This window comes from Numenius arquata, chromosome 7 (genome assembly GCF_964106895.1).
Source record: "Numenius arquata chromosome 7, bNumArq3.hap1.1, whole genome shotgun sequence".
NCBI classification, from domain to species: Eukaryota; Metazoa; Chordata; class Aves; order Charadriiformes; family Scolopacidae; genus Numenius; species Numenius arquata.
Genome location: NC_133582.1, coordinates 42,053,767 through 42,124,621, shown reverse-complemented (window position 1 = coordinate 42,124,621; position 70,855 = coordinate 42,053,767). Strand labels below are relative to the sequence as shown.

The following is a 70,855-nucleotide window of genomic DNA, read 5'->3' as shown; positions in this document are numbered from 1 at the left end:
ACTTGACTGAAACACTAATTTCCAACAAACCAGGTAAAGGGGGGAATTAAGCACCAAAGCAGCGGTCATGCTGAGCTGTCACGATGGCTTCAGGTGGCCCGCCCAGGACCCAGATTTGAAGAGGACAAAAGATAAGCCTCTCCACTCCTTCTAGTTCTTAATTGCCATTAATCTTCAGGTTATTTCTTACTTCTCATTTGGTCATTGGTCTTCAGCTCCCAACCATGTTTTGCTTCTGCTGGTTCCTTTCTCAGTCATTTGTATGCTGAATAATCTTACTAATGCTAAGTAATCTTACTAATTCCAGAGAAGTTGTCCTGGATTTACACCACTGCAGCAGAAGCCGCCATATGTCCCGGTGGACTTTTCCTGACACTGCTATCAGTGGTCCTGGAATTGGTCCCTCAAGCAAAGCCTTCCCGTTATTTATTTCCATCCAGTCCTTTCAACTCACATTGAATGGGGCTGAAACTCAGCACTTTACCTTAAAATTATGTCCTTCGTATAATGCTTCTTGATATTCCTTCCTCTCGATGTCCTGACCTTTACTGAGGCTGTTGCTAATATATTCTCTTAGCCATGGTAGTTAATGTTAATGCAAAGACTAATGTTCTGCTGCAGCTTTATCGCTGATGTGCCACACTTAGTGCTCTGTCTCCAAACGGAATTGCTTTCCAATATTGCACTTTACTGTGGGAGTAATTTTACTGCTTGGGTACAATGACAGCTGAGAATGCTTAAAAAGAGAGAGAGGAGAGGGAAAATGTAACAAGGCAGAAGTGCGACAAGACACTTATGTCAGGCTTATCATTGCCTTTCATGGGAGTGTAACGTCTGAGTGCCATACGGCTCCTCCAGCATCTGTCTGTGGGGGACCCAGAGTGATGTTTCATGGTAGTTCATTCAAAGTGCTTGAACAGAAAGTTCTTTGTTTGTCATTAGCTCTGCTGCGCCCTAGTTTTAAGGTTATGTTTTGTATATTAATAAATCAAGTCTAGACCAAGGAAAGCCTGGATTGGAGCAGTGTAAGCAGTAAAAACATGTTATTAGCTATTTCAGAGATGAATTTTTCTTTTCAAATGCACCACTGGGTACGTTTGCGCTTGCATCGTTTCTGAGGAAACAACCCACAGCTGTGTTTGAAGTTTGTTGCCGATGCGTCAGGAAATCTCAAGCCCTCCCTGGGACCCAGGCGGCCACACGTATTAAGGGCAGTGCAGCGAAGCCAGGTGCTGCCACTGAGGCAGGCACTGAAACTACCAAAAATCGAATGTTCCTGTTACATGGCTGGCATCTCTGCACTTCCACCGGAAAAAAAAAATCCATAGCCTTCAAGAGCAGAGCAGCCGGATCACAGGGCGAGAGACACATCACGCAGCAATGCATTAGGACAAGGACCTCGGGATGGTGCTCCTGAGATGCTTTCTCAGCACGGGACACCCAGGCTGTGCGTTTACTGCAAAGGCAGGGGTGTCTGAGCTCTGGGTGCTCTCGGCAGCCATCCAGGGCTGCTGTGCAGCATCGCACAGCCGCGGTGCTCCTGGAGGGGAGAGGTGCGCGGGAGAGGTAGGAGAAGAGCCGCTCTCTGGTTTGCCTGCTGACTCCAGCCCCCATCGGCAGTAGCTGAAGAGTAAGTACTGTGCTTTGGGAACTATGTAATAGCCTGCCTGAAATAAAATGAAGCTCCCAGCGTAGTTGCTGGAGGGGGAAGGAGAGAGATAAAATGTCCACGTCATATCACCAACAACATAACTGGTATTAACGAAAGAGAAGTCAAGGATGAATGAACATTGAGGCTGAGCTAACTTTCACATCAAGAGAAGATCCCTGAGGGGCTGTGTGCTGACAGGGCAACATGGGAAAGCTAGTATGTTTAATCTCCTCACAAGGGCTGCTCTGTGAATAATCAGAAGTTGTTAGGGTTGTCAGACCAATTTCCTTCCAAAATAAAGTCAAGTGTGGAGGTGATGACACTTCAGGAATGGGTGAAGTAGATTCTCTCCTGAATAGAGATGGGCTTAACCAGAAAGGAGAGAAAAATAAAATATCTTACTTGTAAAGTGCTGTACAAATAATGCTGCTATAGGGGTTATCCTTATTATTATTGTTATTCCAAACAGTGATTCTGTGTTGATGGTGCATATGACAGTGCCAGCCTGGCATGTTTAAGGTAGGATGTAACTCTAATGACCTGAGTCCGCTATGAACACTTAAACCATTGAATGTAAATGATGTTTCGGATATGCAATGTGTTCCTATGGAAAGACAAGACCAACCCATGTTCAAATAACATTCAGAAGTAGCACACACATATTGGTAGTGGAATTTATTTTTTTTAAATGCAAATGGACATGTAGAAAGAGACCATCTACATGGAAAGGTGAAACATTGTATTTTGTTGTGTAACTGCATTTGTGCTGAATAGGAAATATGAATTGCAGAAATGAACGAACTGCAGAGCTGATGGAGCATGTTTTTACAAAGTGAGATCCTCTTCCTTACTTCATGTATATTTCCACTTGAATTACTGATCCCCTGACTAATCAAGTGCTCTGTATCACCATTTTAACTCACCCTTATGTTCTTTGTGTATGATATTGCCTATCTCCACCTCTTGAATCTGATTCAGGAGCAGTAACACTGAGTGAAATATAAGCAGCAGAGTCCTGCTTTTATTAGCAGAAATTATATGTGGCTACCGCTCTGACCTTACTTGGAAGAACATACAATTTACTACACCAGGTTGGACCATCGTTCCTTCCAGACCAATACCCACCTTCAAAGGATGGCAAAAATCCATATCTCAATACCTGTGCAATTTTGCAATTCACCTAATGGAGCAAAAAAACCTTCCTTCATCTCTGTGGTGAGCCGCTGATATTTTCAAGAAGGGAATTTGATTTTTCCCTTTTATCTTTATATGTCCTAACACAACATTAGACACACTTGAGTCTCAGGCATGCACCTCCATGCATGACAGGCTGTGGAGGGGCTTTGCTGACCCCCTTGGGCCACCAGCAGACCTTCTTGAGCACCAGCATGCCTCAGTGGAGTTGGGCCATGGTGAACATCGAGGTTACTGTGAAATCAGCCTCAGCTGAAGCCAGGTTTAACTCAAGAGGCAATACAAATGTTAGTTCCAAGAGCCGAAAGAAAGCCGTTGCTAGTTTGTAGGAAGGATGAACAGAAGTGAAAAGTAACAGCTCACTTCTTTCCCTAGCAACCTTACATCCACTCCAGAGGCTTTGCTAGCCCTCTGTAATCCAGCAGATAATAAGAGCAGCATGTTACAGCCTTTCTGGCTGATTTATGTGTAACCTTACATCCTCGGGCTATGCTCGCAGGAGAAAATCTGGACGTGGAAACTCTCACTACCTTCTATAGCCCAAGTTCACCTGGGGAATTATTCCCATTCAAATCTGACCCTTTTTCCCCCAAAAAACACTAGCCAGTCCCCCATACTGGAAATATTGACTTGATCCTGACCTGATGTGGTTCTCACTTGCCCAAATGGGAAACCGAGACAGCGAACAACTGCACAAGCCCCTTAATTTACTCACTCTGAGGCACAGTATCCCTTTACCTTAAACTGGGCAATGGTCAAAAATCAGAGTAAAGGTTTCCTGCAGGTAAATATAGTAGTTAATTTCTAATTGTGTGCTGCCTGCTCACATAAAAAAACAGTGCAAGCTCCTCATTACAAGCTCTCATTTGAGATCAAGCACAAGGATAACTAGGCACTTCGAGGTAATAATGTGTTTGAAGGGGGTATAAGTAATAAATCAGCCAAATTGCTTTCAGTGAACAGATGAAATGAGTGAAATGCCTTCAGGGTTTGTAGAAGTTAGTCAGCCGATGAGTAACTATAACATCCCTTCTGGCTGCAGGATCAACGTTTCTTTACATGCAGCTGGAGAATTTAAGCACGGTTTTTGCAAGTAGAGAAAAAAAAGGTCTGCATCATCGAAGCAGAGGGATCCACGAGTAGGGTGCTCTGCTCTGCCTCCTCGCCAGTTGTCATACAGTGTGTTACAGTATTTGAAATCAGCTGTGGATCAGAAGTTACTGGGAAAGACAGGCATAAGGATAGACAACCTGTTCCTATAAATGCTTCCTTAGAAAAGACAAGCTAAAAATGACTGTGCTGTAATGAAGGAGTGTCCCGAGTCTAGAATAAGCATCCTTGATTGATAGGTAAGTCAGTGTAAATTACCTACAGCTGGAGGCTTAGTGCTGAAGAAATTAGGTTTGGAAAAGACACGTCATCTGGTGCTGGAATCAAAAGCCTCTGACTTGGTTACCTCCAACTGCAAGTGGGAGGATTTTGAAAGGAGTGTAGCAGGTATAGGAGCTGTGATTTTTGGAAAAAGGTTTATGAATGAAGAAGTGGCACCTAGTTCCTCATGCTACCTGCCGCTTTCCAGTTAAGCAGGCACCAGATGTCTTGCCTTGCAGGGGTCAGGTGCAGCTGATCAGTAGTGTGCCATTTCTTTGAGAGGCAGCAGCTCCTAGCTTCAGCTGAATTAGTGCTTGCCCACTTACCCTCTAATATGGGAAAGAAAAATGCTTCCTAATGCATTACTATGGAAAGGATGCCAGGCCCTGCTCTAGTCCGCTCTTCATACCAATGAAGTGTTGCTCTCTATGGCTTGTTTTCTGGTGTTCAGTAGAAACTGGTTCTGAATGTCCAAAGTAGTGGGATTTATGCTTCTGGAAAGTATCACAATACAGAGACTACATTTTGCCTTTTCAAACATCGCTTTTATTTATCCCTTTATTGTACTAAACAAATCCTCAGTTTGCTTTGTGATGATGCCATTTAAATAGAAAGAGGGATACGAGGTGGGATTCATCTCACCTAATTTTCATCACCTGAAGGCTGGACATCTAGTTAAAGCTCATCATCCTCTATGTGATCTCTTTTGCTAATGGCAAGAGAGGAGCCTCTTTGGGGTAGTAGTCAACCTGTGGATGGGGTGAATTGCCTGCCAGAGCCACAGCTGCCTTAGACTAGCGATGGAACTTTTACATATCTGAAGTTACTCACTGTTTTGAGGGGTTGTCAGAAACCTTTCTAAGATGGCTTTGAATCCTCCTTTCCCCCTTCTTATTGCTGCTTGTGAAATGGATACCCTTGCTTGAGTCAGCATCTGTGACACCAACTACATCCTCTCTTTGGCAAGATCCTATTTTAAGCTTTCCATCAGAGGCCACAGCTATTTGTGTCATTGTCAAAACTCCTCAAAAGGGCCGGTGACATTGATGGTAGGTGTCTTAGAAGCCAAAGGTTCTGCAGTAACATAAATAGGATCAGCAGCACTAAGTGCAGGTGAAAGAAAAGCCAGCTGCACATCCTTTCTGTCTCCCTTGGCAACAGCATCCTGCCAACAAAAACTGCTGCCAAGTAAAGGCTGGAAAGGAAGGGATGTGTATTTGCAAAGCTGGGGCTGGACAAGCTTTGTGTGAGGGGGGAGCTGTCAGGCCAAGGAACACTCGTGTGCTTTTAGAATTCTTTTTGGTTTGTTCCATGTGTTTTTGGACAAGAGGATGCACAGAGCCTCTGTCCTTATGAAGAGTTTTCATCTGAAATTTCAAAGACGGTCTTGGCAATTTTGAGCCATATGTTTCCATCCATAACAGCGCACAGGGAAGAAATCTGTGGTGAGTTACTGCTTACAGATGTGGCAAATCCTCCAGCAAAGGTTAAAATATGTGGCATGGTTCTCTTGTTACGCCAGCTGCAGCTTCGTGCTAAATCATTGTTTCAGCAGCAAGCTCTTAATCAGCCCCGAGTTCTAGAAACTGCTAAACAAGCTGATATTTGCAAGGACCTTTTTTTTTTTTTTTTTTATAATGCACTGAATATCTTTATTTAGAAAAACCTTCAGACTGGAAACAGTAAGGGTGAAAAGTGAACTGCAAATGGTAGGGGAAAAAGGAGCATCAGCATGAGAGCACAAAAATGCAAAGCAGATCTAAGCTTATTATTTGCACTCTGTCTTTCCACACCCTCCATGAAGTGATCGTGGCTGTGAAAATGGAGTTTTTGTAACTACGGGTAAAATACACTTACGATATAGTATATGCATCTGCCTAGCCATCCTGATAGGGACTTCAGTCCCCAAAAATCAGCACTGGGGTCACTGACAGAGGCCCTGTAGATGCTAGTGCTGCCAAATCTCAAACCTATTGTCACATCATCATTCCTTTCTGACTTGGCTGCAGCATCACAGAATAAATCTGGCTGCAACATGCTTGTATCCAAGGCCTGAGAAAGGAGGATCTTCTCACCTGGTATGATAGAAGAAGGAAGTGGCTTTTCTCTCTAGCAAAATATTGGGAATAAATTTTGTGAGGAGCCCATATAAAAAAAACTGCTTGGGCTGCTGCAGCACCCCTGGATACAACAGGGACTCTGAATCAAAGACTGAGTAGTGGGGATTGCCCTCTGACTCCTGGGGGGTTCCTACACTGCTCTCAAGAAGCCCCCAACTTGTTGCTCTCTTACCATTTCCCCATCCCTTTTGAGGGATTGGTAGTTGGCTGCACAGGGCACATTTTTGTGCTCTTCAGGCAGTGTGTTCTTCCAGACATCCAGCTGTGCCAGAGAGAAAGAGGGAAATAGAAAAAAGAAGAAATGGAAAAAGGGAGGCAGGATTATGGCTTTAGGAATCATGGGAACTGTGGACTTCTTTATGGTTACAAAGTTGAAATTGCCCATTCACCACTGAGGAGTGAGAGTGAAGAAATAAAATACAGAACATGCATTTCCATGCCAGGGAAGAAGAAGGAGCGAAGAAGATCACTATTTCATTCCCCATATTTTCCTCTGACAGAAATATTAATATCATTAGAGATAATTGAATGAAGTGGAAAGTCTGGTGGAGGTACAGAAGCAGGAGGTAGGTCTGTAAAATCCATCCACACACGAAAAGCTAAATGCTGCGCTGGAGGGGGGGCACTCTGCCTTGAAATAGGGACTGAACAGCCTCACAAGGACGTGCAGCTGGGGTGCTTGTTGCTGTTTTGTTCCCAGAAAACGAGAACTGCCAGCAATCCTCTGGCATCTGAATAGACCTGTGTCAGACAAACTGTATCTGGACTTGATGGGAAACCAAGCTGGAATACCAAGCAGCCCTTCGATCTGCTGGCAGAGAGGGGGACTGGCTCAGTAAGTAATCTTGCCTTGCAGTTGCAAAGGTACTCCATAAAGGAGTGAGCCCTCTCGCTGCACAGCCCTGCAAGACACGCCTGCCTGGGCTGTCTCTGTCCTCATTCCTCCAAACCAGTTCCAACAATAACAGCAACTCCTGCGTGCAGCTGCCTTGTTAGGGAGAAGATGTATTTTTCCTTTTTCTACTGAGGGATGAAGCTTCCAAATCTGTGTGATGTGAGCAGGTGAGGATGTCTGCTAAGTCCAAATGATATTTTCAGGTAAGTGATTACCTTGAACAAGCAGCTAGAGTCAGGCTCTTTCTTTTTATTACCCTCCTCTCAGTAATTACTGTTGTCCTAGATTGTCGGTAAGCCTTTTCACAAGGTTCAACAGCTCAGATGTCTGTATATATTTAGCCGAATAAGGGATCTGAAGCATTTCTAAAGCACCTACTCTGATAGCGTCTGTGAGTCTCTCATGCAGTGTGAGAATGAATCGGGAGCTGCCTGCTCTGTGACTACATGACACTGTCCTATTTGTATCACCCATTGTTTAACTCCCTGCAGGACCAGAAATGAATTTGGAATTACAGGCTCAGTCTCTCAAGTCTGTGATGGAAGTGCATCTCGGAGGTAGTGATAGCGTTCTGTGATGTTTTTGTATCATTAAAGAACTGGGACATCTTTCCACATGAAAACTGTAGCTACCGTTACTGTTGTTGCACAGGGAGTGTCGGGGAGTACCGCTTAATTTGTTTGTACATGTGATTTCCAGAGCTTCTGCTGATGCTCTTTTATGTTACTGCAGTGTTACTCTGTGTGGTTGATCACCCTGTCTAATACTTACAAGGGAGAGCAAACAATAACTTGTAAGTTAATATCTGGGAGTCCTGGCACGACAGCCACTGACAGACAGGCAGGGCAGAGAAACTGTCTATGCAGAGTAACCTAGTTTTTCTTCCCTCAGTTCTGCCACCAATCATGGAAATGAAATTTGCTTAACTCTTTGTTTGTACAAAGGCTGCTATATTGTGAGTGAAAAATCATACTGCTTTGGTGAATTACAAAGAAGTGACCATAACAAAAGTAATAATATATACTTTCTGCACAGTTTCCATCTATTAAAGATTCATTTTGCTCCCTGTACTGTAACGTTTCAGGTTTGCTGAGAGACACATGAGAAGTTAATAGTGTTGTGAAGAAAGCTTTCCTCAAAACAATAACATTGTTGTTGCTTTGGACAGGTTTTTCACAACCTTCTCTCACTATTAGGGAGTCCAGACTGTTAGAAGCAGGGAGAGGCTTCAGCATCTTCTACCCTGCCCGTGTGTACCCAGGCCCTGGGTCTGGAGATAATGGGTCCTTTCTAGGACGGCTCCCTTTGCTTCCCTTGCCCATGGCAGTCTGAAATAATGAGTCCAGCAGTAGGTCTGTGCACAAAAAGCTCTTCCTGGCTTCCTAGAGCAAAAATGTTTGCCAGGTACTGCTCAGGGTGGCTCTGTTGGTCTTGCTGCGGGGTCCGAGGTAGCGGAGGCCAGAAAGGGTCAGACGCCAGACTGAGCTCGTTGTGCATATTCGTTTGCTGTTGAAAATGTGAATGCGCAGCTCAAAAGTTTCCACTGTATCTCTGGCAATTAGGAGTTGGTCCAAAGCCGGCTAAAATCATTGGGAACCTTTCCATGGGCTTTAGATCAGAAGTTACGTAAGTTGGTGTTGTTCAAAGAGGGTGCCCTGGGGAGGCTGAACGCGTGAGCTGACTCGGCAGCTTCACGCTTGCTCTGCCATGCCACGCAAAAAGGCTGTTCTCGAAGTGCCCATGAAGTGTCCCGTGCAGCACTAGGTGGTATTAACTCCTAAATGAAGCCTTTTAATGCTGTCCTGTGCCAGGACACCAGCTCCTAGAGGGGGCTTCTGAGGTCCTGACATAAAACAGTCAATGAACATCAGCTGCTGGGGCCTGAATTGCTTTGTTTTTCTGTTTGGAGGGAGGTACTTCTGCTTCTTGCCTGCACATAAAAGGGTTATGAGGAAGTTCCCAAACGATTTTCGAAGATAGGACTTTGTGTAGACTCCCTGGGAATCTTTTAGTCCGGGAAAGCAAAATATTCCTAGCCCCCAGCTTCCCCGAGACTCACTGAGGACATCAACTGCAGTCTTTTAAACCATTGCTGTAAAGGAAAACCTTCATTTTCTTCAGGTACAAAACTGTATGCGCCATTTCTGGACTCCTGTGAGTGTACAATGGGAAGAAGCGCTGCAGGGAGATCCTGTTGAGATGTCAGCCACTGCACCATGTTGTCAGGAAGGAGTTTTTATGGCTAAATGCACGTCGGCACCCTCTGTGTGCGCTCTGCCGTCACTCTGCTGTGCTTCACCCTTGAGTTAATTCATTTTGTACTTAACATTCACTTCTTGGTGCAGCATGCAAGATCACAGGATGACGCAGTTTACATCACAGAGACATCAGGTCAATTGGCCTTCTCATTATGGTTGAATGGTTTTAATGTCATAAAATTAGACTCCAAAAGTGGGAATTTGACACGCTGCATTTAAAAGCCAAACCAGTTTGACCCCTTTTGAGCGTGAGCTCCAGTACCTTAGAAATGGCCCCTCATGAAAAAACTTAATGGTGTAAACTGACCTTTGAAAATATAATTAATTATTATTATTTGCTATAATGTGGTTACATCAGCCTGTATTACCATTATGCCAGCAGATAGTAAGGACTGCTAGTCCTTACCCCAAAGGCCTCACGCTCTAAGATCAGTCCTCAGAGTCCTTCGGCAGCCACACCTGAAGGGTTTTGGCAAAAAGCTGCAGGACTGCACTTTGAACTGACCAAGAGTATCTTCTATGTACCCTCTCACCTGGGATATCAAAACTTTGGCCATGACAACTTGATAGCAACAGAAGGTCTTCTGTCAGTGAAGACAGACTTCTTCAGCCCGACTGAGGGTAAGCTGAGGCACCAGGGGACAACTGGAGCCGTACCCACCGTGGTGCTTTTCTCGGTCCCGGTGCATTTGTGAAGCAGAGACAGAGATTGGGAAGGGAAGAAATTTGAAGGGGTTGGTTAAGGCCATTTCTGTGACAAATGCCTCCTGTGCCTTAGTAGAGAAATTCAGAATATAATTTTCCTAGGCTTACGCCAAACAGAGCAGTCTAATATCAGGGACCTCAATAAGAGTCTGACTTTGTAAGAAATTGCATCTCCTCTAGTGATAGAAAAGTAAGTGGGAGCTCTGGGCAATCAGGTCACCACAAATCCAGCCAGAGTGTGCTTAAGAGATGATGCAGAGCATCCGAAAATACTGATTCCAGCTTTCCTTCTGCTTTCCAGTTGGCTGTTGATCAATTATAAAGCCAATTAATTCTACTTAAAAGGGCCAGCAGAGCCCACTGTGAAGCCCTTATTATCAGCTGGTTCTCCCTAAATATACAGCACTGGCTATTTTTACAATGATCTACTAAGCTGAATATTTTTTCAGTAGTTAGGGACACAGATTAGCTCTGGGTGTCACTGAAGGAGTTACTGTGGTCCATTCAATCAGTAAAAAAGAGTCCTAGGAAGCTGTAGCTTGTGGGGACGTGGCAGCTCTGCAGAGGCTGTTAAAGGGAGTCTAGCAGATGAGTGAAACCTGACTGCCACAGCCTGAGACAGCCAAGTGTCATGGGGGTTATTGTTTATTGTCAAATAAATTACTCCTGATGTAGTATTTCCTCTGAATAATTATTCATACTTTACAAGCCACCTAACGGTACCAGCTAAACGCATCTGGCTTCCCCGTGCCTGATGTGTGGTGACCTGCTACCACAACGGACTGCCCCAGAGAGATCATAAATCTTTATAGCAGCAAGTTTCTGATTTATCAGTATTTCAAGAAGTGGAAAGGGATGTTAGGTAGGTTTTTAGCCAAAGATCAGGGTTTCTAACCCCAGGGCACAATATGCCGAAAGCTGACAACTTCCTTATTCCTTAAGGAATATCCTGGAGAAAAACATTAACCCAATAGAGGTGTTTTTCTGTGCATGAGGTTTGAGAGAAAGTAGTTACACAAAGAACATTAAAAAATTTTAGCAGGCATTACAATCACTATAATCTAGTATCTCATAAATTCTGCCAGTGCCCTTTATCTTGTATACTCAGAACAGCAGGCCTAAAGTTTCCTGAAACATGATCTCCACACAGCAAATCCAAAATAAATTGTCATCCTTTCCACTTTGATTTTTTTCTGTGGCAGCAACTTGTCTTGGCATGAAATATTAGCCATATGGACACTAGAATATCTGCTTTGACCTTGACCTCAGAGTAAGTGCTGCCAGAAATGGGAAGGTAACTCCTGCCTTTCATTTCCAAGAGTGATGCTCCACAAGTATAGCAAGATCTGCTCTCCTGGTTGCATCTCAATGTACAGAATATTTTGTCTTTGACTAGGTGTTCTGCTAAGAGTGTATTTTCTGTGGCTGGCTAGGAACTGGGCAGCAGTATCCTAGATGATGGTTTATTTGGCAGAGATATTTATTTCAGAAATTAAAAAAATGAGCTAATTTTAGCATCAGGCAGTGGAAAGTGCATTGCTTGTAATTGGTTCTCACTACGTTATCCAGTCAGTGTTTTCATCTTCTGGGTACGCTACGAAGTAACAGGAGGCTGCTGGGGGCAAGAGGAGGTGCATTTTGTTGGTTGCAGAGCTCTGCGCTGTTCTGGTTCAGAAATGATGGTGAGTGATTGAAGTAGAGCATTTAGCTGGGTAAGAGGAATAGGTACTGCTCCTTTGGGGAGGTTTTCCTATGTGTATTGCACTGCTGCCGGATGGCTGTGAATGCTGCAAAGCATGCAGAATAAACACATTTCATGGTATTTGCATCTGCTCAACATGCAACAGATTCCTAGGGCCCAGTGGACACTAATCAGACATCTTTCATTTTCCCAAGTCTATGTCTTCCTTTTCTGCTGGTGCCCATAACAGATATTCCCAAATAGGGTAGAACTACATGGCATAAGCACACTGATGGAGAAAGCTGGCAAGCCTGGGAAGGGTGGAGAAGGGGGCAGGAAGGGGCTCCACAGTCTTGGCTGGGAGGTGATCATTACCCAGTTTGGAGTCCTGCAGCTTTGACGAACTTGTCTCCCTGATTTGTTAAGACCGTGACAACATTTTTCACCTTGACACCACCGGTTGAAATTCACACTAGCACACTGCTAATGGTGCCATCTGATGATGCTCAGTGGGCTGTGCAAAATGGATTTGTTCCATGTGCTTCCTGGTGGGCCAGGATCCACATTACACTCGACAGCTTCAACATATGGAAATGGTGACGTGTGATTGATGTGGTCCCTGCAGGTCATGCTAACTCACGGTGTATTAGCCCTGCATCCCGGGGAGGCTTATGCTACTGCAGCTGCCCACGTCCATTATCTGGACTAGGAATAAATGGAAGAATCGATGTTCCCAGCGGTGTGAATCTGGCACCTCATGAAATTATGTGCACTACAGAGGGCGGCGGGAGGCAAATTTCACACAACGCAATCCCACAGCACCGACCAGGTTCCAACCAAACATTTGTATATGGGTGCAAAGGGCAGTTGTGTTAAACTGAGTCAGACTTCTCATAATCACGTGGCTTTTTAAAACATCTGTGATACCTATGTTTGCTTGTTCATTTTTAGTGTTTGGAGATTTTCCATCTCTCATACTCTATAAAATAAATGACTAGATTTTCTGAAGTTGCTAAGTAAAGGACAGCATATATAACCCAGGAAGCCCTCTCATCAGACATTCCTTCTTGACCTAATTTTCAGCAAGGACTAAGCAGCTGCTCTCTCAAAAACCCAGATTGTTTAATGGCATCCAAGACTGGAGGCAGCCAAATTTGGGATTTTGCAGCCAAAAAAAATGAGTGGACTAAGGTTCCCCATAATGATGTGGACATTCATCTGCAGGTCTCCTGGCCAAAATGAAAATGAAAACATCTTTTGTTTCTATCCCTAAAGTGTAGGATGCTTTACAGCTTCTATAGGGAAATCACCTGCCTTAAAGCACTCTCCTGAGTCCATACTGCGAGCTGCTCTCTCCCTTTGCCACAGAGGTTCCCTGCAACCTTCCCGTTCCCACCTCGACACTCCCATGGCCACGGGGCCACCGCAGCCCCTGCAGATTTTCCTTTCTCTTCCTACTTTCCCAGAGAAGCTGACAAAGTTGGATGCTAACTCTTCTGTCCTTCTGCAGAACATCCGGCCAGATGCGTAAGCCGTGCTGCTCCCTGTCCGCTGGTCCCTCCCTGGTGTCTCACCCTCTCTCTGTGTTTTTTCCTCCAGGTGTTCTACTGATCTTGGCACTGACAGAAGAGCTGGTGTTTTCTGTTCAGGTACTGTCTCCCACTGTCTCCTCCTCTCAGGGCTTCCCGATGGACAGTACCACTATCACAGACATGGGAACAACACCTCACCACAAAGACCGCCACACGGCAGAGCCCCTTCCCACGTCTGCTCTTGCCATTCCCCATCCCGTCAGCCTGGCAGAGAAAGCCCCTTCCACAGGGCAAAAGCAAGTGAGCGGCCCTCGCGTCGGCGAGAAGGAAACGTATCATTTATACAACCAGAGCGCTTTGTACTCGGGACAGACTCGCCCCAAGGGGAAAATATTCCAAGTTTTCAAAGGCAACTTCACAGAGTCCTTGGAGCCTTACCTAAAGACGACCCTGCACTCTCCCTTCCCTACCTTGAGGAGCCCTTTCACAGAGCAGCCATTTCAGCCCCAGACCGCAGCGTCCAGCGATCCAAATAGCACGGGGCTGGCAAGAACTACACACTCAGACCCTTCTCCCCACCGCAACACCTCGGGAAGCCTTAGGGAAGCAGAGCGAGGGGATGGGGCCGAGGTAGTGGTGCAGGAGGCAGATTTTGCCACCACAACTGCTGGACCATCAACTGATCCTGAAGCAGTGTCGGTGCCTTTTAAACCCACCCGCTACGGCATATGGGATATGCTGAGCAAAAACAACTCTTGGGTAGCCTTGAATCTCAGTACAAATGTCCCTCTGCTTGCTGGCTCTGGATCTGCAACAGCAGCAGCAGGTCACTCAGTTCAGACCAGTTTTGACGTCGGTGTCTCCTCCCTGGCAGCGGGAGACCCCAAGGGACCCGCTCCAACGCAGCACAGCGCGGTGACTAACGCGACCTTGCTGGGCAGTGCTCTTTCTGCAGCGCCTGCCACAAGGTTGTCCAGCTCCATTTCCACAGCTGGCTCCACCGCCACCGGGAACTTCCTAAACAGACTGGTTCCTGCCGGGACCTGGAAACCTGGGGTGCAAGGAAATATCTCCCATGTCACCGAGGGGGACAAACCCCAGCACAGAGCAACCATCTGCCTCAGCAAGATGGACATTGCCTGGATCATTCTGGCCATCAGCGTACCTATATCCTCATGTTGTAAGTCAATTGCCGCTTTATTTTGCTTTCTTCTTCTCTTTCCTTAAAGTTCAGATTTCAGCCCATGGTTGAAGGACCCAGGTGGAGAGCTTGAGACGGAAGAGAAGCGATCCCTTGACAGCTAACGCATTCACTGACCAAAGTGCTTAGTTCCAAAATGCAGCACTATCATGTTTACACTTAAAGTGTATTTTCTCAGTCTTTTTGGGCCCACCGTTTGAGGGTGTAACATAAGGCTGAACAAGCCTAGAAGGTGAAGCAGCTTTACTTCAAGGCATTTACACTGGTGACCACAAATTGTACAAGTCTTTAATCTAGGAACCAGTATATTCCGCTCTGGAATTGGTTTTAAAAAGCCCCCTGCTAACCCAAAAGATTAATGACAGTTGTAATGACTGTTGCCTTAGGAAACACCAGTTTTCCAGCACAATAAAATGTTCCATTGCAGGCAGTTTCTGAACTATACGCTTTTAAAGTCTGATAACCAAATTGCTGGTTTCCTCCATTTTAATTCCAAGTTTGCAGATGCTGAGAGAGCAGGAAGACTTTGAAATCCTGGCCTTCAGACAGCAGGAGTCAGCCACCTGCAGGACCAGGGCAGGCTGGGTTTCCAGAATCGGCTTAGGGTCTCGTCATTTGACTCAGTTACAAAAAAACACAGGAGAGATTATGAGAAAGCTTGTAAATGGATGCTGAGGTGGGTTATATCAGCAAGGTGGGACAACATATTCTCTGGGGTTTTGGTGTTGTGAGGTGTGATTATTCTGATCTGTCTGGAGTGAAACAAAACCAAACATTTCCCAGCCTTTGCTGCCTGAGGAAACATAAAAGGGTAGCAGCCAACAATACTGAATATTAATTCTGCTATTTACAGCTATGAGCTGTACTGAGGCTAGATGAGCATTCTCAACCACAGCTTACTCCTGCCAAAAAGGACAGTGCTACTCTCTCTTGCCCTCTCTGGGGGCGCAGCCACCTGATCCTGCCCCTCTCCTTCTGTGTGGGCCTGACCTGCCACCTCCCTGAGCCACTTTCAGATTGCTAAAGTGGTCAAAAAAAAATTTACTTTGCTCTTTGGTAATTTCTGTCCACCCAGTGAGCTGAATCAGCTCTCCACAGGGTCAGATGAGCGCAAGACCTGGAGCAGATGAGGCTGCAGGAATACACACCTGGAGAGGGAGCCACGCTGATCTTTTTGGCAGCTGAAAATTATTGGATTGGTTCAGAATATCTGTTAGACTTGTACCTCTGGGACCATCGTGGTTAGAACCACAAGTGAAAACAAAGCTTAAACTAAAAAGATGGACAACTAAAATAAAGAGAAACCAAAGCAGAAGTATGCATACCTACTTCTGCGAAAGATGGAGAGGAGAAACTGGGGTACAGGAAGCAGAGCATGATGAGAAGCAGCGATATCTGATGATCTGATGAACAGTGCCTTGTCTATCAATCAGTAGAAATAGAGGATCAAATAAATTCTTCCAAGAATTATGTTTTGGGCCAATATTCAGAAAGAAAGCTGAACTGGATAGAAAGCGTCCAAGTAGAAAACACAAAATATAATACCATACAACACAAGCATAGGAAACATAACAGATGTGTAAACTGGTGTATGTCTCTGCCTGCAGTCTGCCATATATGAGCTCATAACTAATGATAGCTGTTAGTATAAATAATAGCAATAATATGAAGAGTGTGTTGGCAGGACTTCGAACCCATTATTCATTAAATAGTGGTGTTTAAACTTTTCTTCTTCTATACTATAACAGTATGTGTTCCTGACTGTTTCTTGATGTGCCAATCCTGTTTCTTGTATTTGTAAGGTACATTTTTAAAAAAAACAAGTGTTATTTTGAAAATGATCTACAGCAGCTGTAATACAACTGACTGTTTAAATGGTTCAACTATTTAAGTCCTGCTTTCACAACCAGATTTCTGAGGATGGTCTTCAGTGGGACTCTCTTTTTAAAATCTGGGGATCCTCAGATGTATTTCAGAGTTGAAATGTACGGTAGACAGGTATTTAATAGCTGGCTGAAGTGCCTAGGGAATTGCTTTCATCCAAAAGTTATGCTGTTTAAACTATGCCATGGTAAATGCTGTTGTATGGGCATCGATTATTCCTACAGGAGAAGAAAAATAAGTTAGAACAACCTAAAGCACTTTTACCCAGATATGCATGTGTTGGTCGTGGCTCCCCTTTGTGCTGCACACTGGAGGGGCACTTTATTTCCTGACCCTCGAGCATTGGTGTATCTTCAGGCACAGGTGTACGGTGTACAGTGCGCGGTGTGGGGTGTCCAGTATGTGGTGTGCAGTATGGGGTGTGCGGTATGGAATGTACAGTGTGCGAAAGGGACTGTCGCCACCTCCCGGGCACAAGCGCCTGCAGCTGAAGACAGAAAGCCCTGCGCTGTCATTTGCTCGTCACTTCTGGTCTAGAGGGGGCTGATGCTAAGAGACAAGAGGAAGAGTACAGCCATTTGGATTTCATTTCATCTTCAAGGGGCGAAAATGCTTTCGGAGAGAGGCTCTCACAGATGTTGCGGGCACGGACTGAGAAAACACTGTCCTGCTTCTGCCTTGTGACGCTGAAAGGTGGAGGTATCTGGGATATCAAGACTCAGCCCCATGCTGCTAAATACCTGAGCTGCCTTAAGAGGGAATAAGCCGTGGAAAAAGTCACTGAGGTCTCCTGTTATGGGAAGTTATTGCTGCCCCGGAGCTGGCGGCTCTGTACTCAGGTTGGCACCTTCAAGGCTGCTGGCCAGAGCCACTGAGAGGAACAGCAAGCCCTGAGCTGCTGCTGAGACACCTGTGAGAAAGGATAAGACCCCGCACCAGGGGGAGAAGCAGCCCAGAGGCAGGGAAGTTACCAATGCATCCTGAAAAGAAGTGCAAGGAGGTGAGGAGAGGCAATCGGAGCCTGTGCATGGCTGCAGAGCTGCTGGAATCTAATTAACTCAGCTCCCTCATCCTGCTGATGAGGACCGCCCCTGAGCCAGCTTGCTGACCTCCAGGCTGTTTCCAGAGCCCTTGCAGACCTGCGCAGTGGCCAGTGCATCTCTCCTCTGCCCAGAGCCTTTGTGCCTTTCCCCACAATCCCTCCTCTGTATGAGGGGTGGTGAGGAGGCTGGAAAAGCCTTCCTCCTCAGGGTGCTTCTGGGCACAGCTCCTGTTTCCCGAAATCCTTGGAAGGGAAAATGCACCACAATGCTGCAGAGGCACATCTGTCCCTCTCCAATGCGTGGCACAGTAGGACTCCACACACTGCTCGCTGTCACACCTTTTATTGACAGGTTAAATGAAAACCTGTAGGTGTTTCATCTTCCATAACAGGGAAAGTGACCTGCTAGAGAGTGACCGTAGGATCCCTTGGCTCCTCGTCCCCACTGGAAGAAGTTCCTGGGATGCTGCACTTCTTGCAGAGGAAAAATTGTGCCAGGGCTCCTCACTGGCCTGTCCCTGCCGTGGGGATTTGCAGTTAAGAGCAGGAAGCAGCAGAGGGTTTGTTCAGCATCGCTGTGCCCTGAAATCTCAGCCCCACTGAGGAGTGGCGGGTCCCACCAGCTCAGTGGCACGGCTCAGTGGCTATGACAGTATAGCCTGAAGACCTGGGCCTCAGGAGCTCACCTGCTGAAATAAGAGATGGGATTTAGCTTCCCTGTTCTTACAGCACATATTTCTTTAAAGACGCATAGGTTTCTGAGTCCCACTGAAATCCCTTAAAATGCTAGCCAGAAGAGTAATGCTTTGAACAGGAATGCCTGAGCCCCGTCTGCTGCCTGAACCTGGGGAAATCATTTCACCTTTTGGTACCTCAGTTTCCTGGTATAAATAATAGGGGTGATGTTGCTAACACCATTATTGGAAGGCTGCAAAAATGAAGGATTTTGTATCACTGCATTCCCAGAAAAGCAAAGTCATATATACCACTGATCTAAGTATTTTCTGCATGTCACAGTTTGAGTCCTTCAGGCAGCCTTGAACATTTTTGTGCACGTGCATTTGTACGTGTGTGGTACCTGTCTCTGCAACGCAGAACAAGACGTGATACGAACGCATTTCAAAACCCACTGTCCTGGTCCTTGGGCTCCCGGTACTTATGTCTCTGTAATTACAGAATGACACGATAAAGCATGGAAGAACAGAAACTTGCAAATCAGATGCGCAGAAGTCAATTCATGCAGTCAGTTCTGCTGACACAGGAAAACGCGAGAGGAAGGCTGAGCCTCCGAATGCAGGCATCAGCAGAACTCAAAGAATATATGAAGAATTGCCTTGGACCTAACCCCACTTAGCTCACATTTCATGCACTGGGATGCTTTCCAAAATTATCTCACCCACTTTCTCCATCGCAAAACCTACGAACGTTCGCTTCCCAGTCTAAAGTGAGAGAGATCCCAAGCCCCGAGTCTAGTGCCCAGGTGTGAGCTCAGGCTGAGCCGGAGAAGAGCCTCCTGTCACCAGATGCAAGCAACTGTGTCAACAGCCAAACCCAGGATGATACCTGTATCACAGCTAAGGCTATACTACTACAGATGGCCACAGTAAATGAGGGAAATTGGAAGAAACATGGAAAAAACACTATCTTAGTCATTGAGGCAAGTGTTCGGTAGAAACTTAGTTTATATTATGATCTGCAGGCACAGGGAGAAGTAAATTAACATCCTTCAGTCTGAATATCTCATGACTTTTAAGTGCTTGCAATGTTCAGGTCTGTTAACATCGTGTTTTACGTGGGAGCTGGAGAGTGGGGAAAGAGGGTATGCAGCTATGTAACATTGGTAGAATGTTTAAGTGAATTGAAAGAAAAGACAGAAGCCTATCAGGAAACTGTAGGCAGTTGGTATGATCTCATTACACTGCATTTATGAGGCCAGTATTGAATATGGTGTATAATCCTGGGGGTTTATGTTTTTAAGAAAAGATCGGAAGATTAGAAAAGAGCCATGTGAGTGATTTTAGAGCTGAGAAATGCGACATAACTCCACTTGTGTCATCATGTAGAAGAGGCTGAAGCCCACACATATGGGGGACATTTCTGATAGCACAGTGGAAGCTTTTAATAAAAAAGGCAAAAGGAGATTGAGGAAGTGGCAGATAAAGTTGGAGGTATTTAGACAACAAGGAGAATGTAAACATGTCTCCACAATGAAAATTAAGTATTGAAACAAACTTTGTGGGAATAGGATGGACAGATATCTTGTCACTCTATGTCCTTAAATGAAGCTGGGTATTTTCCTATGAGATGTGCTGTACCTTAAATACAGCTTATGGCTAAGTTAACAGGTGAAAGTCTCCTGGTGTGCAGGTGTTGCACAGGTGAGAGTAGATGATGGATATGTTTCCACCAGCCTAGAAACCTGCAAATCTATGAGAATCTCGTTTCTCCCATTTGTAGGATGTATTATGTCCTATTTCTCGGGTGGGGAAGGCAGATAATGCAGATGTAATTTGCCATGGGGCCAGAAAGAGGCATCAGCCAGAGCTCATCAGCATCTCTTTGCACCTGAATATGTGAGTTGACTTTTCTCCCTGCAGACTAGAAACTGGTCAAAGAACGCAGGTTAGAAATTCTTCTGAACATTCTGAACCTCTGGTAGCCACAAAATTGTGGAGACTCTTGTTATTTCCGAACGTGTATTGTCATCTCTGTGTGGGGAGCTTCAGGCTGACACAGGGACAATGCTGAAGTGTCCTTCTTGTGGCACTCACTATTGACTTTAACATGGAGCAGGCAAGGGGAAAAGTCAGTTTAGCTTTTCTGACTCCCAGAAAGCATCCAGGTGAGTGTTTGAAAACCAGAAAAGAGTTAGCCATTTTTCTGCCCAAAGGGTTGGCCATCTCTTAAGCAGAGATGATACATGGCAGCACCGAACAACAGCACTTTCTCATACTTACGAGGCCATCACGTAATAACCTGGAAAGATAAGTGGGGTATTGCAGCTACTGTTTCTCTCTTCAGCTCTCTTATTGTTGTTATTGCCATTTCTCCCTTCCAAACCATCTCTGCCCTCTATGTATTTTGTCCACTTAATATTTCCTCACTAGCCATCCCAACTGTGTGTCTGGAAAGAAGTTTTTCTGTAATACACATAATTCTAATCATGAGAGGAAAGAGAGATCCAAGAATATTGGTAAAGCTGTACCCTGTCCCTAGTATTGTTCTAGAAGTGAGCAGTCCTGTTAGCTACATTAATTTCACAAAATATGCCGCAAAAGTGTAGTTAATATGAGATTAAGAGGGAATAGCGCCATTCCAACCCCACTATCCGCACACTCCCTCTAAAATCAGGTCTCCTCTGCTTTGAATTGGGGCAGCTTAGGTAGACAGCCTTCTGCTAAAATATTTTATATTTGAGTAAGCTCAGGAACTGATTTCCCACAATCTTCTATCCGTTTGCTTGTGTGTGCACTAAGTTTGGAGGCCAAAAGTGTAATTAAGGGAGGGAGCATTATTACTATATAGCAACCGTATCTGCACATGGCAAGACCTTTTCCTGCTAGAAGAAGCAGAGATCTCTCTTGACTCTGTCAATGGCTTTCCAGACCCTAAAACCCAAATCTGATACTTCTCTGTCAGCAGCCACAACATTTTATAAGCTGTAAAACCTCAGGCTTTCAAAATATTTCACAGCAATAGAGTTGGCTTTACTGGGGCTCTCATATCGTCAGGAACCTTCAAAAATGCTCTGTGCCTTAGGGAGCACTTGTTGCTGGAGCACTGAAAAGCTCCAAGGTCTGTTGGCTCTCACCAGCAGTGGGAAGGACTAAACGTAGGTCCTGCTTCACTTTCTAATCTTAACAAGTCTGCAGGCTGGGCTTGGACATGGAGAGGGTGGCAGCAAAGTAGGGAGCAAAGATGCAGCCTTCAGGAGGATGGGCATTTCCCCGGGCAGGGGGAGAAGTTCTGGTGGCCCCCATGGGGTACCTGCCTAAGGGCACAGCAGCAGGAATCGCGCTGTCGGGCTGCCAGCAAATTAAGTTATTGGTGATAGAAAGACTGAAGCAATATGAATCAAAGATAATAGTAAGTTTGATGATGACCTGCTTTTCTGAATCATGCAGGAACAGTATGGGAGATTTTTCCATTAGTTTTGGAAGAAGATTTATAGCACAATCTCACCTTTCCCTTTGAATGAGACATAAACCGCCTGAGCTCAAACCCATTATTTTTTTTCTTAGTAGCTTATTCTTTTGTTTTAAATAGAGCTCTAGCCTTGCACTTTTGTATTGCCATTTTATGTGAGTAGATGGGATAAGAAATTAGACCCTTGGCACATGGGTAGCTGCAATGTTTGTCAAAACATACAAAGCAGCTTTGACCTCTCTGCAGTCTTTTCTTCCCTCTGGGCTATAATCCTAATAAATAATTTTGGCTGTAGCTGAGAAAATAATATATTTTCCTGCTTCATGAATATTTTCTCTCTTCTTTTCTACCATGAGGGGTTTAGAAATAATGGAGTGAATTTACGGCAGGGCATTCCCTATTTCACAGGTACAAATCAAAATAAGTACATGTCCAGCTACCTGTCTGTCTATATAAATCAGGTAGATTACAAGCACAACTGGTCAGTTCATTCCACAGGTGTAAGGTAAACACACAGAGCTTACGCGTTATTCCTCCGAACAAACCCTTGCACATGCCTCAGCTTCTGCCTGAGCAAGGACCAGTGGGAGCAGTAAGTTCGTTACAGGGGGTTTGTCTGGCTTTCGTAAAGTTGCCAGGATAACCCATCTGAATTGTAACAGAGGTGACTAAACCAAAAGCAATTCCAGAAAATAGCACTCAACCAGCTTTGTGTTCTGCTCGCCTGCTGGGGGAGCATTACGCTGGCACCTCTGTCACCGGGGATATGCCTGTGGCCTTCAGACGATTTTCACTTGCTGGTCACTTCGTCTTGCCTAACTGCTCTGCTGTAAACTCAAGTATTTCGGATTGCAGAATCTTAAGTGTGCTCTGCAGGTAAGAAAAAAATCCAGGCTCAGACACCACCAATTCCCAGGCAAGTGTGGGGAACAGATTACGCTTATCAGTAGGTCCCACATCTCGATACAGCTGATGGAGACAGACAGGAAAACCCCAGCTCTGAGGTTAATGCTACCCTGGAAGCAGAAGCTATGTGAGATGTGAGCCAGGTGCTGGAGGGGATCTCCACATTACCTCACCACTGTCTCATCCTGCTCAGGAGCCCATCTGTTCCCCTTGCTGGTTGCTGATGTTTTGCAGCATGGTCACAAAGTACCCAAAATCCAAGTTCTGAATGGCAGGTGACAGCAGCAGGGATCAGTGGCACTTCAGGGCAGAAGCTTTTGGTATTGAAGATGTACAACTACATGTGTTAATGAATGTGGTATTTGAGCCTGGGACAGGTGTCTCTCACTGCCCATTTGCTAATGTGCTCATCGCTGCAGCGTCTCAACATGTTAGAAGCAGAAAAGATCTGTGCAGAGGCATCCTTTGCAGTCCCTGAGGAGTGCCCTCTGTCCCATACGGTCTATAAGTCCCTGCTTAGGTATTAAAATACCATCAGTTACAACACCAAAGCTTTTCATTAGCCAGGCAGCCACATCTTGAAGATTATAAACTCACATCAAAAAGAAAGTAAAAACTGCATATTCTGTCAAGCCCAAAGCCTCATCTGCTTGGCCCAGATTCTGATTTAATTGTGTGGGGATTGTTAGAGCTAGATCTGAGTGAATTGTATGAATGAACACCACCAGCCCTCTCTTTAAATAACCTGAAAACCATGGTGCTGGTGAGACCTTATTGAAAGGAAATAACCAAGTTTTTGATATGTTTCTATTGACAGCAGTTCTGCTGACAGTCTGCTGCATGAGGAGGAAGAAAAAGACATCTAACCCAGAAAACAACCTGAGCTATTGGAATAATGCTATTACCATGGACTACTTCAACAGGCATGCTGTAGAGTTACCGAGAGAGATCCAGTCCCTGGAGACTTCAGAGGTACCTCACTTGCAGAACTCGTGTCTGAAAACTGTAACTGAAGCCATGCTGGGAGAAGGGGAGAGGAAATCATATTGATAGTCTTGAAATCTCTATGCATATTTGGGGAGACAGCTTTTTGAGAAAGACTACACATGTATACTACTCCTACACATGTATAAAATGGGATAAATATGTCACCAAAAACAGATTGCCATCCTATTCCCAGGCACTGAAGATATGTTCTATATTGCTGTGTGGTCCCAGGAGTTAACCACCTCTACATGAATTTCTTCCCGGGTTTCTCTTCCTTTTGAGCCTATGGCCAATATCTACCCATACCATGACTGCGTAGGAGAGCTCTTTGGGCTGGCTTGTTACTGACAGTTGGTCCTTCTAATCTGTCTATTGTGCATGTCGTAAGGGGGTAGTGGGAGTTAATAATGCAAAGAAATTTTGTGCATTTATGTCTTAGGAGCTGCCTGTACTTTCTCAAATACAGGTCCAGGGAGAGAGTGTTCCCAGTATATAAGCAAGCAAAACATCAATATATGACAGTGTGTAGGGATGGTGTATACACATCAACCATTACTTAAGGGATCTGAGTGGTTCAGTGGGATTATTCATATACGGGCAGGTGATCCTATGGACAGAAACGTATTCTCTGGCATTAGAGACAAAGAATAATTTACCTTAGTTGAAAGGTATTTAAAAGCTAGAAACAGTGGAGACTGGGTTTACGCGAAAGTGATTTTCAGATCAGCTAGCTCACTAAGTCATCTCATTAAATTAAAAAAAAATGTGTTTAGAAAGGAACCTCTGAGATGCGAGTAGACAAGCACTCACAGTCGCTTCATTAACACCACTTTGCTGGCAATCACATTGTTCAAGCTAAGGCAGGAACTGGTCTAGACTTACCAAGAACTGAATGACAGGCCTGTTCACATACAGGATGGTCTCCAAAAGCTGCCGAGTGATTTAAACCTGATCAGAACATGACTGAACTGGGGCATGCTCAGGTAGCTTGGAACCATACACGTGGTTTTCTGACCTTAAACAGAAGCTGAAAATGCATCTTTGAGGAGCCGAGCCCAGCTGATAGACAGGAAACTGTTATAATGTGTCATGAAAGTGAAAAAAGAAAGAAACCTGAAAGCTCGAATTCTGCTAAGGGACCTGGAGCTTGGTGCCTCTGACCTCTCGGTCCCTGGATTGAGAAAGAACCAGCCTGATCATCGGAGGAGCTCTTCACTCACAGCTCCTACTGCCTGAGGAAGGGCAAGACTGGCTCACCAAACGCAGCGCTCTGGGAGCCAGAGCTCCCCCAAATTCAAGCACTTTTGGAGGACTGGGAGAAGCGATAAAAATAGCAGTCCATTCCTCACGTGCATTTGCACAGGGCAGCGGAGTGCCCTGTGTGCTCATGGAGGCTGAGGGCTGTGAAGTGCTCACCCTGCTTCTCTGTCTTTCTCCTAGGACCACCTCTCCGAGCCGCGCTCCCCCGCCAACGGTGACTACCGCGACAGCGGGATGGTCCTCGTGAACCCCTTCTGTCAAGAAACGCTATTTGTAGGACACGAGCAAGTCTCTGAAATATGACCCCACAGCTGCCCGCCTACTGCAGTTTCATCTCTACTGTCTCCAAATTATAAATAAATATATATATTATAAATATAACCTTTGTGTAACCCTGAATTACAAGAAATGTTTTCAGCTTTTCTTTTCTCCCTCAGAATTGTCAGCCCCTTTTTTATAAGTGTGGTAAAACTTTACAGAACAAACTGTGGCTTTATAAAATAAAGGTATTTCTAAGCAAAACACCTGTCCGAGGGACTGTTTTCTTCACTGTCATTTACAATCTGCTGCTAAATATACTTGGTCTGGAAGAACATTGGCTGGTTCTGGTGCAGGCAGCATGTGCTGGGTACAGCGTCCTGCATTCTATATGGCATTGCTCAACCTGGCCATGACCGTTCCTGCTCAGTGACCGTCCATCCCTTTTCTTACTGTAAAATGACTTTGGGTCACTCCTTTCCTTTAGACTGCCAAGCTAGAATGCAAACCAGACAGCACCAGCTTGGTTGCCAGGAACAGTCCCTACAGCTCTTGTGCCAGTCTTGTATCCTTTGCCCGACTCTAGCACTGCCTGAGCACCAACTGGGACGAGCCCTTCTGAGTCTCCCTTCCAGTTAAACCCAACCGGCGTCTGCCAACTCATCAGGGGAGAGCAGGGGAGCTGGGCTACAGTGGGATGATAAACAAATCTGATGCACCTATGGGATCCAGGGCCATCCAAGACATGGGTAAACTCGTTGGGGGTACTAATGTTGCCCCATGACTTTTTTATGTTACCTTCTCCAGACTTCAACAGGAGAGCCAAGCTCCAGTTTGAGCTTCAAAACTGTTTTACAGGAGCAAGGACCAAAATGACCATTTTTCCTGTGTAAATGTCCTAACCACATTACATGTTGGACTCACAGCTGCTCTACTCCGGCCCAATGAGTCCTGAATTATTTCCTGCAGAGCAAACAGTCTCAAAGGAAGGCCTGTGGAGCGTGCCCTTCAAACGAACAGAAATCTCCTCCGAATTTATCAGAAATCTTGCAATCTGGTGACTAGGGACTCTAACCAATTGAGTGCTGTGGCTTTGACCACATTTCCACTTCCCCACTCTTCTATTTGTCTTGTGTGCTGAGATTGCTAGTGGTATTGAATCAAGTTCCCTCATACCTGCCTCTACTCTCTGAGACTTTCCTTCTCCCCTTAGGAATGAAAACGCGGTGTTTCAGAGCAAAAAGAAATTTCAGTCCTACCCAGTTAAGTGCTAGATTGCAGGCTGTAAGAGTGTTAGGGGAATAGTAGGGGTGAACGAAGCTTAAATAATGGATTAAAAATAGGTTGTTAGAAGGAGAGGCTAACGTGGAACATGGAATGACTTTGCCTAAATCAATGCTGTCTCTTTGAGTAACCCAGAACTGTTGCCGTGGGACCAATTTTCATTTTTGCCTCTCAAATTGCCTTTTTTTGTATCATTCAGCAAGTGAAATGGCCTCTATCCTTTGAGGTCTCAGCTGTCCTCTCCCCACTTCTGGCCATCAGTCCTTGTAGATTATTTTCTACCTTCACTCCTCACTTCATCAGGAGCAGGCTGTGAGGCAGCAGGGAGTTTGCTCGCTGCTCCAGCTGGCTGCTCCATGCCACTGGCTGCTCAGGTTTATCGCTTGGTTGCGTAAAAGGGAAGCTCAGGCAGGACAGGGTTAGCGTAGCATCATTAACCATATGCCTTGTTCAAGGTGAGTCACGGCTGGTACCACAAAAGGGAATTACAGCAGCGGCACATCTGGTCCAGCTGTTCCCACCTGCCAGCAGTGTCCCAGTGGCTGCGGTTAGTCAGAACAACCTGACAGCTTTACTAAATGATAGCTGGAATCAGACAAAGACGTGGGTCCCCCTGGGACCGGGGGACCGCAGAGGCATTGTCATCCCTCCTTTCTCCCTGTCCAACACGTGCACTAGTACTGTGCTGAGACACAAATCTGAATGCAGGCTTCCTAAAATTAGAAAATTCTAATGTCATAGGGGCTCTCTTCAATATTTGATTTTCTGCTTAGAATCAGAGAATAATGCACTGCTTCCCTACGAGGTGACCGGGGCAGGCAGGAAGACATGGCTGTGTATGAACATGGACGGGAACTTTGGGAATGTATCTTTTCACTGTGGGATAAACACTACGCAATGTGATATCTGCAGTCCTCATGATCAAATACTACACAGCCTCCTGGAAATCACTGGTTGATTATAGAGTAAAAACTTCCTGAGGGTCTTACCAAGAAAGCAATCCCATGAGGACCTTCATCTTCTATTTCATCAGGGAGGTGGAAAGAGAGAACAAGGTTACGGAGAACTAAATTTAGTTCTTTGCAAAAAAAGTCCATATTTTTACATTTGTTTTCTGTATGCAGTATTGCTTTTGCAAGGCAGATTTTTTTTTTTTTTCATTTGACACAGAGCAAATACCCTGAAAATGTTGTGTAAGAAATACCAGAGGATTCCTCTCATTTAGCCAGCACAGTTTGCTTGGTAGTCTAAATGCAGAATGCCTAGAAACTGGACAAAAAATATTTGCAAAGCTGTGAGATGCTGCACTAGTCCCAGGCTTCACACAGCTGGGAAATGGTGACCTGACTGTAGGCAGTCTCGCACTTCTCAGACTTCAAAAACAACCGAAACAAACTCCAGCCGCAAACCCAGTGAGCCAGTATTAGGCACTCATGGAAGACATAGATTTCTGATTATATTCCATCTCGCCAAAGACTCACAAACCTATAGCGCATCAGGGCAATGCCCAACATCAGCACGTTACAGGCATGCCTACAAAGATGCGCAGATGGTAATCCTATATTGGGACAAATCTGGCATCCTGGTTGTGAAGCATCCTGTGTGTAGGTAAAAAAAGCTATACCTAACATTGCATGGTGAAAGATCCCACTGTACCATGCACACATCCTGCTTATGTATATATAAACTACCCACCAGATCACTAGTCAATAAAGAGGAGCGACACAAAAAGAAGAGCAGGGGCAAACTCCCCCACCCCCTGAAATAAGTCTCAGGGATTGTTTTCCCCTTTTCTTTAGGTTCACAGTTGCCTCACTTTGTCGCCACGTTATGCAGTCAAAGTGAAATGGGCCCTTGTTGAACAGACCAAGTGCAATTTGATGTTAAACTGAACAGGGGTAGACATGAGAGTGCTTGTCCCTACTTAAAAATCTGCTGGGTTTGGGGCAGCGTGCCTTGGTCGGGGGGTGCTGAAGCCAAAGCACAGAGGAGTCCAGAAGCTGAAGCAGGGCCAAGGGAGTATTCACAGCTCTGCGGCAGCGAAAGGCTGGTTTGGCTCAGCTATGGCCCTGCCGGCCCCTCAAATCTTTGAGTTTTGCTAACTTGAGGTAACATCTTGCTGCAGGAGACTCTGGAGCAAGCATGAGCATGAGCGGCCAATGCATTTGTAATATATGTCTAGATACCTGCAGGGATAAGGGTAGGAAACCATCTGGGTGTCAGTGTAGAAAACACCGCTGGTATTTTAACACGTACATTGTACTGAATCCCCATCCTGCTGTCCCTGTAAACACCATTGTGCTTTTCATCTGCCACATTTGCAGCAGCAGCAGCAGGGAGATTTCCCCTGAAATGGGATTGCTGACCCAGCGGCCGCCCGGACAATGTGACGCGCGCTCCCGGGCAGGACAAAGCCTCCCTTCCAGAAAGCCGTCGCACAAAGCCGAAACCCCCATGCGAGCCCCAACCTGCTGGGCTCGGCACATCCCTCCCGCCAGTGTGGGGCGAAGGTGGCTGGGCTGAGTGGTGGCGCTCGGTGGGCTGGAGAGGCAGCATGCCCTTGCCGAGGCGCCGGTCGTCCTTCTTGGGGCAGCAGCCCTCTTCCTCCACGGCCGAGAGCTCGGGGCCACCCGGCCGCCGGGTGAGCACCGGGGGTGGAGTGAGCCTGTCAAGACCCCCCGGTGTCTATGTGGGCACCGTCCCCACTGGTGGAGTGAGCAGCTTGGGCACCCGAGTGTCCCGCAGAGCCCTGGGCATCAGCAGCGTCTTCCTCCAGGGTCTGCGCAGCTCCGCTGCCACTGTGCCCTTGGCCCCAGGGTTGGAGAAGGGCAGGGCTCTTTCCTATGAGAGCCTGAATGGCTGCTTGGTGGAGTACATCGAGAAGGTGCGAGCTCTCGAGCAGGTCAACCAGGAGCTGGAGGAGCATATCAGAGTCTACCTGGACAAGAAAGCAGCCAGCGTGGGCAGCTGGGGAGCGCTGCGGGAGAACTGGGAGGCGATTTACCATCAGGTGAGCAGGAGCGCTGTTGGCAGCAGGGGGGACGGAGGGAGCTTCACGAGTCATTAGCAACCCTGAGCGGCAAGGGTTGATGCTGATGATGAATGCCGCCTGATTTCAAGGCGCAGTGCCCTAGACAGAGGGGTTTAAATCTATCTTCATGATAATTAGCATTATCATTTCACAGTGTGTTGTGGAAAATGCCAATTAAGCAGGAGAATTGCCTCAGGCATCCTGCGCATGGGGCCGATTGAAATGCACCCCAAGGCGCGATAGTCTGGGCTGATTAAAATGGGTGATTTTTTTTTTTAATTATTATTTTTTTTCTTAGCTGTGGTTATTACTCTGAGAATCAAAATTATTAAAAGAAAACTGCTAGGACTGAATTAGTTTATCCCTCAACATGATATCATTACAAGCACGTTGGGTTTTTTTTTTAATTAGCAATTCAGATTTTTACTTTATTCCCTCGTTTGCTTAATCACATTTTCAAAAGCTCTATTTATTTAAATAATAATTACATGGCTACAAATGAGTGACTCCTTCCCCTCTCTTTGTTGTTGTCCCGCCATCTCTTTTTCCCACCTTCTCCGTATGGCACAGGCTGTGGGTTCTCTGGGAAAGTGTTTACTGGAGGTGGGGGCTGTGTGAAATGGTGTTTGCATCGCCCTCGTGGACAAGAAATAGTTTCTTTTGCTGACCAGTAAGACTTTGCAGGGTGATGTTCTGCTTGCAGGGAGCATGGGGCTCTGTCCCCCGAGGTCTCGGTGCACCTTGCAAGTGCCAGCTCCTCAACTCCCAGCCAGCAGGAGTGGATGGGACCCCAAAGAGTTGGTGCCAGGCATCTTGCATGTCTCTTCCTGGCAGTCCTTGTGCAGGCGCAGAAAATTCCATCGGCAGGTCTTCAGAGAGCCTGAAAGCCAGCTTTAAGTTCCTTGAGACAATCCTGTGTTTTCCCTTGGGCTGGCCAGAGTTTTACCTCTGGCATAGGAAAGGGGGTGCATTTTTAGGGCAGGTCTTCACCCAGAACCCTACAAATGTGGTCGGAACCTTGAGTGCGGCAGCATAAATTCCTGTAGAAAGATCATGTCAGCAGAAACACCCAGTTAAACACCAACTTTTAAAGTTGTTACCTTTTTGTATTGGTAAATGACATTGCTGCCGCTAATCCTATAAAGTGTCCTGAAAAGACTGGCTGCTGAAGGCAATGGGTTCCGTGAATCTGGGGTGCCTACAAAAAGCACTACTCTTGAACGTTTTCATCTTGCTGAGGTAGATGGGGACTTTGATGTGAGATGGGGGGTTAATGATTTGCAGCTGCCATCCCATGTTTTCCAGACGAGTCTCCCATTTTGCACCTGTAGACCTCACCTATAAAACGTACTGGGGCTTATGGTTAAGACCAAAAAAGTAGGACCGTACGTACTTAGGAAGGACTGATTTTTCTTTATATGAAGCTCCAACATTGTAGTGCAGATGAACCTACTCATGTAATAATAATTTTTCATCCAAACTGCTTTCCTATTAAGCTTTCTTTACATTGTCATCCTGCCATCTTGCCTCTACCTCCCTTTCTTATGAGTAAATAAGAGTAGCTCATAATGAAATCTAGCTTGAATGTTGGGCTCGTTTTATAAAATCAGAAAAATAAAGCTATGCAGTAATAGCATTTGCATGTATGATAGAAAATAAGATAAAAAGATTAGCATCATCTGTATCTATTTAGCCATTAAACCACATTAAAGAGAACATCAAGTTTTCCAAATTACTTCAATTAAATCAATAAAAGAGGCATCACTTAGTGGATTTTGACTTTCTGAGCTGTTATGTACGATTCTGACTAATAAGTTTCTTTGATTTTTTTTATATTCAGCATCTAACCAAAAATGAAAGTAAGACCTCATCCAGCCCAAACAGCAATTAACTCATTCATCCTGCAGCTAATTGGCAAAGGTATGCCAGCATCAACACGGAAACTGTCACATTTATTAAAACAACATCAAAATCAGTTGCCACAGAAACGGCTGCAATCACACAAAGTCTGTATCCTCCTGCCACAACACGTCCCAGTAGGAAAAGTAAAAGGTTCTTTGGGAGCGAAGTGTAACAGAAATGAGAGATACCTGGCAGATAGAGTTCTAGATGTAATTTTTGTAAATATATTTAGATTTTTCTGTAGATGTCCACATCTGCCTTAATGTGACATATCCTTTTTTCAGCCTCCTGCAAAATCTGAGGATTCATTTGATTCCCAGCCAGCCCCATGCTTTCGGCCAGGAGGGATGCTCAGCAGCCATAAACCCCTCAGTGCCATTCGCATGAAGCAGCTGCCAAAGTTTTGGGGCAGAAAGCCACTTGAGCCACCACCTGTTTTAACCTCAATGCCTATGATAGGAACAGATTTTGAACAAGAAGCAGCAAATAAAAATACACAACTGGGGGAGTGGGAGTGGGGAGGTCTCAACAGGAGCCCCTTCCTCTCGCCCTGCTAGTGAGAAGGCAAGGATACAGCCACATAGGACGCTCCTGGTCCCAAAATCAGAAATGTCACCCCATCTCTGCAGTAAGGTAGGAGAGACGCCAGCAGACTCGAGGTCCTGGTTCCCTCCCGCCCTTCCTGGGATGTGCTCCAGTATCCCAAATTTCAGGTAGTTGTCCTCCCAGCAATAAAAACTGGGTGCCAGCATTTCTCCCAAACACAGAGCTAGGGGGAAAAATGTGGCAACAAGTGACTCAGAGGATACAAGTGGAGGGTCCCTCAGGGGGAAAAAACACTCATGTTTCATTGCAATTGTCAGAGCTATTGCTGCTATACTGCAGCAGGGGATTACTAACAGGAGCTGAATGATGGGAAGCCACTATCCAGCTCACAGCATTAATTATCCGCCTGGGCAGCTGTTTTTTAGTAGAGCAGGTGGACACACACTAATTGGGACGGGCACAAAATGGGAGGATTTTTGCAGGAAAAGAGGGAAATGAGAAATCCTTGAGGAGAGGAATTCATGTGACAGAAATACAAATTCATCTCATTTTACCTGCGGCATACTTCTTTTCTCCAGGCTTCATCCCGGTCTTCTTGTGGAAAATTCTCTCTCTAATCAAATGTGTCTCTTCTGCAGAAGAGGAGGTTGTTTGCAATGGTAATTCCTTTCCAGAGAGCAGGGCGGCACCTGGGAAAAGCAGACACTTGAAATAATCTCAGCAAGTTTATGGAGAGAAGAGGGTAGCTCAGCCTCCGTGACCGTTCAATTACGGCTGAGTGGGAGACAGAGATTTATTTTGTCTATGAGATGGCCCATAGCGCAGTTCAGATCACAGGGGTAAACACAGAAGCAGAAGAAGGAATAAATGTCCTGGACCAATTTTATCCCTGCTGTGACTCCTGTGCATGGTTGGGAGCATTTGAGAGATCACCGGAGTTTTCTATAGAGATACTTTTATTTGCACCTGGCCTTACTGTCAGCGCTTACTCAGTGTTAATATTAAGCCTGGAGAATATACAGGACTGAAAGCCCCGGGAATCACCACATTTGGACTCGCGCTCGGTAATTTATTTGCTGTGGGGCCAGGAGAGCTGCTGAGTATTATGTGTAACACACTCTAACACAACACAGTGCATGATTAATGCCTGCAAACGGCCAAAATAGCATTCCGCTACTAATCTGAGGGCACAACAAGCTCCCAAAAACCGGGACAGAGCTTGGTCAACCACCATACAGAGGATGGCAAAAAATTTGTTTTAATTATGTCCTCTTAGCCACCTCCAACAGTGTAACCTTGGAGTACCTTCACATACAGCTGTGAGGTGGGTGAGTCAGTTTTCTCCTTGTGCTTAGGCAACATTACAGTTTTTACAGATCATTTCTTTAGAAGGTATCTCCTGCTTTGAAAACCAAGCATTCTTTGATGCAGTTCTGTTTACTTATAAAATATGTGACATATAAATTAAGTCATATTTTCTTGGATGCAGCAGGAATCAGCAAAGGACCCATCGATCTTCCCAGCCTCTCTCCAAGTATTACCATTCCCACAGTGATGCGCCAAATGCCACTGTTGCTGCCTTCATGTTTTCCCCCTTTAGGCTCTAAGAAGGGGTTCGACATGGAAAGCATGACTGAAAGCATTATGAGTTTACTGCTTGATGGCATCTGAGCAGCAGACGCTGAGTTACATGACATGTAACATAACATGAGACACATGCTTGTAGCCTGATTTAGCTGTGAATTAAAATGTGTTGGAGGCCACAGGCTGATTATCCATTTTTTCTTTCTGTGTGTGGAAGGAAAGGCTAGACCAGCGTCTTCTGATCTTTCTCCACAGAGGCATCATTTGCTTTAACTGAAGTGAACTTAAAAGCCAGATAATTTTCCATTACATGAATAATTAAACCATGAGATTCATTATCACAGGCCACACCTGAGGCCACAAATTTAGCAGCATTCAGAAAGGGATTAGGAATTCAAAAGAATAGCGAAACTACACAAATTTATCAATAAAGCACAGCGAAGAATTAGAAGGTACGGTAAATCTTGCAATTCCAAACTTGGTCAGATCTCTGTTAAAAGCCAAAAGTTGCCAGCCTCCAGGGATAAGTTCTCCCAGTAAATGTCTGTATCCCATCACACTTCATCAAGGCTGGAGTTTGCAAGCTCCCTTGAGGCAGCTGGTGTTCCTTGTTGCCAATAATAACCCAGTAAATGGCCCAGTATGCTGATGCATATTTTGATAAGATTTTTTTTGCTAAAAATTAAAATTGCATTTTCATGTCCATAAAATCACAGTGAAATCAAACAAAATTGTTGCTGCTTTCTAATTAAGATGTTTTATACCACAAATATTCAGTGTTAATTCAAGAGCTGAAAAAAAATCATGTTCCAAAGGTGTATGCGCATCACAGATGCAAGTGTTGAAAGACAATACGTGACTTAAAGGAGCTATTATTAGTAATAATATTTGCATTTTGATAACACCTCCTGTCTTGCACAGTGCCACAAGAGCACCAGTGAATTAAGCCTCCCAGAAGCCCTGCGAGGCAGGACAGCGTTGCCTTCTGCTTTACAAGCGGAGGAGGCAACGTCCAAGTGGTTGCAGCATTGTGAGCCCTCTCATTTCCAATGGACACAAAGAAGGGTGTTTCCTAAACTGCTGCATCATGTGCTTTAGTACGTGTGTCAGCAGAGTGGCTATGAATCCATCTCACTAATGCTGCAGGTTTGCATCCAGCTGTTGATTATCAGGAGAATTAAATCAAACAAAAGGGCCACTAGAGGGAAGTCTTACATCTCTTCTTCTCAAGCCTAGAACAGGCCTTTCTCAACTCATGCAAATCAGGGAGAATTTTTCAGGAAATCTGCTTTCTACATAGAAACTACCATGTAATTATTCATCCTTCAGGTTCGCTGTCAGATTTAAAGCATTCACAGCTCATCTCCAGGAGGGCTGAAAGGCTAATGCCTGCTGCTCCCACTACAGTGCTCATCCCTGCAGCCTTCCAAACATTAGACTTTTTAATACCATTTTTTGTTAACGTGGCACAGTTCAGGTTTGTGTGTAGTTTTGGAAAGCCCTGCACTTTCTCACTGAACATTTGGCATTAGCTGATGGTCTATGAAGAAGAGAGTTGGATATTAACCCACTCCTCAGGATTTTGATACCAGGGCTCTGGTAGAGACATCCTCTTATGGTGCAGGTAAGAGGTCACCTCAAATGCTTCAATAAAGCCACAAGATTACTATTGAAAAGCACTTCTAAAAACTAGTTTTCCTCTGCAGAGAAGCAGAAATCCAAACAACAGAAAATCACCAGCTACTTCCTGCTTCTACTTTTGATGCAGCACAAAACCCATTTTACACAAAATTCAGCCTCTAAAGTTAGCCATTAACATAACTCTGAGTGGCACTGTACAGCTCACAGGATTTAGTATTACTTTTGCTCATGTGATGTTCCCAATTCCCTCAAAGACATTCATTTTCATCAGACTTTAGGTCAGATATTGAAACTGCAGAGGCTCACTGCCAGAGGCAAACGGGCTTGTTTTGACAGGGCAGGGCAACTCATGGGGCAGCGTTTCTGCACCCTGATTGAGCCTAGGAAAAAAATAAAAGCTTCCCTGACAATCCATACATTTATGAGTTGGCAGGAAGACAAAATAATTTATGTAGGAAAAAAGAAAAGAGAAAAAAAAGAAAAAAACCCAACCAAGAATTCAGAGCTGGGATCAAAGAACTGCCTCTACCTCCATGTTGCTGCCGTGTAAAAACCACTTGTCTTTTCTCCATCTTTCAGGAGAAACACAGGTCTCCTGGTGCAAGGGGACCTGAGGACAGCAGAGCAGCACAGACCCAAAATCCCAACTCTGCCCAGCCACTGTGAAATGCCCCCAAAAGGGATGAACTAGGGGCTGCGGGGTTAGGCCAGTGCTGGTAAAGCGGGGTTCCAAAAAACAAAGAGAAGGAAAAAGGATAAAGCGGGGTTCCAAAAAACAAAGAGAAGGAAAAAGGGGGTTGAACGATGAAGATGAGCCAGTTCTGTGTGCAAAAGAGAACATAAAGGTCTTCTGTACTTCTGTGCTGCATGGCGGGGCTGTCTGGTGTGCTGTCAGATACCATCTCTTTGCCCACCTCTGTGGCTTTCAAAACATTTCTGACTCCTGTTCATTCACTGCTCTCTCTAATTCTCTCATGCCTAAACTGGGGCTTTTTTGCCAGTGGCAGCATTCACAGGACGTCTCTCCTCTGTCTGAATGCCATTTGCATGAAACGTGTCGGAACTGTGTGTCCCTGAGATGGGCTACCCCTCTATCATATAGGTTGGAACTGGCCAAGAAATCCCACAGTTATTAAAGAAAAATTGGCCGCCCACGCAATGGCATAAGCTCTGTTTCCTTTGGAAGCCAAGCTGAGCTGGAGCTGGCAGGAACGGAGCTCTGGCCTCACGCTTCCAGCCACAGCCACCTTCCCCTTTTGTTCTTAACAGCAGGAGGGAAGTAAGCAAACTTTTTAACTCTCTTTTTTAACTCTTGTGCCTTCTCTGACTTAAAAGATGTAGAGCGCTTTTAATTTCATGATCCATTATGGACTCTCAATGTGAGGAATCGGTTATTCCTCCAGATCTCTCCTTATCAGATGCCTTCACATACTTCAGATTTGTTTGTCCAAGCATTTGGAAGACAATAAGCAGGAAGCCAGTTGTCGTGAGGGTGAATGTTAATTATGAGGGTGAATGTTAATTACCATGTAGAACTGCTTCAGCCTTGCATCTCCACCTCCACTCTGTCACCAAGCAGCAGGCTAAAGGGCAGGTAGGACCATACTAAGGCAATGATCCCACTTGCAGTACTTGAGATAACTTGTCTGGACACAGCCTTTATGTCTCCACATTGCATGGCCTCTTGCACCTCGGGGAAGTGGAATGCTTCGGGGGATTTGCAATCTCATTTAGTTGCAGACTTAATTATCTAAAGAAAGATTTCTGCTTCAAGAGCTATTCTGGCCTGCTTAAAAAGCTGCTCTTATTCATGTGGTGGTTGAGTTTCAACTGCAACTCTCCAAGGGTATCTCCTGAAATAGACCAAAGAGATGTTCAGTTTAGCTCCTCCAGAGCAATGGCATGGACCATGTGATGGCTGGAGCCCCCAGCTATTTAGTTGCAGAGCTGATCACTCGAAGCCTGGTACCAATTTCAGCATGTCTTTGGTCACCTCCATATCTCAGTGCTCATGTGACTCCTGGGCAGGCAGTGGTCTTTTTTATCTTTTGTCATTTTATATCACCTTCTCGAATCACAACAGGCTGCTGTGTCACAACCCTTTCAGGTTTGCTTACCCCTCAAGTGCCTGCTGGGTGTTAAAGATACACCCCAGAGGCATAACAATGATACCACAGTCTTGTTTGCACAATCTTTCCAAAGCATTGCACATTCAGTGTAATAATCTTTGAAGACTGCCTGCTTCTCAGGCCTCCTATCTATTTCAAGAGCTTACAGGATCCCATCAGAGAAGAAAAACGATGCTCTGGGAGCTGAGGACAGCTCGCAGGGGGCACGAGCAACAACTATTCCTTGGCTCACTGAAGAGGATGATCCTGAAGAGGACTGCTGATACGGGAAGTAGAATAGGAACTGCATTAAGTGCTACTTAAACTAGATCTGGAAAACTTAAACTTAAAACTCTATGTAGAAAATATAGGTGGGACTTAAATGATGGAAGTACCTTGTACACAGGAATGAATTTTGTCCCTTGCGTCCAGCTGACAAACATGTTTCCACAAGAAGATGAATGCTTAGGAGCAATGAACGGTTTGATGACAAATTACCACCTATTTGCAAAGAATTTTTGGATTTTTATGTACAAAATGTCAATAAATTATCTGGAATTAGTGACTTGAACAGCCCTAGGCTAAAGGATTATTTTCAGAATCAAAGCTATACATCTGCTTAAGACACATGTACAGTGCATGTAGCTAATGTGCTGAAGCTTGACTCTGTTGTCTCTTCTAGGTGGGCGAAGCAGTCCTTGAAAATGCTCGTCTTATGCTACACACCGAGAACATTCAAGCCTGTGCTGAAGATTTTAAAGACAGGTAGTCTTGTGGTGGCACCTAGCTGGCCACTTTCTTTTAAACTCTGCCTTGACAAATGCTTACTCTATAGGGGAGTGATGCTTAGTGAGTAGAATGGGCTCGTTCCTTTAAGTTCAATATTCAACCACCTGACTTGGGCAAAATAATTATGATGCTAACATTATTGTGGAAGATTTGGAAGATTTATAGTAACAAAAATGTGCACTAGAAAATTACTTAAGCTATTCTTTGATATACAGACATTGATCTCTTACTGAGAGGTCAGTATTCATTCAAATTTGGGTTGACATTTTATAAAGGCAAACGTTTATGTGATTATTAATTTTAATTTGCAGTGCCACACAAGTGGTTTTGGAAGTAAAAATCATTCTACTGCAGCAGCTGAAAAGCAAAAACTGTACCACTACAAATGTCAGTGTGGAAACATCAGATAAGAAAACAGAAGTGGGCTACACTGATTTTCTCTGTCTTTATTGAGAGAAATTAATAGTAAAAGGAGATTTTAAATACTGACAAACTACTTTTTTAACATTTTTCCACATGCAAAGCCTAATACTCTTGTACATGAGCGCATGAAGCTCTTTAAATTTTACTCAGAAGGCCTGATGATCCTTCTAGCCTTTATTGGTACTGGACTTGTTCATTTACAAATAGCTTTTTGCAAGATCTGACACACTAACTTCATTTCAAACTAACTGATTTTTATTTCCTATGATTTTTATCATCCCTTAAACTTCTGTCTCTCCATGGTGTTATTTTATTTAATCATATGAAACCATGTGTTAATCATGTTCTTAGGTTTGCCTTTTATTTCAGAAAGGTACAACTCTGTGCTATTCATTTTGTGGCTTTAAATCCAGCAAGCTACACTCATACTTTAAGTAATTTAAAAAATATGGTTTAAAAATGTCAGCTGAATTGGACAAGCAGTCTACATAACAAAAAAAATGTCAAATCAATCCACTGCATAGCAAAAGCTCTGGGATCAGTTGCCTCTTTCCCAGGCTGTTGAACTCCCAGCAGCAAAGGTGGCTCTCAAGGGGTAGAGTGCAGGACTCGGTTATGAAATTGGCTCACATCTAACCTGCCATCCCCCCTGTCTAACGTCCCTGGCCACCAGGTTCCCTGGCTGGCTGGGTTTGACACAAAAGACTCCCAGCCAAGGAGATTCGTCATGCAACCAGCCACATTTTCAATGGGAAGTCTAAAATGAAAAGGTACAAACGAGAGCAACGCAGCAAGCAGTGCTGCAGACTAGCAACTGCCTGCCACAATTTTCCCTACCACTGCAGCCATGGTCTAGAAACAAGATGTTTCCTTTAACAGCAATCCTAGTTGACAAACCAATTGCTCAAGTTTCCTATTTATTTTGATGCTGCTAGGATTTGGTCTTCAGGATGGGCTGGGACCCTGGAACATAGACCAGACCTCCATCAGCACGTTCATTAGTAAAAGTAATGCTTTATATGCACTGTTTTCTTTAACCATAGCTCTGAATAGTTCTTATGTAGACAAATGAGCAGTTAGTCTCATTTTACAGCCAAGCAAACGGAGAAAAAGCCACCCATAGTCACACTGTATATAAATACCAGGTCTAACAAGAGACCACATGCCTCTCCGTGTTTATTCAGGAATCCTATCAGGCTGATAACCACCATAGCACAGAATGCTAACTTGGCCTGTTTTATTACACTCTCAGTTAATGACAGCGTACTTCAGGCAGTTAAATTGAAGTATAGCAAGACAAGGTGAGAGCAAAGTATATTTTCCATGTTTCTGTGCCTCTGACTGGGACACATGAGCTAATTAGCACAATGGTGCCATTTAAAAAAATGCAGGTGTTTCTTGCTGAGCTGTGCTGTATTAAGTTTTGGGTGGTTTTTTTTCTCTGCAGGTATGAAAATGAGCAGCCATTCAGAAAGGCAGTGGAAGATGAAATTAATTCCCTATATAAAGTGATTGATGATGCTAATTTAACTAAAATGGATCTGGAGAGTCAGATAGAGAGCATGAAGGAAGAACTAGCTTTGCTGTCAAAGAATCACGAAGAAGTAAGTCCAGACTTGGGACACTGCAAAGCCAATGTGTACCTGTTTCATCGGGTTGGTATCATATATCTAGCACAACACAAGCACTAAAAAGCTCCACCTGCCATGTCTGGGTGGGGGAATTGTCCTGAAAACTACTCCTGTTTCTCTCTTCTGTGTTAACTTAAAGCACTAACCTCTGAGGCATAATCAAATTAATTACATTTAAGTTTTAAATCTTTCTTGTCTGATAAATATGACGTCATCAGTTCATTTTCTTGCTAGACACCACATGATGGTCACAGGTCACATATGTGGACATCTCAACAGTGAAGTCTGATTCTCAGCCAGAGATGTAAAGAGAAAATGTCTGCGCATGGAACAAGCTCTGGTCCTGCTGCACTAATACCGAGCATTAACCGGGCTCTTCTGAAAAACTCCTGCTTGGCTTAGCAAGCTGCTCAGTTCCCCAAACCGAGTCTCTCCTGAGCAACACAACACTGAAGCAAGTCACAGGGACAGGCAGCTGGAAGGGAAGCCCATTATTACCCAATTTTGTGATACCTTCCCACTTACTCATTACATTCACCAGCACTATTTGCATGAACTCCTTCAGCAGGGGTTTCAGGATCTGACCCAAATCAGCATCTTTACTGATGGCGGCTCGAATATGGAGCTACTACTAATCCCACATAAGGGACAGCAAGCAATTGTGCTGATGCCTCAAAAATAAAAGAGAGCTTGAGTTGAGATGGCTCGTGAAAGCAAGGCACTATTCTATCTTATATTTCTTATGGTTTATTTCTCCAACCATAAGATTTCTGCAACACTGGCAGGCATATGGAGGCTTGAGTTGCCAAGATGAGGTTGCTTCATTCCCTCCCTACTTTCATGAGTCTAATCCCAAGGCTGGCATTTTACGGAAAATAATCAGTGGCTTCAGCACCACCGCATGGCATGAGAAAGATGGAAGCTGTTTTAGATAAACACAAAATTGATAGAAATACACAAGATCCCCTTTAAACCTCCGTGTATTGCAATGATTGCTGTGAGACCAGAAAAGTTGGCACTGATGCTGTTCTCTACCCATATGTATATGGCACAATGAGAATAACAGCTTTCAATAGCTCCTATCACTCTGCATTTAGCCAGCAGAGAGCCCTTGCAGCGTGGAAGGATGTTCCTTTCTTTACCTGCTGGGAGTATCTGAGTATTCGCAGAACCACCCCAGCACAGACCTGGTTTTCCAATGGCAGTGGCACCGGGGGAAGCTGCTCAAGAGAAGTCACAGAATAACGGCTGGGAGCAATTATTGCAATTACTCCAGCTGAGCTCTGGCACACTAAAGTCCCAAAGGCTTTCCTCATATAATTCAAACCTTTCTTTCCTCCAGTGCCCCCACTAGGAAATCCATGACAAGACTTTTTGAAGCTTTTGTGCACTTGAAGTAGGCACATTTTGAGTTTTTCATTCTTGCAGTTTCATAATTCACATATACTTGCCCATCCTTTTTTTCCAGTACTGTCACTGTCAGGGACCACTGCCTACAAATACAATTCCCAGATGCTTTTACACCACCTTTTTTTTTTTTTTTGGCTTAGCACGTACAAACAGATTGATGTAAAAGGATTGTGGTGCCAGACAGTTCAGATACATGGGCAAATCTCATTTATTCTTGTGTTCCTGAACACAGTGTACAACTGATGTTCTACCGTCAAACATGCAATTCTAGACACACTATTTCTCTCCTGCTTACGTGTTTTTGGAGCACTTATATGGAAAGAAAGAACAGAATGCTGTCACAAAAAAGGAGAGTGCTCTTCATCTAACATGCACATGATAAAAGCACACAACTCACACAAGCTGCAAGGCCTTAGAGGTCCTGCTGTTTTGCACAACTTGTATCTCCCAGTAGATACATATCGATGTTATCACGTAGTGCAATATAGTTGTGGTCCTGAGTGTGCAGTGTGTGTGTATGTCAAGCCCTAACTGCTGGAGAAACTTGCCACTGCGAGCGGGCTGCTCCGGGCAGTGCCCTGGGGCAGGGTCTCAATCTACTTCCACCAAGGGGAACTCCAGCAAGACTCCCCGTGCAGAAGCAAGCCAAATCCAGCTCTGAAAAAGAAGCCCTCCAGTGCACTAAATGATTCATGCAGAAACACCTTTTGGGACCACATTTAATGATTCTCTCTGCTTGTATAAGCAACAGGGCTCTTCCTCAAGCCCCTCCGGAGCTACCATTCAATTGTCCAGTTCACCTTCTGTCTGTTGGTTTTGTTCAAGGATGTGAAGGTGTTATACAAGCAGCTTGCTGGGTCTCAGCTGGAAGAACTTGATGTTCCCCTGGGAAGTGGCCTGGACGACATACTGGAAAAAATCAGAATCCACTGGGAGAGAGACATTGAAAAGAATCGTGCTGAGACAGGTACCCTGCTCCGTACGAAGGTAAGCGCTCTGTAACCCACTCCGACATTAAGGAATTCGAAGCAAACACAAAATCTGTCTAATACCCTGCAGTACCTTTGAGGGCTGAGTGTCTGGGGTTTGTTCTTGAAACAAAAAAGATGGTAAAAATCTAAAGGATTTTGATCCAAGTACACTGGAAAACACATTCATAAATATCAGTGACTTTCTTGGCCTGCACAGAGTCAAGTAGTGGTGGAAGTGACACTGCTGATATCACAGGTATCTGTGGGAGACTTCTAAGGGCTCTGAAATGCTGGTTGAGAAAAACAAACTTAATCAGTTGATACTTCTGTGTCAGATAAGCCACACTTGTTACCCTTCTTACTGGGGCCATTCCTCCACTAAACAATTTACAGGGGTCTATAAATCAAAAGAGCAAAACACATTGCTCTACACTAATTATACAGCTACAGACTCCTTGTGGATTTCTCCTTGAAATTGTTTCCTTTGGCAGTGGTGGGAAAATTGGATATTAATTTAGAAATGAAAAATGTTTATAATAGCCATTCCCTTTAAAACTTCTCTCCTCTCCTGATGCTGAGAGGAACAGTCTTTTCATGCATCTTTTTCTGTGTCATGAAGGATCACTCATTTTCCAAAGTGGCTGGCTGAAATAAGTATTTTTGCAGAGTTGAAGCATAAGTTCAGTGCACGATCCCATATTTTACAAGCTGTCTCATTCTGAGTTGGCTATTATAGCAGATCATGGCACACCAAATCAGAACTACAGCTTTGCTACAGAAATATTTAGCAAAACCATAGCCCCTCCCCGTTCCAGGGTAGAGAGCTGCTATGAGAGGAGTAGAGGGTAGAAGCCAAACTGTAAGAAGAAAAGCAAGAAATACGCCTGCAAAGGTATATGGAGGCTCTGAGCAGGTGTTAATTTTTAAAATATAGAAGAAAAAATCCTGTGACAACAGTGATACCAAAGGTGCTAGGGAGCATACAAGAAGCCAGCCAGAAGAGTTTATCCCAGAGATCCCATCAAGTCTGTGAGCAGGCCAGACTGTTACTCGTAAGTTTTCGTAAGTTTAGTGTGCAGGGGCCTGATTTTCAGCTTGTACAGCCCTAAGGAGGTGAGTGACACAGTAAAAAACTACATGATCCCAGAGAATGCCTCTATACAAAGCATATGCAGCCCTGAAAAGCCAGAGCATCCTCAGTAGCCTCCTAAGCTTTTCCCAGAAAATCTGTTCCTTTCCCACTGCCAGGTTTCAGCAAAATGAGCATTACTCTGACAGCACCAAATTCTTCAGTGTCCCCACTTTCCTGTCCTGCTTGTTCTGCCTCCTCCTCCTGTGCAAACACCCCCTCAGAGCTTCTTTCTTCACGGTTCTTTTATACCTTCAGTAGCTGGTCTTTCAGCTGCAGAGAGACATCATTTGGGGAGAAAACTGCCAGCTCATACTAGACTGATCATTGGAGCCCACTATTGTGTCTTTGATAGTGTCCAGATGCTGCAGAGAAACACCAAAAAGTGAACATAACCTAACCCATCCCTACTTACCCATCTTAGTCTAAGCTTGTACTAGTTTAAGTTGTTCCTGTTTTGGTTTGATTTTTTAATGGGAGGAAGAATCAGAATATCACAGATTTCTGGAAAGATTACCTTCAGTTCAGAGCAGGTTCTGGTGTGAAATTCTAGGGTTTTGGGTCCCCAAATATAACTCTAAGTAAACCCAGATGATGCAGTTTTCTATCTTACATGGTTTTGTTTCTCATACAGATCTATTCAGATTAATACTATTTATACAGATAACAAGAGTTCTGCTAATTATGTCCAGCCCTTTTTCCAACTAAGCTTGTGTACTTATGTCATCTTATGTGGCTAAGTTGCACCATTTGGTTATCCACAGTGTGAAAAATTTGTCCTCACTCTTTTGCAACATCAGAGAAGAGAGAGGAGTTCCCTCCTTTCCTTTGCTCTTCATTACTGTTTTCTTAAATCTCTCTTTGAGTTTTCCTTGGTCCCTAATGCCTTAATTTCCTTTCTCTGCACCCACTCTTTGGCATAGCTGTGACCACTTGAGACCAAGGTATTTCAAATGGTGTCCTAGCACTGACTTAGATGGCAGGGCAGTACTTTTGTTATTTTCTGACCAATTCTTCTGCCAATTGCTTTGTCTTCTGACTAGACTTTCATGGGTATTCCCATGAAAACATACCAATTCATATTCATACCTAACAGGGTTTCACATGGGACTTTTTTAGATGAGTAAATTACCTCAAAACTCCAGTCCATCAGTTTGAGCTCTGCACTTTTATGTCCATAATGCTCAAAACCTTTCCCTGAATTGACACAAGGAATTTAAACTCTTGTAAGGCATGCAAGCTGCTTAATACTTTCCCCAAAAAATGCTTTACTTAATGATGTGGCAGTGTTCATTCACGTAATTTGATTCCACACATCTACCTCTACTCATTGCTAATCTGTATTGTTTTCTGCCATCCATAAATCCTTCTCGTTCATGATTCACCTCCAAGGCAGTAAACCTTGAGGCATCAAGGTATTAAACTTCTGTCATAATGGAACTAAACCTTAGTCCTCCTCTTCATGTCCTACCTCTTGACCAGCTGGTGATCAATGGCAACACTCTGCCCTGAGCACACAAATACACAGCTTCCTCTGTCATCCCCTACACTAGATCTTGTAAAAGGTTTTGAAAAATCTTGTGAATTATGCCAATCGTTTCTCCTCTCTTTGCTACTTTGCTAACACATTCCCAGAACTCTTAAGAGCTTATCAAAGTCACTTTCCTTCTGCAGATATCATGTTGCTCAGACCCTGGATGTTGGTGTTCTATCCCTAATCATCCTTTAATTATCCTGATTCCATGAAAAACAGACTAATGAGAGATTCTGCACTCTTGCACAATGCCTGGCTCAGAACTGTACAGATGTGCTTGAAATACACACATTCCTAGGAAACTCAGGCACCAAAACGATAAAGATTTATGAGGATGGTTTCATCCTCTCCCTCCATTAATCCAGTTGTTTGTGGGCACCACAATTCGGTATAGCCTTTCCCTTGTGGAGCCTCTCAGAAATAGGAAGAGCAGAGCCCCCAGAAAACACAAACTGCCTAGTGAAGAGGGCACAAAGACTATGTCTGCACTTCTCTACAGAAGGAACCCCAAAGCTGAAGCCAAGCGTCATGCCCAGCAGCACCCTCCACATGGACTCTTGCGGCAACTCAGCTGGTAACCCTGTAAGGAGGATGGGGAAATCTTGTGTGTACCAAAAGCTTTAGAGCTCATTCAGTGTGTGCTCCTCAGTATTTAGGGCCTGATGTGGCCGCCTCCATCTACTTTATCTGCCTGTTCTATCATTCAGATCACTAATGTCAGGTAGCCCTGACAGCTTAAGGTAACTCCTGGAGGAGTTTCAACATCACCTGTGGTGAGGGCAAGTTGGATCTATAGGTAGCATTTGGGCCACCAGCACGGTAACTGTGGATGAGAGATGCCAGGTTTCAGGTAATGGGTGTAGGCTATAGATATAGATTCAAAGGCACCCTCCCTGCCCAATATAACTCTTTAAAAAGAGGCATTTATAGTCCTTGTACCATAATAATATGCAGACTACACTCTCGACGCAACGTGGGAGACACAAATTACTCCAGAGTGGCATGTCCATGATGACTAGGCTGAGTTCACCAGGACTAGTGAGGAGTGGTTATGTCTCTCTGAAGCGTAAGTCTCTAGAAAGTATTTCTGAAAAATAAAGATTCTGTGCAATTTGCTGGAAAGGACAGTTTTGGTGTTTGGATTGAAATTCAGCCCTCTGCATCACAGATTCATAAATCCTAAATTCTGTTTGAGACTTAACTGGTACTTAAATGACCCATTTGTTTCTGCTGACCTTTTGCACCTGAGATTATTTCATTCACAATGAGCAACATGTGGGGTTCACATGATGGTACCAAAAAATTGTAAAAATTATTTCTGGTGCATGGTCTCAACTTTTTAAAAAATTTGATCATACTTTTAAAATAAAAGAATCCATAATCAGAAAAGCATGAATTTTCAGTGTCAAGATGAATTTTCAGAGTGGAAGTATTTTGCATAGTCTAACTTTAGTGTCGACCAGAAGAAAGGTAGGTTTTGACTGAGAAATTGTATTTGCTAGAGAGCCCAGAGCTCTGGATTGAAAACCTTGATTTCAGTCCTCATTAAAAAGTATAGAAATTTTATTTTTACTATAGTACCTTGTCCTTCACCTATTTTCAAGGAGCCTGAACTAAACACATAAAAAATCCCACAAGCAACAAGAGCATGAAATTGCATAAGAATATCTTAATTCAATAAACAGAAGTTATTTTCCTGACCTCTGTGATATGACTTGCTCTCTGACTCATAGAATCCTATGTGAAAAATCAAGGTATGAATACTTCTGAAATCCAATAGACTAAATGAAAACACTTAACTTTTAAAAAATACTGTAGTATAGCTACAAAAAGAATTACAGCAACATTTTCTTTTCATAGGTCATTTTAAACTTACTTGTATGAATGCTGAACAGCTTTTGTTGACATAGATAAAATATATACGCTTATACGTATAAGCCATTTTGCAGTAAATGCATAGAAAATATGATCATTTTGACACTAAGAAGTATCCAGAATTGTTCAACTGAGGGATTTAATACACAAGATTCAAAGTTAAAGTCAGAAGTGCCACAAACTGTGAAAATACTAACTGTCAGCTTGATATGTAAGGAAACTAAAACATAATTTGAGTAGGCTGGGATGACAGTCGCAATCTTTTACTAGCAACAGGCTGAAACGATTGCTGCCGTGCGAACCCAGGAGGAAGAGCTAGTAGAATGCCTCAGAACCGAGTTCCATGAAACTGCCTGCAAAATACAGAGCTTGCAAGCAGAAACCGAATCCTTGAGAACCTTGGTAAGTCATGCTGGGTTTTCAATGGGTATATTCTGTGCGAATTCAACTTGCCTTCCGAGGAAAACATTCCCACCTTGGGATGCAGACTTAAGAATAAATCTCTTTTTCCAGTGGATACTGTTTCCAGAGATGCCAGACATTTCTAGGCTCTTCTTGATTGATGTGGTGCACTAAGCATACCACATTTGACAACTGGGACCCAAATTTCAATATTCATTGTCTTCATACTCAATAATAATTTCACTGTGATTGTCGGGTACTCGACGTGAAGAATATCTGTGCCTTGTAACCGAAGTAGTTCAACCTTTGTAATGATAATACACATTTTTCAAAGTATCTAAAGAAAGGAATTCTCAAAATAGTATATCTCCACTTAAGCATATTCAATAGAGACATCGGCCAAACCTGAATAAAAATCACTATAAAGCACATGAAAACTGACTGTTTTAATGTCTGCTGTGCTGCCCTTACAGAAGAGAGGTCTAGAGAACTCTTTATATGATGCCAAGCACTGGCATGACATCGAACTGCAGAACCTAGGCTCTGTCATTTCCAAGCTGGAGGCAGAAATGGGAGAAATCAAGGTAGAGACCGAGCAGCAGCAGCGGGATCGTGAAAATCTGCTGACCAGCAAACAACAGTTGGAGAAAGACATTGCTGCGTATCACTGCCTTCTGGATGGAGAACAAAGCAGGTACTCATCATTAAAAGCAAGTGTGCCACAGGGATGGAGAACACACACTCCCCGGGAAAAGGTTGTGAGGTTGCTGGAAGCAGGAGGGTAGTTCTCATGTTTCATAAGGCTGGGTGGTAGATGGTGAGGTTTGAAGAGCTGCCAAAGGGGAAGATCACCCCAAATCCAGCCGTGCAGAGATTCCTGATGTTTTGGAGATGGGTGGTTTCCAGCACTGCCGTGGAAGGACAGAGTTTAGGAATACACCAGTAGGTCTGTCAGCCTCACTTCCCTGAAGAGTTGGCATGTGACATTAAAAAGGTATTACTACAGCATCTGGGGGCTACATCAACAGCTGCAAAGCAGCTGTGCTATTGGTTGTTGGGTACATAATGCCATCCCTCCTCCTCCCACTGTACAGTCCAAATATTAAAGCTGTGATCCTGGGGAAGGTCCCTTCCTAAGCACACAAGTTGCTCTGAAGTCCAAGGACAGAATATGGCTCACTGACTGTGCCTTTTGTGAAGAAACGTAATTCAGACTCTTAACATCTGTCCTCTGGGAATAACCTGTAAACTCCTTTACAGTGGTTGGCCTTTTCAAGATCCTTAATCACCACTAGTCATGTGACCTCTGAGAATCTGAACCACAGATTTTGACTTGCTCTTCTGCTCGGGTCAGGGTGATATTTTTTTACTAATTTTCAAATTAGAAAAAGACATGGTATATCAAATTTGTTTCCTGCTGCACAACCAGATCCTGCTGAAGCTGATGACAGATCACCAGCTGAACTGAAGATAGTACTTCATTCAGGATTTTTCCTATTTGTAGTAGTGACCAATTTTATTTAATTTTTATTTTTTTTTTTACTTTCAGCTGATTATGAAATTCCCAGCCCACAGAAGACCACTGCCATTAAAGCAAATGAAGTTGTCACTGCCAATTATGTTCGTGGAAGCTAAAAACCCATCAAAGCAGCCTGCTTTATTCAGTTTGATTCAACAATCGAAGTAGGTTGTAGCTTGAACAACTTTATTAGACCCTCCTCATGTAATTGCTTTGCTTACAGATTTCAATTTACTCATGTTGTTAAAATTATAATAAAGAATATCAGGTTTTTCGTTTGACTTTTTTTTCCTTTCAGTATTTTTCATGATAGCTGAAGGGGTTTGGACTAAGAACACAGGCCCTCCACTTTCCAGCAAGTAAACTCTTCCTTTTTACAGTACAAATACACCACGACTGAACTTAACCCTTCACTGTGCACATAGCATTCACATGGAAAGTGCTATTAACAAAATGCAATTAATTTTGCAATATGTAAGCCAGCATAAGCACTAATGCGAGCATCCCAGCAGTACTTAATCTCTGGGATGTACTTGCTTAATCTCTAGACTAAACTTCTGGAAAAGTTGAAGGTGCAGGAGAGCAACAGCAGTTCTGTCTGCAGTGCAGGTCACATCCTTTTACTGTATACTAAGAGTCCTAGCCAGGGTGCCAGTTTGTGCAAATGGGATACTCTTTGATATAACGATAGATTTTGGTATTTGTTTTTTATATGCTTGGCTCTTTCTTGATATCAACATCCCTTAAGGCAGGTTGTCCAAACTTCTTTTGAACAGGCACCCACATAGCTTCAACATGGGGGTGACCGTAGATAGTTTCTCTTATTTTGATAGTATGCTGAAGAAAAAGATTTGCCATCTTTCACCTCTGACTTTCTTTTGTACTTTATATATTGATATACTCTGTGTATTGCATTTGCAGTATCATCATATGAAGTGGCACAATGGATCCCCTATTGTCAGAGAAACATAATGAACCTTGGCTCCTATCACACAAAATCTTAGGTAGGTGGCTGGCTTTCCTTCACAAGCCCCCGCAGAGGAATGAAGCTAACCGTACATGTGTTCACTGGATCAGGACTTTACACAGGGTGACAACATAGTTCATTAAGTGGGCTCAAGGACTACTGAGAAATGGCATATATTGGAGAAAATAGCAGCATCTAGCATATATGAGATGCATTGTGAAGATACTTTGACCTTTAACTGAAACATTAGCTAACAAAGCTACTTAGTTTTTAATAACTTATAAAATCAAATACACTCCAAATCCACTATACTTGATCCACCAGTGAATAACAGGAATCAGCACACACATGTTGTCATGCCTTTCCTTGCATATTCCCACACACATGGAAAATCCTTCCCAATACAGTTACTTGACAAACAATTCCACATTTAATCTCTGCAAAAAGGCCATTTGTCATGTACCACCTGCAGGATTTTGATCTAAAAATTACTAGATTAAGAATAACAACCCAAACAACCAAAAAAGAAAGATAGATGATGCCATACTCCCTTTTTTCCTTACAGAATGCAGGCTTTTCAGCAGTCATAATACCTTCTTACATATCAGTGCAGAACTTAACAAGCCGAGACTCCATCAAGAATAGCAATGATGAGAGAAAACATACACAAATGATGGTACAAGAGATTCCACGGCACAGACCCTTGGGTTGTTGTTAACTGGATGCTGTATAGGAAGGGTTACTTCTTGACATTAGTGAAAAATAACCTCCCCCTCCCCCTTGACACATAAGAGAGAGCTGTTTCTCTATGATTTGAGAAAGAAGAGGGAATTTACAAATTATTCCTTCATAGCAGGTCCCTAATAGGTTTTCTTTCTGTCTGATGTGTAATTATAGACAGGAGCTTCTATAAATCATCAAGTGAATCCTATAGCATAAAAATATACAGTCCGGCATCAGATCTCTGCTATTTTCTAGCGATGCTTCAGGTTTGAAAAGACATTGCTTGCTATCCCACTGTGAAACTGTTCTTTATAAATGTCACTGACAGAGATAACCCTGGTGAAATTACGAGTCTACAATCATACTGTGATGAGACAGGATGGATTTTTTTTAAGTTTCTTATCTGCCATTCCAAGTTCTTGTTCCAACAAAACTTGGATCGTAGGTTCAAATAATCCAGCGTATTTAATAAATATATAATTAGATTCTTACTGAGATGTTTATGCATTGGAATGGAAATAGATTCTTGCAAAATCATCCAGGTATTTCAGTATGGGGAAGTGGCTGGAAAAGGAGGAAGCATCTAAGCATAAATAATGAATTTCCAGCAGCTTTTCGCTCTATCCCTAGCAAAGACCAAAATCCATTGAAAAGATTATTTTTGTGAATAGTTCATCAGAAGTCAAACGTAGCATATCTGGCCCTTCTAAAACAAAGTGCTTTCCTACTAAGTGCTAATGGTCATGTGAAGAAATCTCTCTCTACTCTTACACAGATTGTTGCTAGCTACTGAGCTAGCTACTCAGCCCCTCCAGCACGCCTTGCCAGCCTGAATGCTATCTAAGCATTAACAGTCTCCACCATGTGAGATGGAAATTGAGAACATGAGAGACTAAAGGTTTTCACAACTATTTGTCAGCACTAAGTTCATAAACTGATTTATCTTTATCCTCTAGTCGAGCAGTTGCTATATTAAATACACACGAATGTGTTTCCAACTGGTTTTCATAAGAAAACCAAAACCAGAAAACAGATTTTATTATCTCCTACTGCAGTGTCTATCACACCTATATTCCCTTGCAGGGGTTTGTGGCATTTGCTGTTATGAAGAGTCAGGATGCAGTCAGAGGGTACAGATAATAGAACCTAACAGCCAGCTGCTGCATAAAAGGACATTTCTACTCCCCCTCACTTGCTATGCATTCCCATCACCCTGTCTTATGTTAGCACCAACACCTGTCTGATGTCTCAGGAGACAAGTTCAGGAAGCAAAATTAGCAGAAAATTAGCTCTGCAAAACACAGGGAAACTTTCCTGCCACTCAGCTCCCTGAATCAGGCCACTGCAGCGTCAGATGTCCCAGCAGCAGCACAGGGATGGGAGGCGGAGGGAGACTATTCAGGACTGTAAACCATGGCCAACCCCCCTGGCGATAGCTAGTCACCAGGTCGGATTAGCTGTACTGTCAAACCATATGCGTACTTTAACCTCCTCCTCCTCCTCTGCAGGCACAGCTTCTCCTGTGCCACAGCTTGAACACATGCTGCTGCATCCTCAGGGGAGGCAGAGGGTGCCAGCCCTATGCTAGCCCATGCTTCATTTCAGATTTCACACAGAGTAGCAGCATACCACACCACCTAGGAACTGGTACTCTTGCCTATAATCTACTGTTTACATTTTAGCATAAGCATTACTATACTGATTCTATGGTTAAAAGATTATTTTTAAGGTGACTTCAAGCTAGCATTGCATAAAATTCAATACTTCCACAAATACTGTGCACTGCTGCCACCACTGCCTGCTTTCAGATGGCAATTACAGGTGGAGAACTGGGCATGATAACACTTCTCCCTTACGGCTGTAGAGATCTGAAATTATAGCAAACTCTTAGCACCCCAAAGCTGATACGAAGGTTAAGCTCCTAAAGAGGACCATGGCCAATGCTGTGGCAAGGACTCCACCAGAACCCTTCTGCAAGCTGTTTTGCACCTAAGGCCATCTCCTCCAATTTCCTTAAGCTCCCTAAGAGTTACCAAATGAAGTGTTCTTCTGCTTCTGCTCTGCAAATGCCAAAGTACTTTGCAGTGCTATCACCTTCATGTTACAGAACAGAGATAATTAGGTATGAAGAAAAAAGGATAAGACAAAACACTGAGTGACTGGAAATGGAAGTCTGCTCCTACCTCTTGTATCACCCACAACTCTCTTCAGCTTTCCTTTTTTCGGTTTCCCCACATGAATAGTGGCTGCTGCGTCATTTCCTCCAAATGCAGTAGTGCTTCATTCCTCAGTCTTTATACAATACACCAAGAAGCACGGGGAATAGCATCATGGCGAGGCTCACCATACCTACAGGATGGAGACGAGGGGTGGACAGGCACCACCATATGCCATGACAGGCACGCTGCAGCCCACGCTGCTAACGTGGGGGAAGAAGGAGACAGAGTCCTCCAGGTAAATCTCAACCTGAGCAAAGGCATTCAGAGCGTTGCATCTTGTCAAAGGTTGGTCCCGCAGGTCAGTGATATACAGTGCAGCAGAAAGCTGTCTGCTGAGCTCATGCTCCCCTCATGGCAATGTGGCATTCTGGATATATTCCTCACGTTACAAACATTACTTCTGCCAGTCCATGCCTGCGAGCCGTTCTTCAGCCAAATGTCCTCTGCTTAAGTATTGAGGATCGCTGAATTTGAGAGAGGAAAAGAAAAAACAGAAATACTGACCTTTTTTTTCTGCATCTAATCATTTTACACAGCAACATCTTTCTGCATCTAACATTTCACACAGCAATCTTAACCGTAAAAGCTAATGCAATGCATTCGCAGGGAACTACAAATGCCGTGCATCAGCACGTTTTCACAATTTTACATAAAAACAAAAAGAGAGGTGGGAGGCAAATCCAAGCATAACTGCATAACTAATGTTTCCTTTAAAGTGCCGACTGAGACATGTCTTTAAATCTGGATCTAAGACTTCAGAGGCCTAAAATGTTGCTGCTATTTTCCATGGTTTCCACTGAGTCCGTTCCAGATTTAACAGCTGAAATGTTTCTTGGTACTTTGCTTCTGACAGGTATTAAGTTTCTAATCCAGAGCTGGTCATTCCAGCCTTGCAGCACTGTGTTTGCAAGGGAGAAGTGACACAGACGCTAAAAGCAGCAAAAAGGCATCAGGTTCGCATTCTTCCGCCTGATACTATCCATAATAACACGATGAAAATATTTTACCAGCTGCTGAAATTCAGCAAAAGCGTAGCTTAGAATCAGACACAGCACTGTACTTAGTGGCCATTATTAGCTTATCTGCCACAAAAGCTGAGGGATACAAATTGTCCGCTTAGTTGCATGTTATTATCAGCGCTGAGCCTGCAAGTCACAGCACGGTGCAGTGCGGAGGTACGTCAGCTTCCTAAGCAGTAATGGAGTATAAACGTGAGGGAAGGCAGCGCTTCGACAAAAGGAAGGTCAAATGCTCTTCCGCACTGAGCTGTTCTGTGCCACATCTTCCATGCGACCTCCTATCAGTCGAAGGGAGTAGGAGGGGAGCCCAAGTGCACCAAGGAGGCACAGAAAATGAGACTTAGCTACTGAATTTCCTCTCTACTTCAGCAATTATTCCTATCACAAAATGGAAAGTGTCATTGATCACGCTGCATTCCTGGTGTTACCAGATGAATTGTTATGCTTGCAAATTTTTATTTCTCAGGGCCTGCTCTGTGCTAGATCAAATCCTGTAAGCGCACAGAATGTCAATGGTGGCAGAGAAATACAGGGAGAATGCAGCATGACAAACATAAAAGAGGATTGTTACAAATCTCCCAAACCCAGAACACCTGACTGCAGTGATTCGGTTACAGCTACAACGTGCTTCACAGAGACATACAGTATTTGACCTCTTTCTGCAATATGACAACGGTACCTCCCCTTGCTTTCAAACAAGGCGAAGATTATGGATGGAAAACACTAAGTAACAGTATTTTCATGGACACAAATTAGACTGTCAAACACTCTCCAAAGTTCAGAAAAAACTTTTCCTTTGTATGTTAATATATACTCACATATATAATGATTTCAAGATAAAAATCACAAAGCATAAAATGATACTAAATAAATCAAGAATACAAACATGCTTATTTTTATATTATTATAGTACCTATGCTTATTTGATGAGTAATTCTCTTTTGGTCTCACTTCAGCAGTAGGAACACCTCTTTTTGATGGCTGACCAACAAAGTAATCAGAACCAATGTTTCATGTAATTGTTTATGACTCACAACAGCCTGAGGCTATTTTTCAAGATGTCCTGCCTCAAAACTTTTGACAATACGTTTTAAAGCCATGGTGAAGCTTTTAAACACCAGTGCTTTTTTTCCCAGAGATAAAGGCCACTACACTATCCAAAGCTAGTAACAGCAATCTGCAGACACCCACTGTGAAGTTCGCCTTCCCTTAGAAGATAATCCCTCGGCATCACTGAGTCAGGAAAGCAGCTAGGAAGTTGATGCCAACACATCCGGACATCCTAGACAGAGTGGTGTTTCAAGTCTTACTCACTTAGCCACACCATTTCCAAAATGAAAGCTAAATTACTTCCTTCCATCCTTCCCAATGACAGTGTATGTGCAGGGCCCTTGCTAGGGTGCGGGGAGGCCGAGCCTTAGTCATCTCAGTCCAGGCCAAGAGAGAACGCCACTCCACCTCAAGGGTGGGGGAGTCGGGCACAAATCGGGCCAGGGGCCCGCTGGGCGGGCTGAGAGGCCCCTTGAGCCGGCAGGACCGGCCAAGGGCAGGGCCCTCTCCAACGGCCCTCTCAGCCTCCTCGGTAAGGGCTGTCGCAGCGCTCTGTGGGGACAGCTTCCCACCTTGGGCTGCCGTTCCCGTCCCTCTATCGCTCCGCGGCGGGCCCTGAAGGGCAGGGCCGGCTCCCGAGACGGGAAGCAGCCGATGGCCTCCCGAGAAGCCCTGTCCGGCCGGCCCCACACGCAGCTCCCCTCAGGAGCAAGCGGAAGCAGGGGAGGTCCACCCCCGCGCGGGGTAACGGCCGCCGGGCGCACGCGGCGGACACACGCCGCCCCACCCCGCGCGCCCGGCCTTTGCGCGCACGCGCCCCTCCCGCTCAACGCAACCTCGTGCGCACCCACCTCCCCCCCCCGCGCCTGCCTCGGCCAATCCCCGGCCGCACCACCGCCTCCCCCGCCCGTCACGCAACTCTCACGTCGCGACGTCAGCGGCTTGCCCCTGGAGACTTCTGACTGGGCCGGCAGGCCTTGCCTTCCCGCGCCGCTGATTGGCCAGGGCGCCGATGACGCATGCGCGGGACAGGGTGAGACGACCCACAGGCGGAAGGCTCCGCCCCCTTTCTCCTCAGCCCGGCCCCGCTGTAGCCGCCCCCCCCACCCCCCCTCCTTTTCGGGCCGTGTCAAGCGGCGGCCACCAACGTGGAGCGCGGAGGCCTCCTCCCGCCGGGCGTCGGGCGGGCTCCCGCAGGCCTGGCCAGCTGCAGCCGTTAGGCGGCCGCGCTCGCTTCCCCTCGGCGAGGGACGGCAGGCAGCGGGGAAGCCGCGCCGCTGCTGCGTGGGGCTCACCTGTTGGCCCGGGCCGCCGCTGCCCTCTCCTTCCTTCCCCCCCCCCCCTTCCCGCCCCGCCGTTGGGAGCGGCCGCCGCCATGGCGGAGACGGAGGAGCGGAGCCTCGACGACTTCTTCGCCAAGCGGGACAAGAAGAAGCGGAAGGAAAAGAGCAGCCGAGGGGCCGCCGCCGTCTCCAGCGCCTCCAACGCCGCCTCTAACGCCGCGGGGGCGGCCGCGGCGGCCGGCGGAACCCGCCCGGCTGACGGTAGCAGCTCCGGGGCCGCCGCCTCCAACGCCGGGGCCGCCAAGACGGTGACCAAGGTGCGGGGCTGGGGGGGGGGGGGGGGTGAAAGGTGGGAGCCGGAGCCGGGGTTGGGGGGGGGAGCGGGGCCGCTCCGTCGGGGCGGCGGTGGGGGAAGGGTCACGGCTTCCTCGGCCGGGCCGGGCGCCGCCTTCCTGCCGGCAGGGGGAGCCGCCGCCGCCGGCCCGGGGGAGCGGCGCCGCCCGGCCATGCGGGCGCCCTCGGCGGCGAGGAGCCTGGCGGGTCTTCCCAGGCGGCCCCGCACCGAGCGGGCCGGAGCCGAAAGCCCGGAGCCTAATGGAAGTCGGTGCTGCTGCCGGGAGGAAATCCTGGCCGGCTCCGAGCCCAGCGGACTCCGGCCTTGCAACGCGCCTCGTATCTGCGTGTAGAGGTGGGGGCAGCGGGGCCGGTTCCCCGTCCGTGGCTTCGGTTCTGCCCAGCCCTTCCCGGTGTCTGGGCGCTGGCGCAAGGTGGCGGCCGGTATTGGGGATTTGTATCGGGTGCCAGCCGTAGGCCACCTGGGCGGGTGGCCTGTGGACCTTAGCGATAAGATCCCCCTGGCTCTGCAGGCAAAGTACGCCGAGCTCTTTGCCTTTCTGCCAGGAAGGGTTTTGCTGCCAGTGACTTTTTTTATTATTATTATTTTTATTATTATTATTTTTTTTTTTTTTGGTACCGTATTAGAGCAAAATGATGAGAATGCTAGGGAAGTTTAAGTGCTTGTAGTGGCGTTAGTGCCTTAGAGCTGGCCGTGCTGTACATTTTAAAATCCATTTTAAGAAATACTCTGCAATTTCCTAATGTTTAACCAGCGGAGCTTGACACCTGCAGTAGCTTTCCAAGTAGACCAAGGTCAGTGGTAGTCTTTCGGCTGCTCTTCTGCTCACTTGCTTATAAAAAAATATCTGGTTTTGACCGAAGCTTGTACTTGGATTAGAAATAAAGATCATTAAATGTGAAAAGGTACATTAGTTTGGAAACTGTGATGTTTCCATGGAGATGGGGATATAAGAGATGTAAAAGACTTGAAAGCTGTACACTCATGGTTTGCCACAAGACTGAATCTTCAGCAGGCAGTACAGTAACATAGTGTAGAAGGGCAGGGCTTTTAAAAGAAGCTGTGTTCGCAGCTGTTCAGTAGAAGGGGGGCTATACCATTGGCAGACCTTGCTTGCAGGCCTTTGTACTTAAAGTAATATAACTGCATTTCATGTAGAGTGTAGGAATTACGTAAACTGCTAATTAGGCTGTATGTGTCTTAAAGCTGTGATTAGGAACATAGGAGGACTGCCTATCTTTTCTGGTCCATTTCTGGCTTACCTTAATAACCCCAAAACCTGCTGATTACACACTAGGACAACATTGGCTCCACTTAGGAGGGTCCCTCTTTCCCCAAACATGTAATCAAACACCCGTTTAAAAACCTTAAAGCGGTGCTCTCCAGTGATTAGTATTCTACTATTTTTGTGTCCTAAGATTGCTGTGGTTTTGAAACTAGCTTTTTTACTATTATAAAAACAAGAAAGACTGTGAATGTGAAAAAGTACCAATATTAATCTTTGTCAGAAATCCACTGTAAGCCATTCCAAATGTTCTTTACTGTTTGGGTTATGAAATAGGTGATGGAAAAAAAAAAATCTAAAGCTTCATGTGCATTCAAGCTGTCATAAAAGCTTACTGTTAGTAAAAGGGAGAGGTCTTGCCCTTGTATTTCCCTGGTCTTGACTTGCACGGTCCTGTTCCCTACTTTGTGTTGTCCCCTGACTTTCCACTGGATTTTTACTGAGATGGTGTGGTTTTCTTTCACTTGAATGACTTTTTTGCTGGGGCATTTCTTAGCTGTTCTAGTGAGTTAAAATCAGCTCACAAGTGCATTCTAGGTGACATATAGTAAGTTAGAGGAGGAGGGAGTGGAATCCTTTCCCCTGTAGGCAGTGGTCCACACAGATTGGTTTCCCATGGAATGGCACCTTCACCCTTAGTTTTCTTTGTATTTTCTTAGTTACATTCTTCTTTTCTGCTTTCAGTGTAAAGAAGGTAACACCTTACATTTTTGTTTCTCTTCTTACAGGAAGAGGATGATTGGAAGGAGTTTGAGCAAAAGGAAGAGATTGATTATAGCGGTCTTAGAGTTCAGTCCATGCAAATAAGGTACTACTTTCTTTTTTTTCTTTCTCTCTAATACAACCATTAGCTATGTTTAAAAAGTATGTTCTTTCCTCAGAGCTGGCTCCGTGGAGTCCAGTTTAACAGAGGTTTGATATGTTTCTGCTAGTATAGAAGTTTGCTGCAGGGTAACTTAAATGTGACTGTTCTCTGCTGATGTTCTCTTTATTTTCTAAATCTCTGTTGATACTCTAGGTTTATCTGTTTTGGTTGGGACTCAAATTTTTATTACAAATGCCTAACATTCCCTTCCTTAAGGATAGTAAAGTAGGAATTTCTCTTGAGAGAAGAGTGCAGGATAGTAATTCCCACTGAATCATTTGACTGCTTGAAGGGTATCTGACACAGTCTATTCAGCATCTCAATTTGGGGAGTGAATTCCTGAACCGTTAACATTTTTTATTTCAAAAAACCAAAAATATAGTTGGTAAAACTTAGTGCCTCACGACAAGATTCCAAAGGACTGCATATATGAGTCTCATCCAAGATTCTTTGTTTGGTTTTTCATTAAATTGTTCCTGTACTCTGGTCCAAAGTCAGTCTACTTAAGCCTGTCCTAGTTAAGAAAAATGTTTAATCAAAATCCTTTTTCTGACCTCAGTCTTAGATTGAGAATGTCACATAATCCTCGTTGTCCAGGTATTGATGATGTTCAGAATAATGCCATCTTGAAATCATCTTACCTGTAACCAGTGCGATAGATGCTTTCTTCACTGTTTGAGCAGGTCTTATGCGTTCTTTGATTTTATTTTATTTTAACACACACCCACACGACACCCCCCTTTTGGTTAAATAGTGCTTTTAGGCCATTTGAACGTATTTGGTCCACAAACTCGCCGTACCATTGAAGTGTCACAGCGGACAATTACATGTCTGAATGGACAAGTAACAAGTGGGCTGCTGCTTCACAGTACTAGTACTGTTTGTTTGAAAAGTGAGTACTTTGGTTTTCCAGACAAAGGCCATCATTCTGAATGCTTTTGATGCTGTGACAGATTTTCAGGGATGTGGAAGGTTGTGCCGCAGGATTTTGTAACCACTCAGTTAATGGGTTCGAGGGGAGAGTGAAGAAGTAAATAGAAGAAAAACCCACCAGAGGTTATAAATTATCTAGCTGTGGACATCTCTTTGCTGAAAATAAGACGTGGTATCTGGGAGGGGTGGGATGTTGTGTATACTTTGTTCTGGCTAGTCTGTAGGCTTCTGCTTTTGACTGTAGTTTAAAACCAGATAGTGATGTGTTTAGGCCCTTGGTCCAGCTTACTATTATTGTTACTGTATTTGGATGAACAGTGAAAGGCTGTTTAATTTTTAGAAATAATAGGTATTTTTAACTGTTGTCTGATTATTACTTATACAGAAAGCTTATCTGATTGTGATTAGTAGGATTTGGTGTATTATAAACTACTTCTGTATTCACACTTTGCTGCTGCTGGTCAGGTCAATGTCTCGGGATTTTTAACAGTCTTGCCCTCCGTGTATGTCCCATCATACCATGCACCTTTCTGTAGTAGCTTTATCTACCAAATTATTTTGACTCTGACTATTTCTGTGCAAAATAAAATAGTCTAAATAAAATACACTCAGGCTTATGCATGGGATGTATCTTTAAAAATGGCATAAGTTTCTCCATTTTTTGATTGCTTGCTTAAAAAAAAAAAAATCGGAGTTTTTCGTAGGTTATATTTATATGGGTAATATAAGAGTGTTTCTCAGGTGGTTGTGGTTTTAGGGAAAAGGGAGCTCAGAACTTGCATTCTGTCACTACTTTTCCACAATTTCTTCCTCTTGACTAAAGCGTTTTATGGAAGCTGGACTTAGCCCATTCCTGTTTTATCTTCGTATCACTTCCAAATGAAAAATCCTTAAGCTCGAAATAAGAAATCTCTCTTTCTGATCACTTTGTACAGTTTGAATTTGGCTTTTTTTTAAAGAACTTTTTTTCCTTCTCAATTGGCAGGCTGTGTAACAGTGTGCCAAAAACTGTTCAGATGGAAGTACTAATACAGTGGTTACAGGACCACTGATACAGGTTCAGTACAGTAGCTGTGAAGTCTTATCTATGGCATTTGTGTAATCTCTGGCAAGTCTTGAACCCCTGTTTGTAAAATGCTACTTACAATTTCTTTTATAGTGAAAAAGAAGATGATGAAAGTGAAAAAAGAGAAGAACCTGGTGACAACTGGGAGGAGACTGGTGGTGGTGTAGACAGATCATCTGGTCCTTGGAACAAGTCAGCTCCCGCACCAACACCTGTCGTTGAACCAATTGGTAAATTTAACTCAGAGTTGTTGCCTTTTCCAGTCAGAAAAGCTGCTCAGAGGGTAGAGCTCAAGGAGCAGTTCCTATTCAGGCAGCTTTTAACATACTAATGGCTTGTTTGACATACTAGCAAATGAGGAAATTTTCCTGTAAAGGGATCTGAGGAACTGAATTGATAGTACTGTCAGATACTTTAAATAAACATGAATGGAGGGAGTTTTTTTTTCTGACTTTAAAAGGCAGGGAGAGAAGCATTCTGTCTTTGAAGGAGATCCCTCTACATTGCAATCGGCAAAATACCTGTTGGAAACATTTCTGTTAGTCTACAGATACTGCTTTGACAATTAAGTGGATGTTTAGCCACCATCTGATGTCTGATATGGCAGTTCTTGAGTAGGGTTCCATGGTTGTTACTATGCTTTTCAAATCAGTTCTAGGGTACAGAGATCATGACATTGCAAAATTGATTCTTTAACTGGGATAGGACTTCAGTTTTGATTAAATACAATTCATTAGCATCAGCAGAGATAAACTACTTAGCTGTCATCTGAGTTCAGACTATTCTCTTCCATTGAGAAATTCATTGAAAAGCGGCCTGCTCTGTTTTCTCTTGTTTGTACAGGCAAGGGGGCAAAGTTGATTAATCAGTGTTACTTCATTGTAGATTATTGCCTTAAATAGAAATTATTTGGATATTCTCTTCTGTATCCAGAGAGATGCTTTAAGTAAGATTTGGCAAATATATAATTATTTGTTTAAATCTCTAGTTTTAAATGTAAGTTGCTAATAAATTGCAAGTAAGAAACATGAAGTCCTCATCAGTGATTTTGATTCCCGGAACTTTGTGAGGCAATACACTGGAGCCACATTTTAGTCTGACTACTAAGTATAGGTTAAATTAGGTGACACCTGATTTCTTGCCTTGTCTAAAATATTTGCTTCCAGAGCTTTAAAAGATGCAAAAACATACTTCTGAGATTCTTTTCTTTTTTTTTTTTTTTTTTTTTTTTTGGGAGGGAGGGTTGAGAGATGAATACAGTCTTATTCTCTTGTCTGAGTCTTGTTCTTATTACTAGTTACAGAAACCCCAGAACCAGTTCAGACTGGTGGTGTATACAGGCCGCCTGGCGCCAGGGAGGGCGGCAGGCCACGGAGAGCACAGCAAGGACCACCAGAAATCTATAGCGATACGCAGTTTCCATCGCTGCAGTCCACCGCCAAGCTTGTAGACAGTCGAAAGTAAGTACATTCTATTAGTTCCCTACGAGACATATTTTAACTGCCTTCTGTAAGTTCTTACCTTGTTCTAGGGCTTAAGCCTGATTCTTTCCACAGAGGAAAGAAATAACTAAGAAATTACTCTGTTTGGCAAAGAGATACGGGAGAGGTCCTAACTGTATTTTCCAATTCTAGGAAGGGCTTCCTGTGACATAACTTTCATAGGCCATAGCCCAATGAGATAGCCAAATAAGACTGCCAGTTGCCTTACCTAATTGACTTGCTGAAGGATTTCCCTAAAGCAGAATATTTCTGCTCTTGACAGCGTCAGGTTCCCTGATGAGGGAACTAGCCATGGTGAGGCTCTCATTACCATCAGTAGACAGGAGTAAGATGTCCTGAGCACACTGCCTTCTCATTAGAGATGTGAAGGTAACTTAAATGGAGGAATGGGATTTAATATAAATACAGATCAATAAACTTGCTGTCTGAGCTGTAGTTTACAATGAGGAGCCTGCCGCCCTCCCCCCCCCGATTTTGCTGAAGTATTTGGTATTTTGTGGTGCTGAAGACTTGAGTCTCACCCTGCTTTTGAGCCCCGATCTTTCCATAACCTCATTCCCTACAGAAAAGATAGCTGAGCTGATACCTAATTCACTTGGGGTTTGTTTTGCTTTATTTTGGTGTGTTTTTTTTTTTTTTTTCTGCTTCCTGTGTTACTGACTAATACAGTCTAGCAGAAGCTTTGTTTCTTCTTATGTTTGGGTTTTTGGGTTTTTTGTTTTTGCTGTGGCTTTGCTTGGCAAATGGGATGTGCTGTCATTGATGCTTTAGGGTTTGAACGGTGTAAATTGGGCTAAGGTGAAATTCTGAGTGAGCATTCTAAAAATGGACTTCTGCTTTCTGAAACCTATTTATCATAAATGCACTTAAATTTACTTTTGAGAATGTTAATATTGAAATTTAGAATGTCATCTGAATTGTACTGGGTGATGAGCTTGATTCTGGAGAGTTTTTACAAGATTTGCTTGGGAATGTTTGGCTGTTCTGTTAAAACTCTAGATCTTAGTGTTCTGTGTTCATAATGGTTTTGTTGGGATGGGGTGGAAATCAACTAGAAATTCACAATTCACAAGCTAGTGATAAGATATTTACTGATTACATTTATTTTCCCTTAGGGATAAAGAAATGGAGAAGAGCTTTGAAGTAGTAAAACACAAAACTAGAGGTAGGGATGAGGTGTCAAAAAACCAGGCACTTAAACTTCAGCTAGACAACCAGTATGCTGTGCTTGGGGATCAGTAGAGCTGCATACACATTACAATTAAGGAATGCTTTTTTGGTAACCCTTCTACTAAGGTAACTAAACTACAGCTAACGGCTATGATGAACATGCCACCTTATTTCTGCTGGATCTACTGCAGCAAGTGCAGACTACTTTGACGTTAAGTGATTGGTTCTCCTGCACTATGGAAGCATAATATGTTACAACTTCTCCATTGGATATGGGGCACAGTAATGTAAATGATTGAACAAGAGTCATCAGTGTTCTTTAATTGCTCAGAAAGATACCTACAGCCAGTGGTCATTTCAAAATCTTTTTATGTTCAGATACTGAGCCTTCGTAAAGGTTGACTACCTCAGACTTGCTGCACTCATTGTGGACACCATGTGGATCACAACTTCTGGAAGAGAAGGTTACAGCTGTTTTAGTGGCCATCTGAAACTTGAAACCAGCTCTACTGGATTCCTGTCAGAAATCCTGCAGAAGTCAGCCATTTGGTTCCAATTTGCTATAACAAAGATTTAAGTGACCTTAATGACAAACCTACTCTGTTCCCCTTCTGAGGAATCCTGTCATGTGTAGCCATAGCCTGATAGAGACTTCTGGAGCGTACCATACCACTCATACTACCCAAGTATAACAGAGCTGTAGTTTGTTTACCTTTTTAGATAGCTGTACTGAAGTAACTGCAAAACAAGTTAAAACCCAGTCAGTATCACATACGAGGAATGTTGGGTTTGAATGGTCTGTTTGCATTAGCCATTTTCACAGTTGTCTGTTTAAGCATATATTTTTTTTCTGTTCTCCACAAAAAAAAATGCCTGCCTTGTTTCTGGTATCAAATTGCAGTATATTTAAATAATGATGAGATGTTGTAGTGAAATAGGGTTTATTTTGTTTTTTTGTCATGAGGTTTGTCTTTCTCACCCTGAAGCACTAAGACTGAAGAGTTTTGATTTGACACAGAGGTATCCAAGCTCCAACTACAGTCTTCAGAATTTGTCTTTTAAAAATGAGATACATGGCAGTAGCGATGCTAGATAAAAATTTCTCCTCTATTAAAAATAGTTATTTGTTTGTTGAAGGGTAATGGTTACTTGATAACCAAAGTAACTTAGTATGCGGAGGGATAACTAAAGCTGGTAAGCCTTATTTGTTTGGCTACTTCTGTGAAGCATGCAGGCTTTTTGAGGCAGAAATCCTCTGAGTAAAACTCATAAATGGTGTTTATTCAAAGTCAGGAAGTTTAGTAATAAGGGAAGGCAGTGACTTTCTCTAAGTTGTTGTCACCTCTGACTTAATTTAGTGGAAGTAGGCAAGAGGCACTGATACAGTAAGAATATCCGACATTGCCCCTAACTCTGATTCGATGAATGAAACCCATCAAGTACCAAAAGTATCCTGCTGTAACTGTTTTTCTCTTCTCTGAATTCTTACACCAGAAGCAAAATGAAGTACAATAGCGGCGTGCTCCAGTGTTGAGGTTTCTCAGAGTAAATGCCAAAAAATAGACTCAACCTCTACGAGTTGCCAATGGCAAGATAAACAAGGGAACAAAAAATAAAACTTGCTTATGTGTGTGGGAGTACTGTGTATGTGCAGAAGATGAGGATAGTGCAGGAATCGCCTCGTTGGGTTCCCTTTGACTAACTGCTGACTCGCTTTAAATCTGCTTCTCTGAGGCCAATGGGAATTTTGCTGTTGGCTTCAGCGGGGCTGGGGTTTCCCCTGGTTCTTTTGTGCACAGACTAAAACTGGCCTTGCCCTTGCAGAGTTAACTGTCTCTAAAACTTCTGCTAAAAGCTGCTATTAAAGAGAGGGCTCGAGAGACTGTTCTTAAAGGTGGAGACTTCATTTGGAAACAAAACCCCACTGAAAGACTGATACCAATATCTTGGACTCTGAGCCATGTATCTTCCTTGAAAATACATTGTTGCCAGCAAAACTGTTGATTTGTCACTGAAGATTTCTGTGGAATTCATGGTGAATGGACATCTCACTTGATGTGGTAGAAACATGGAATCTTAAAACACTTTTCCTGATGCTCTATGAATTGAGTTTTAGTCTACTGTATGAAGAGTAGATGAGACTGTCCATTGTACCGTCTTTATTTGAGGTTTTGGGCATGAATTCTGGCAGTTCAAGAAAACCCTGTAACAGTTTCAAATGAAATAAAATGGAAAAATACATGGATTCTGGAGTCTAATGAATCTTTACCTTTAGTTCTAGCTCGTGATTCTACAACAGCTGAGGAAATGCAGAGCATTTGGATCTGTTAAAGGGCAGGCCATGAAGTGGGTAGTCAGCCTTATGGTCAGGTGGGCTATGTTTAAGAGCTTACAGCGTTGCATATTAACATGACTTTTATTTATACATAGAAATTTAGTTTGCAACCAGTCAGAGTGTCTTCTTACTCCCACCATATAGGACTGGTTTGAGATTGTGAATGAAATACGAATGAAGCTTTGATTTGCTTTTCACTTGAAAGTAGTTCTGATAAATTAAAGAGGAAAAAAAAGAAAAAAACAAAAAACCAAACAACCCAACCCCAAACCTCTGGATGGTTGCTGTCACCAGAGTCCATCAGCTACTGATAACTAGAGGGTATTTTGGGGACAATTTTTAACTGTTCCATTCCAGGTTCTTTCTGGAGGCATAAAGGAAAAAAAATAGAAATGCAGCAGATTTCCACAGTACAGAATGTTAAACTGTTTTAAAGTATTTCTTGTGTTAAATATCGCTGCCAGCAACTATCAGAATGCCAGTCGTCAGTATCTTCCTTGTAACAATTAATTGTTCTGCATGCCTCAGATTTTCAAAGTCAGTTCTCTGTGGAAGCTCAGTCTGCTTTTGAGACTCTGAAGTCCAACTCTATCTGGTTTGTTGTTGCATTCATTCGAGGCATGCTAAGAATGTCATTTCATTCCTTCAAAATGCTTGTTGAAGGCTCATTCCGTAAATGAAGGATTGTCAGTTGTAGAAAAGAGATTCTTGATACCAGTCGGTAAAATGCAGTTGTGTGCCGCTTCAGGAACTTCCTGACCTGTAACATGCTTTTATGGTGTGTTAGTTATTAATTTCCAATTTAAAGGTTCCATTTTACTTTCTCTGGCTTAAAATAAAAACACAGCCATAAAGTTACGGACTTGCTAGTAGAACATTTTAATGTCCAGTACGTACTGGGAAAGGAACAACTTGGGTTTGTGGTTCTCGGTGATAAAGTTACTTAAGGAATGTTAAAATGCCAAAAACTAGATAATTTTAATAAACTTGGAGTTCCCAAATGTCCGCTATATCAATATGGCATCTGTATTTACTTGAGCTGATGATAAATGTAGGAGAGGATTAGTTTTGCCCCTCCTCACCTCCCCGACTGAGCTGCGCCACGTTAAATCTCATTCACAAATGAAGAGGAGTTGACAACTACAAGTGTCTTGTCTCCTGCTCCTTCAGTTTTGTCTCTGTAGCTTTATCAGTCATGTCCCGAGTAACTCTCTTGCAAAACTCAGAAACAAACAGATGCATTTTTAATGGTACAACTTGTGTTAGAGACCTGACACCACAGGGACTAAGGGTTTTGGTGTTTGCATCTGTTGGCTTTTGGAAACTCTCACCACAGCACGGCTGGGACACCTGTGCTGTTTAGGTCAAGTACACACAATATAAATTTGATAGGGCTGCACATCTTGGAGTTTGCTTTATCTGAGCTTTTGCTTGTACCTTTTCGTCTTTCTAATTTCAGCCTGGTTGAGCAGTTTTAGACTTGCTTTTCTGTCAAATACCATGACTAAAATGGAACAGATGATTCTTTTTTAGACTAATCGGGGCTTCATGTGCTTAAAAGGTGTTTGTTTACAAGGTAGTAATATTCTTTCCAATATTGACATGGTCAGAGAAATGAATACCTCGTATTTTACATGACCAATTTGTATCAGAGGCTCAAGAAACTAAATTTTACTAAAAATACCTCAAGTACTTAAAAATCTTCATGAATAGCCACAATCCAGGTTTCATTGCCTGACTGTAATTTACTTCCTAAATTGTCCCTCTCTGTTGTCAGCTTTTAATTTCGCAAGTTGGTTTTAATGGTAAATAGGGGCTTTATTTGGGAATATAAGAAAATAATAACATGCGTATTTAAATTTCAGATATATAAATTAGGTGTGTACAAAGGGGGAGGGAATCTGACATATTTGTCAATGTATTCTTCAGAAAAAGTTAAGTCAGCTTGTCCGTATCGAGGTTAATATGAGAACCTGCAAGCTCTAGCAGATGGAAGAAGAAATGACAGCAGAAAACAGAACTGAGGAGTCCAATGCTGATTTGGACAAGTCATAACTATCATGGATCTAGAGTTTGGCTTCTGAAGCACCAAGTGTAGGTCTGCTGTGTTCTGTCTGAAGTTAAATAGAACAGGAAAGAACACTTCTGAGGGAGAGTGGACATTATGCAAATAAAATGCAGGAGATAGAAGTAAGCGAGAGATTAGGACGGCTGTTTTCTAAATTATCATCTTAAATGTATAGCCTGAGGAGTGGAATGTCAGTAGTTGGACAGGAGGAGAAATGCTGCCTGGGGAAGCACTGCTTTCACAAGTGACAGATCCATCTGACTTTAAATCAGCAATACTATTTGAAGTTCAGTACTTAGGGAAAGCATCCCATTTCATTTTTTCCCTTAAAAAAAAAAATAAAAAATTGGGAAAACCTGTCCGGAGAGAAAGAATTGTGCATTGGTGTAAAGCTGTCTGACCAGTTGCCTAAAGAGAGAACCAAGAAGGACAAGTTCCAAGATAGCTCAGCACCTTGTTAGGAAATAACTTGTTTCATATTCAAGTAAACTCCTTTTCACTTCTGCATGATAAAAAGCTGAGACACTGATTCAAATTGCTATGAAGACGTTTCCTTTTCTTGTGAAGCATCTTCTAAGGGTACGTATATCATGAGTTTATGTTCAGTTGCTTAGAATGTATGTTGCTGTAGCAAGGTTAATGAAGTTCAGTGAGCTGCTTAGCCAAAATACAAATATTAAAAATGCATCACAGTATTAATGATAACCAGAAAAAGTAGCACACCTGGAATACTGGAATGGGAATTATCATCTAGAACAATTGCATGCACTGAAAAGAAGCAAGTCCATTTTGTAGCAAGAGCATAGGACTGGGAGAGTGGGATCTGGTCTTGGATTTCCTCTGAGCTGCTGTGTTAACTTCAAGGAATTTAGTTTTGCGTTGCCTCAGTTTCCCCAGCTGTACCAAAAAATCCCTACAACCTACCTCACAGGGGTGTTGTGAGGCCAAAGCTGTTCTTTGTCAAGGGCTGGGGCTGATGGAAGGTGCTACACAGGACTTAAAATCTTTATTAAAAGATCTTTATATTAGCTTTCATTACAGTATTTTAAAACTACTTTATGAAAGGCTTATTTCTACAGAATGTAATATACGTTCTATTTAAGTATTATGTAATTAGACTCATTTTAGTATGTATGAGTAAGGAAAAAGTTCAGGCTGAGCACTCTTAACTGGTATTTCCTCTCTTTAATTATCTGTGCAACCCAAATGGTATATTAATATGAGGCTTTTTGGTTTTATGTGGGATATATTAAAATCAATACTGCTACATTTTGTAAACCCCGTGACAGAAATAAAATCCTGCTCACAGTCAATAGCTATCTCCTACAATGTGGCTGATTAAAAGCTTGTTCAAGTTATGCGAACTAGAAATGTTCACTCCTGAAAGTATATATTTGTGTCAGGCTACTAAGTGGTATTTTGTAGTAGGAATGTAGTTTTCTATTCCTCTCCACATGGAAACACACATTTGTCCTACTCTTCATCCTTTCCCATATTTAAGTTGAAGTAGCATGCAGGTACAATGGAAATAAGGGAGAGAGACTAATCCTAACTTCAAAACTTCTAAAGTCTGGTATTAAGGCAGGCTATGGAGGAAAAAGATGAAGGGAACAAAACAAAGGGAAATACTTGCCCATGGAGAGATTTCTGTGAGACGGATGAAGGCCAGAAATGATCAGAAGACAGAGCTGAGAGGGGTAAGCCGAAGGGATAGGTAGGAGAGGACAGAATACAGATACAGAAGAGGTGATTACTCTGTTTACTGTTATCTCCTGTTTTATCAGTTAACTGTAGCTGAAGGAAGATGAAGAAATAATTCTTATGAGTATGCCCTTGTCTGTTGTTGCTGGTGATTTCAAGGTTCATCGCTCAGCTCTTACCAATAGAAGCAGAGAGCATGATGGTGGCGTGCATGCAGGCAAATGAGACCTCTGGTGGGCACTGGACAGAGATGAGGCCTGGGAGCTATCTTCTCCTACTGATATTTTTATCATTGTGGCACCTCTAAGACAGTTGTTAATGTGCATCAGCCGTGACAATTCTCTGTCAGAATGATTACTGTTAAATTTCAACAGAATATTGCAATTGCTTCAGAGGAAATGTTTAACTAGCTGAATAATAAGCATTAAAGAATAACACGGGGTATTTTTGGAATACTTACAGTGATGATGATGACAAGTGATCAGCAGATTGGTAGGTGGCTTAAAATGACTTTGAGGTATATATCCTGTTACATGGTGGGGAGGAGAATTACTTTTTAGAGGTTTATCATCTATTCTTTTCTCCTCAACAAACTAAATGGTCCTAACTGGCTTTCCAACTACAAAGAGCTGCTTCTACCGCTCTCTCATTGTTTTCTTCCCCGTATTTAATATGTCACTTTCTTAAGGTGCTGATGGAACAGCAAATACTCATTGAGGACCTCTAAGAGAAATACATGCTGTAATATTTTCCATATTGTTGTGTCTTTAATACAGCCTAACATCTTATTCGCTTTCTTGACTGCAACTACACATTGAGCAGATGTCTTCATCAAGCTGTCCATGGTGATGCCTAGATCGTCCCCTTGAAAGTTCACAACTAATTCAGAATCCACCAGAGCATGTATGAGTGGTTTAAAGCCTTTCCAGTATTCATTGCCTTAGGTTTATTTTCTGTTGACATTCACTTGCCCCAGAATTGCCAAGTTTACAGAGGTAGTTAGCTCACCCTGGCAATCACCATCTTCCCCAGTGCTGACAAACCTAGGAACTGTCTATGGGCATTGGCTTTTACCATCTGATATACTGAAGTCTTCAGTTTCATGTATGTAATTCACTCTTCTTACCCGTGATTAACATGGCATGCTATTACTTTTAACTCAATCTGACCTTTCTGTTCTGTTTCTTGTCTCCTATCATCTGTATTGAATTTTCTTTCTAGCTCAGTTCTAGCATTGAATTCATTGAGTTATAACTGTCTGCTGGTTCAAGTGTTGTCATAAGCTTCCTTTCTTTAAAATTAAAATAAATCGCTTATTCTGTATCTCTTTCAGAGTATGTACAACCATAACAAAATGATTCAAACCATAAAAACAGGCTGATACAAGAGAACAAATGCATTAAGAAACAGGTAAAACATACGTGAGACCGATCTCCCAGAGCTT

The 70,855-nt window shown here is 43.7% G+C and overlaps 3 protein-coding genes across 6 annotated transcripts; all 3 read left to right on the top strand.

Annotated features, from left to right (window-relative positions):
• The first annotated feature begins 13,283 nt into the window (after positions 1-13,283).
• On the top strand, positions 13,284-25,351 carry TMEM108 (transmembrane protein 108). The gene is made up of 4 exons (XM_074150971.1): positions 13,284-13,393; positions 13,473-14,587; positions 23,404-23,558; positions 25,014-25,351. Exons 1-4 carry the CDS (start codon positions 13,284-13,286, stop codon positions 25,134-25,136), a joined length of 1,503 nt encoding a protein of 500 aa, XP_074007072.1. The 3' UTR covers positions 25,137-25,351.
• A 3,578-nt stretch (positions 25,352-28,929) lies between these two features.
• Positions 28,930-48,986, top strand: BFSP2 (beaded filament structural protein 2). The gene is made up of 7 exons (XM_074150873.1): positions 28,930-29,385; positions 37,870-37,952; positions 39,847-40,003; positions 42,266-42,427; positions 47,220-47,351; positions 47,825-48,041; positions 48,901-48,986. The coding sequence occupies exons 1-7, from the start codon at positions 28,930-28,932 to the stop codon at positions 48,984-48,986; spliced, it is 1,293 nt and encodes a 430-aa protein (XP_074006974.1).
• A 6,983-nt stretch (positions 48,987-55,969) lies between these two features.
• CDV3 (CDV3 homolog) lies at positions 55,970-69,020 on the top strand. 4 transcript variants are annotated; one of them, XM_074150188.1, is made up of 6 exons: positions 55,981-56,448; positions 58,500-58,579; positions 59,317-59,319; positions 60,729-60,865; positions 61,933-62,095; positions 63,253-69,020. In XM_074150188.1, the coding sequence occupies exons 1-6, from the start codon at positions 56,224-56,226 to the stop codon at positions 63,377-63,379; spliced, it is 735 nt and encodes a 244-aa protein (XP_074006289.1). In that variant the 5' UTR covers positions 55,981-56,223; the 3' UTR covers positions 63,380-69,020. The 4 variants fall into 4 exon arrangements, with proteins under 4 accessions (XP_074006291.1, XP_074006290.1, XP_074006289.1 ...); XM_074150190.1 differs by lacking the exon at positions 59,317-59,319 and having other exon boundaries at positions 55,970-56,448; positions 63,686-69,020; XM_074150189.1 differs by lacking the exon at positions 59,317-59,319 and having other exon boundaries at positions 55,970-56,448.
• The last annotated feature ends 1,835 nt before the right edge of the window (positions 69,021-70,855 follow it).

Excerpts from the sequence above, each read along its gene's own strand:
- TMEM108 (XM_074150971.1), top strand. The coding sequence starts at position 13,284 with ATGGCCACGGGGCCACCGCAGCCCCTGCAGATTTTCCTTTCTCTTCCT. Across the intron at positions 13,394-13,472 it reads GTCCTTCTGCAGAACATCCG|AGGTGTTCTACTGATCTTGG; the intron begins GCCAGATGCGTA and ends GTTTTTTCCTCC. Across the intron at positions 14,588-23,403 it reads CGTACCTATATCCTCATGTT|CAGTTCTGCTGACAGTCTGC; the intron begins GTAAGTCAATTG and ends TTCTATTGACAG.
- BFSP2 (XM_074150873.1), top strand. The coding sequence starts at position 28,930 with ATGCCCTTGCCGAGGCGCCGGTCGTCCTTCTTGGGGCAGCAGCCCTCT. Across the intron at positions 37,953-39,846 it reads GCTGAAGATTTTAAAGACAG|GTATGAAAATGAGCAGCCAT; the intron begins GTAGTCTTGTGG and ends TTTTCTCTGCAG. Across the intron at positions 42,428-47,219 it reads GTACCCTGCTCCGTACGAAG|CAACAGGCTGAAACGATTGC; the intron begins GTAAGCGCTCTG and ends ATCTTTTACTAG.
- CDV3 (XM_074150188.1), top strand. The coding sequence starts at position 56,224 with ATGGCGGAGACGGAGGAGCGGAGCCTCGACGACTTCTTCGCCAAGCGG. Across the intron at positions 56,449-58,499 it reads CCGCCAAGACGGTGACCAAG|GAAGAGGATGATTGGAAGGA; the intron begins GTGCGGGGCTGG and ends CTCTTCTTACAG. Across the intron at positions 60,866-61,932 it reads ACCTGTCGTTGAACCAATTG|TTACAGAAACCCCAGAACCA; the intron begins GTAAATTTAACT and ends TCTTATTACTAG.